The 72,089-nt window shown below is 37.7% G+C and overlaps 1 protein-coding gene across 2 annotated transcripts; it reads left to right on the top strand.

The window, feature by feature from the left end:
- The first annotated feature begins 22,320 nt into the window (after nucleotides 1-22,320).
- Nucleotides 22,321-67,534, top strand: TES (testin LIM domain protein). Of its 2 annotated transcripts, XM_036862902.1 has the most exons (8): nucleotides 22,323-22,521; nucleotides 22,989-23,068; nucleotides 46,405-46,490; nucleotides 57,602-57,854; nucleotides 58,815-59,150; nucleotides 60,113-60,328; nucleotides 60,745-60,903; nucleotides 66,276-67,534. In XM_036862902.1, the coding sequence occupies exons 3-8, from the start codon at nucleotides 46,405-46,407 to the stop codon at nucleotides 66,462-66,464; spliced, it is 1,239 nt and encodes a 412-aa protein (XP_036718797.1). In that variant the 5' UTR covers nucleotides 22,323-22,521; nucleotides 22,989-23,068; the 3' UTR covers nucleotides 66,465-67,534. The 2 variants fall into 2 exon arrangements, with proteins under 2 accessions (XP_036718796.1, XP_036718797.1); XM_036862901.1 differs by lacking the exon at nucleotides 22,989-23,068 and having other exon boundaries at nucleotides 22,321-22,521; nucleotides 66,276-66,563.
- Nucleotides 67,535-72,089: the final 4,555 nt, after the last annotated feature.

Raw genomic sequence — 72,089 nt, 5'->3', positions numbered from 1 at the left:
GGCACTGGGAACATACTGATAAACAGGTGGGTCAGGGCCACTGCCTTCAGGGAGCTTATACCTTTTTTTATTAGGCATAACAATTCTGTCCTATCCAAGCATTGAAAGATAATAGAGAGATTGAAGGAAGGGCAATAAAGCTAAATTATCCATATCTGAGATATTAGGAAAATTAATCATAATTAAAAAGAAGCAAAATAAATACTAAGACTTGAGAAATAAAAATACTGACTTTTAAAGGTAATGATATTCTAGCTAGATACAGTTTATATAAGCATCAGCCTGACAGCCTTGCTGTAACAAATTCCAGATACTGTTAAAATATAAACACTGGAAAGAAGAAATTTTTGAAGCTGGAATAAAATGTGAAGGAAAGAATATTGACATAAAATTCAGTAAAAAAATATTTAGATTGCTCAGCGGGGGATAAACATCTTGTGAGACATAAGGATTAATGTAGTTCTTTAAAAGTAGTCCTCTATCTAGTGAACAACTGGTAATTGCCATCATGAAATAATAGTATTAACATGGAAAACTGGATTAGACAAAGCCCTAAGAGTTGCACACCAGTAATAAACTTTAATTAGAGGGAACTAACTATAATATGAGATCTTCTTTAATACTACCTTCTTTAATTCCATAGCATCTTCACCCTCAATTTCCACTATTTTAATTTGGCACATGAGGCCTCTCAGAATCTGGCCTCCCCCTCTCTTTCTAGCCTCATTCCCCCCAATTCCCCACATCTGGTCCCCATTGCATACCCAGTAATCTGGTCATACTGAACTACTCTAGTTTCACAAGTAAGACATGATCGTTCATGGTTACTTGTTTTGCATATTCTCTTCCCTCTGCTTTGAAAAGTCTTACCTTTATTTTGAAAAAGAAATCAGAATATGTCAGTTTGCTAGAGCTATCAAAACAAAGTACCACAGACTACATGGATTAAACAACACAAATTTACTTCCTGGAGGCTGGAAATCCGAGATCAAAGTGTTGACAAGGTCAGTGGTTTGTAGATGGCTGTCTTCTCCCCCATGTCTTCATATTGTCTTCCATCTTGTCCAAATTTCCTCTTCTTACAAGGACAGAAGTCATATTGGATTAGAGCTTACCCTAATAACCTCATTTTAAGTTAATTACCTCTTTAAAGTCTCTATCTCCAAATACCATCACATTCTGGAGGTTAGGACTTCAACTTTGGAGTGTGTGGCGGGGGAGACACAGTTCAGCCCATAATACAAATTCTTACTGTGTACAGTGTATAGCTTGCTCTTAATTTCTTCTAGGAATCCTTCATCTTGAATCTTTCCATCTCAGGCTGGGTTAGGTTTCCTTCCTCAGAACTCCCAAAGCAGGATATACATTCCTCTGTCACATTAAAGGGTCTGTTTTCTTTACTCCACTCTAAGATATGTCTTAATTTTCTTCATCCCAGCAACTATCCCTGTGCTTGGTACATGGTAAGTGTGCAAGACTCTTTGTAGCTTTATGCTTTATTGAAGTATAAGCCCTCTGGCTTGGCTGCTTTATGACAGCATTTCCTGAGATAGGAAATAAAGGATTAGCAAGTTTGCCCAAGGAGCTTTCTTTTGGCATGCTGAGTTTAAGAGCTATCTAAATGGAAATATCTAACAGGGAGTTAGAAGTACGAGCACAAGCTCAATAGAGAAAACCATGCTAAAATTATGATTTGGTGAATGGATGTGATCATTAAAGGAGAATATATAAATGAGAAGAATGGCATGAAAAAACCTTTAAAGAATGACAAAGTTTTTAAAGAACGGGAGAAAGAAAAATGAAATGGAAAGGTCAGAGAAGTAAATGAGACTTAGAGAAGTTGGTTTCAGTTTCCATTTACTCTGATTTCCAAACTAAAAAAGTCTGGAATTTTGTGGTGATCTGTTTTTCCTTTATGTTGCCACCAGGAGTCTCCAACAACTCCTGCAATATCTGTCTGGCGAGCCCTCAACAAGTATCTTTTAGCTGTCATTACACCATTACAAGGGCTTTTCCAGCAGTGTCATTCACTCATCATGAAGACCAGGTACCTTACGGCAGTAGAAGTTTATTGGATGCCTGACCCTCTTGATTGAGGTAGGTTCAGATGAGTCCTTCAAGTGAGTCAGTGGTCTGTGGTTTACTGACCTCCATGTAGTCTCTTGCACTGGCAGCTTTATCACATGATAAATGAATGAAACATGCTCTTCCCATTTCAAGAATTGGGACTGGTTATCTGCCTAGGACACATTGGAGCCCAACATATAGATTGTATAAGGTTTGGTGAGCCCTCCAAACATACTGGAAAAAACTGAAAGTTCTAAAAAATTCATCATGTTATAGTGACTCTAGAAACTCTCTCCCTCTCTTCTAAAAAAAAGATGAGAGGAAAAAGAGTCTGTCCCCTAGACCAATGAGAAAAGATGAGACTAGACAAAGCTGACAAACATTTATTTCTTAATTATTCCTTCAGATGACATTATTTCTGTAATGACAACCTCATTATCTCCAACAGGTTATAATGCAATTAAGTTATGTGTATATGTACTTTTATATTAGATATTTAAAGTTTTACTAACATGAAAATGTTTAATAATATAGAAAAGTAGAAATACCAAATTATCACCCAGAGACTCCCTATATTGTTAACACTTTGCCGTATTTGTTTCTTCTATATATGTTTTCTTCTTGAACCATTATAAAATAAATTATAAATATTCTGATGCTTCAACCTAACTGCTTTAGCATGCATTTATAGAAAATAAGAGCATTCTCCTACCTATTGACAGTACTGTCATCACATCTAATAAATTTAGAAAACTTCCTAATGTCATCTATTTCCCAGTCTATATTTTAATACTGCTACTTATTTCCAAAACATATTTTATAACTGTTTTTATTTTCAAACCAAGAGATAATCAAGAACCATGCATTGTCTTTAGTTGTTGTCTCCCTTAATCTAAAACAATTACAACTCCCTCTTCCTTTTTCCTCTACAATACAGACTTGAGACAAGTTGTCTTGTAGAATATTACATTTCCTTGCTTTGTTCATTTGCTTCTGGTATCCTTTAAATTAACCCTCTATCTCCTGTATTTCCTATATACTGGAGGTTAAAACTGGACCTCCTGCATCATGTTCAGGTTTATACTCTTAACAAGAATTCTTCCTAGGTGATACTGTGGACAACATTGTGCATCACATAGAAAGTCATATCATGTCTGATGTCCCACTATTAGTGATAGTAAATGGGATTACTGAGTTAAAAAATGGGAGACGAGCTAATCTCTCGGTTTTAAAGTTAAATTATTTTCTTTTGGGACCTGCATATAATCTGTATTCCCCATCAACCATTTATTTAATGGTTTTAGAATTCATTAATTTTCCCTACTGTGATAGGCACAATAAGGTCCCCAAAGATATTCATGTCATAATCCCCAGAACCTATGAATATGTTACCTTACATGAAAAAAAAAAAAACGAAGTTTCAGATGTGATTAAGGTTAAGGACCTTGAGATGGGGAAATTATCCTGGAATATCGAGATGAATCCAGTCTAATCACCTTTCCCAGTAGAGCAAAGAACCTTTCCCACATGTAGTCTGAGAAAGTGATGTGATGAAAGCAGGGTCAGAGAGATGCTAAGTTGCTCTCCTAAGCAGGGTCAGGAGATGGAGTAAGGGATCCATGAGCCAAGGAATTCAGGAAGCCTCTAGGAACTGGAAAAGACAAAGAAACAAAATCTCCCCTAGACCTTCCAAAAGGGAATGCATCCAGCTGACACCTTAGTTTTTAGTCCAGTGAGACCCCTGTAGGACTTCTGACCTACAGAATTGTAACATGATACATTTGTATTTTTTAAGCCACTAAATTTGTGGTAATTTGTTACAGCAGCAATAGAAAACTAACACAGATCTTCCTCAACTTACAGTGGGGTTACGACCCAATAAATCCATTGTAGGTTGAAAATATCAAGTCAAAAATACACTTAATGAACCTGACCTTCTGAACATCATAGCCTAGCCTACCTTAAACGTGCTTAGAACATTTACATTAACCTGCAGTTGGGAAAGTCATCAAATACAAAGCTTATTTTTTAATAAAGTGTTGAATATCTCATGTAGTTTTTTGAATACTGTATTGAAAGTAAAAAGCAGAATTGTTGTATGGGTACAGAATGGTTGTAAGTTTATCAGTTGTTTACCCTTGTGATCACATGACTGGCTGGAAGTTGCGGCTCACCACTGCCCAGCATCTCAAGAGAAGATCTAATGCATATCACTAGCCAGGGAAAAGATCAAAATTCAAGATTCAAAGTATGGTTTGAAATGCATATCGCTTTTGCACCATCATAAAGTTGAAAATCATAAGTTAAACCATTGTAAGTAGGGGACCATCTGTATACATACTTAAATCAATTACTTATTGAGGGATGTGAGTGAAAGTGTGTATGTGTTTTCTACATCAGTCATATTTCAAATAATATGTTCCTAAAGGCTATACCTGGTCTATTGTGTTGAACTATAAACACAATCATGGCCCATCAGTATTTAAGTAGTTATGCAATTGAATGATTTTTACTAATTTTCATGTCATAGAATGAGATTTTCCTGGTTTTTCAAAAACTCTATACCTTCTCTATCAAAACTTAGGACTTGGGGCTTCCCTGGTGGCGCAGTGGTTGAGAATCTGCCTGCCAATGCAGGGGACACGGGTTCGAGCCCTGGTCTGGGAGGGTCCCACATGCCGCGGAGCAACTAGGCCCGTGAGCCACAACTACTGAGCCTGCGCGTCTGGAGCCCGTGCTCCGCAACAAGTGAGGCCACAATAGTGAGAGGCCCGCGCACCGCACCGCGATGAAGAGTGGCCCCGGCTTGCCTCAACTAGAGAAAGCCCTCGCACAGAAACGAAGACACAACACAGCCAAAAATAAGTTAATTAATTAATTAATTAATTAAAAAAAAAAAACAACTTAGGACTTTATTATACAATAACAATATTGAGGTAAGCCAGAAAGTATTCATTCCTGGAAAGCATTATCATCCTCAGTTAAAGAATATTGCTTATATGGGAATTTTCCTGCATAGTTCAGGAAGTTTTAGAAGCTTTATAAACATTAGTTTCCTCCTCTTTCCTATACACTACTTTGTCCCAGAAGACAAATGCTAATGGTAACTAAAGAGAGCTGGAGTGGCTGTACTATTATCAGACAAAATGGATTTTAAGATAAAAATTTTTACTAGAGACAAAAAGGGCATTTCATAATGATAAAAGGGTCAATTCATTAAGAAGATAAAACAACAATAATATGTATGCACCTAACAACAGAGCTTCAAAATACATGAAGAAAAACTGACAGAACTGAAGGGAGAAATAGACAATTCAACAATAATTGTTGGACACTTCAATATCCCATTTTCAATAACGGACGTAACAACTAGACAGATCAACATGGATATAGAAACTTGATCAAATTATAAACATAGTAACAGACACAGAACATCTATAAAACACTCCCTCAACATCAGAATATATATTCTTCTCAAATGTACATGGGACCTTCTCCAGGAGAGATCATATGTTAGGTCTCAGATTTAAAATAATTGAAATCATACAAAGTGTGCTCTCCAACTCCAATGAAACGAAGTTAGAAAATCACAATAAAAGAAGGAAATTTGAGAAATTCACAAACATACAGAAGTTAAGCAACACACTCCTAAATAATCAGTGGATCTACCTGGCTGGACAGCTGGATTGGGAGATGTTACTCCTGTGGATGATTGTTGGTGATAAGCCTTAAGGTTAGAGGCAGTGTTAGGTAAGGCCTAAGAAATGCTGCTGTGTTCAACTCTCAAATATTTCTTGGATCTGTCTTTGTCTGCAAACAAACATACATTTAATGGCTTCTGAGATAAGCTCCCAATCCCATTATAATCAAACCTTGTGAATCTATTAGACTATTACTCATTACTGCCAGTCCAACTGCCCAGCTAGGTTAATTCCTCAAGGTTTTATGCCTTCATATCCTCTGTGCCTTGGCTATGTTATTGAATGCCTGCTCTCACCTCTCTGCCTCAGTATGAGACTCAATATGACATCATGTGTATGCAAAGTTTTGTAAACTATAATAATACATTAATGTAAACTACATTTACTGGAATTCACACTCTTCAAGAACCAGTTTAAGTCTCCTCTTCTTCCAAGAAGTCTTACTAAACTCCTATAGTCCTCACTGATCTCTTATTTCTTTTTCTTTTCTATATTTCCCTCCCTCCCTCCCTTCCTTCCTTCCTTCCTTTTTCCGTTCTAAAACTGTATTCTCCTTGTTCTATACCTCTATCCCCCGCTCCCCAAACCTGGTAAACACTATTTTGAATTCTATGTTTATTACTTCCTGGTTTGTTTCACAGAATTTATCACTCATGTATATTTCCTGAAATAATAAACTGCTACATTTTGTCTTTTTTTAACTTCACATAAAAGCAATCATAATGTATTTATTCTTCTGTACTTTGTTCCTTCTTATCATCATGGGTCTGTCAGTTAACTTGAGTAGGTATTACATACGTGGTTCAAAAAGCAAAACAATACAATACAAAATACTGAAAGCCTGACTTCCTCCCCTGCTGCAGCCAACCTATGTCCCCCTCTACACTGTCCCCATAGATAATCACTCCTATCAGCTTCTTTTGAATCTTTCCAATAAAAGCAAACACAATTGTATTTTTACTCGCCCCCCCCCACCTTTTTAATTTATAAAGGACCTGACGTCACATATAAATCTTTCCATATAAATCTTGGAGCACTTTCTTATGCTTTTTTATAACTTCATAACATTCCATGGTGTCCATCTACCATAGTTTTAGAACTAGTCCTCTACTAATGGACACTTGGATATTCTCTAATCTTTTACTAGTACAATGTTGCAGATAATAACATATGCCATTTTTTTTCTGTGTGCATATATTTCTGTAGGATAAATTCCTGTGAGTAGGACTCCTGGGTCGAAGGGGAAATACATTTATAATTTTGACAGGCATTACCAAATTGCCCTTCAGAAAGGGTGTGCTATTTTATGCTCATCCAATGATATATAAGTGCCTGTTTCCCTGCTATCTCATTAAACTTAGATTTTTGCGAATTTAATAGGTGTAAAATGCATCTATTGTATTATAATTAAAGTTGCGTATGGTTTTCTTATGTTTAAAGCCATTTGTCTGTCTTTCCTGTGAGATAGCTTCTCATGTCTTTTGCACATTTTTCTCTTAAATTATTGATACTTTTTCAAATTAATTCCTAGCATATTAATTCTTAGACTTACATGAGTAGCAATTTTTCTCTGATTTGTCATTTGTCTTTTCACCTTGGGTATTGTAGTTTTGCCACCAAGAAATTTGTTTAAATGTAACTAGTTTTGACAGTTTTAACATAGCTCTGGATTTTTAATCAAAGGTACAAAGTACTTTCCTAATTTAATTTTATCAAGACATTCTCCTATGTCTTCTTCCAGTACTTACATAATTTCATTTAAATCTTTGAGTTTATATCAGTGCGTAGTACAAGGACTCCTCTAACTGCATCTTTTCCTAAATGGAGTTACCTGGTTGCTCCACCCCAATATTATGTATAAGATTCACCAGTGTTGATGCATATAGCCACAGTTCATTCATTCTAAATGTTGAATTCCATTGTGTGAATATAAACAACTTATTTATCTTCTCCAATGATAATGAGCATGTTGGTTATTTCCAGAAGTTTGCAGTTATAAGCAGAGCTTTGTAAATGTGCTTATAACACCTTATTTCTAAAGTCTATAGCACTTACTGTCTATCACGTATAACTTGCATTAATTGAATAAATTAATTGATATTTAACTATTTCTTACTACGCATTCACTCCTTTCACACTAGGACTTGAGAAAAAGAGGATAGTCTTACATCTTTGGGCTATATACCATATCGAATAGGAGAGGAATGTGCTCAGTAGTAAATAAATTGAACTGAGTTTAATTAAACTGAATGGAATTAGTAGCCTGCTGCAGGCAGTGAAATGTAACATTCTTTCCTTTTATTCACCAAAAGCAGAAGCACCAGGACAAAATTAACTGTATACCTATTTTGAATATGTATAGGTGTTTATTTTTTAAGGTTACAGAGAACTTCAGTCTTAAGGAGAAGCAAACCAGTCAATTAGTTCATTCACCTTTGATACTCCTGGAATGTCTCGTGCACATATGAATACTGATACAGCTTCTATGACCTATCAAAAACAGATGAGATATGATGGAAATTTTATTGCGCAATTTCCTTTTCACGTATTCAAAAAGAACATGTTGGCATATCTCTCACATCATTATTTTGACTAATCCTTTTGTTTAAATGATAGGCGTCTAGGAGTTACTACATCCTCTTAATGGTAGAAGAAATGTCTTTTAGAATGCATTCCAGGCTAGGTTTTTGTCCAGGGATTAAAAGCCTGAGTTTTAAGTGAACAAAATCTACATCTCTTTCAGAACTATAATTGATTTTCCTCCTTACCCAGCTATTACTGCAAGCATGACACTAAAATAGTCACCAATAGGCTGTTGTCATCCCTTTTTAGGACTGCTTCAACTTATGAAAAATAAATTAGTAGCTTGTGTTCACACTTAAGCTTACCAGAGACTCATATTTATACTATGGTTAAGAGGCAATCTTAAAAGTACAACATTTCCATTAGCCATAACATATTGAGCTCTCAGGAAATGGTATACCCAAGGAAAATCAGTTTAAAAAAAATGAGATCTGTGTAAACTTTTAAGGTAAGAAAATTTATTAAATGACAATATATTAGATAGAAGAATATTTTCCTATAAAGTAAAATTATGATTTTACTATTAAGTAATAATACTCCTTTAAGGCAAGGTATTGTGTTATAATTAATGTAGAATTAAAATATCTGTGAGCTTTGAGCTGTATAGGAATTGCACATAGTACTGTGTCTTATGTACAAGCCAACTTGTCTTTTTCTGTACTAAAACACTGTGCTAGAAAAACCATAATTACATTGTTTAAAATATAAACTGCTAAAATAGTTAAAAGAATGTAAGACAATAATATTTGTTTAATTTTGCATGGTACTTGTCTTAGTCCTTTTGGGCTGGTATAATGAAAATACCATAGACTGGGTGGCTTAAACAACAAATATTTATTTCTCATAGCTCTGAAGACTGGGAAGTCTGAGTTCAAGGCACTAGCAGATTAGGTGTCTGGTGAAAGCCTGCTTCTCCCTGTGTCTTCACATTGCTGAAGGGGCAAGGGAGTTCCTTGGGGTCTCTTTTATAAGGGCATTAATCCCGTTCATGAGAGTTTTGCCCTCATGACCTAATCACTTCCCAAAGGCCCACCTCTTAATACTACCACATCGGGGTTAGGTTTCAGCATGAATTTTGGGGGAGACGCAAACATTTAGTCTATGGCAGTGCTCATGGTTCTTTTCCACAGCTGTTTTGATTACTGAGCAAAACTAAAAAAGCCCTCATTGCTTATTCCTAAAAGGTATCATTCTACCCAGGAAGCATGCTGCCATAGACAATAATTCCACAAATACCATTCAGCACTCACTGCATTTGCCCACAAGAAAATATTTATTATAAAAATGATGTGAAATTCTCCATTACAAGACACACAGGGATTCCTAGCCAATTACCTCAATAAACTCCAATGCTATAATGTCTCATCCTTTTATTTTACAACCCTATCTTTTATATCACATTTTCCTTGTTTGCCTAGGAAAGTAGTGAGCATATACTTAGCATTATTATTAACATTTAACACTGACTTGTAGGAGAAACAGATAATATCTTTCCTTTCTGCTTTATACATCATTTCTAAATTCATCCAGCAATTCAAGAAGGATTATTCAGTGCTCTAGGTTTAGGTTAAAAATAAATATTACTAAATTTTGGTGCAATAGTATGGAGTTTTCTCAACCAAAATAACAAAAGAAAAATGTTTTTTTCCTAGAATAGAAAAATGAGTATTTTGTGCCAGTATCTTCCTTAAGATTATAAGGGACTTAAATAGATAATAACACCTTGTGACTCCTTAGTATAATAAGTAAAGAAAGCTTGATTGATCATAGATCATTCCCAGAATTTTTCAAAATTGAACTTGTAAAGAAGAGCCTTATTTTATTTGGTTATGAAAGATGTAAGCTTGAACTATCTGTAGCCTTGTCACCCATGACATGGAGAAGCTTGTCTGAGAGAATGAACCTGAAATACTGCAAGGGGCGGGGGGAGGAAGAAAGAGAGAGAGAGAGTAAGAATTATAATGAAGTCAATAAACCTAATTGGCTTAAACTAGTTCAAATTATGTTTCTGTCCTATGCAACTAGATAATGGCAAGACATTGAGAAATTACTATCTGAAAATGGGGTATTGCAAAGGAAAGACTTTAATATGTGATTCTGTTTGTGGAGGGAGGTGACAATGAGATACAATTCTTTGAAAATGATATTAAGAAAGTCAAATTTCTTTCCAGTTTTCTGTTAGGACACAAGCCATACACATCAAGGCTGTCACGTAAAAGAATTCCATAGCAAATGTCAGGGTATTGGAGGGTATGGGTGACATCTTGAAGTCTTCATAAGTTACAAGACAGAGATAAGCTAGGATCCAAGCTGGCTCATCAGAAAGAAGAAAGGATCCCTTGGGATCAATCAACAGTGTTTTTAAGAGAAGCACTTTCCACCTGTTGCCAGAAATCCAAAATAGCAGAAGGTCAAAAAATCATGTGTTCTGCTCATTACAAAGACTGAACACTTTGTCCCATACTAATTGTAGTGTGTTGGCTTAGAGTGGTGCTTTCAGAAGGAATCATAGAAATGGGGAAGATTTAATCTCCCATGATTCATCAAATTATCTCCTGTGTACTCCCTACTAAACTACTCTCCAAAACCCTCATTTCAAGCCACAGTAACCAGGGATTAGCCCTGTGGCAAGGTGAAGCTTTCTATTATCTCTGTTTGAGGACAGTGGCCTAGAGCAGGCAATTAAATTGAGGTTAGAGGGGGTAGATAGAAACCCAAACTTGTTGCTAAGAGACCAAATCTATGGCTATAGGCTAGAGATACAAAGATTTTACTTGACAAGAGTGGCCGACTGTATTTTCCAAAGATGGCCACAAAAATATCTTCCATGCTATATTCTTACTATGTGATATTGACATCCTTCCTATTGCACAGTAAAGTCTATGACCCCGTGATCCTGAGTGGACCTTTGTGACTACCTTGACCAACAGAATTTAGTGAAAGCGATGCCATGAGACTTATGAGGCTAGTTCAGAAAAATGTCAATCACTTCCACCTTGCTCTCTGATGTTTAATCTGGAACCGAGCTACCATATGTGAAGAAGTTCAAACTAGCTCATGCTGAAAGCACACATGGAGAGACCATTTATAGATGTTCTTGTTGATAGTCCTAATCACCAGCCATCATCAGCTAGACACATGAAACACCTTCTGATAATTCTAACCCTAACCATTGAGACAACCTCAGGTTTCAAGTCTTCCAGCAAAAGCGTCAAACATGATGTAACAGAAACAAGCCTTTTCCTATGTCTGTGGTCCCCAAGACCACTCTCAGATTCAATGATTCAGTAGAAAGACTCAAGAACTCAGAAAAACTGTTATACTCATGGTTATGTTTTATTACAATGAAAAGATACAGATTAATTTCAGCAAAGGAAAAAGGCACATAGGGCAGAATCCAGGAGAGACATGAGATTCTAGTTGTCTTCTCCCAGTGGAGTTATGAGGACAGCACTTAATTCTCCCAGTAATGATGTGTGACAATATTCATGAAGTATTGCCAACCAAGGAAGCTCTCCTGAGCCTTGGTGTCCACCGTTACTATTAGTAGTCATTCACATAGGCATGGATCTTAGTTACTCAGTCTATAGCCCCTCAAGAGGTCAAATTGATACAGCACAGTCCAAGGCCCTTACCATGAGTCACATTTTTAATATAAACCATCTAATATATCCTAAGTCTCCAGATATACAAAGACTTTTTTCTCAGGCAGGATATTCCAAAGGTTTAGAGGTTATCTCCTAGGTGACAATTAAAGCCAATCTTATATTTGGAATGTGCAGGGTTTGAACAACCCAGGTCTGCTGAGTTAACCCTCTACTGAGCACAAGGCTAGTTCAGAAAGATGCCATGCACTTCCACCTTGCTCTCTGGGATCTTGGAATTCAGCTACCATGCTGTGAGGAAGTTCAAACTAGCCTACGCAGAAAAAACACATAGAGAGGTCATATTTAGATGTTCTTGCTGATAGTACTGGTCAATATCGATCATTAATCAGACATGTGAAGACACTTCCAGAGAATTTTGTTCCCCAACCATTTTGTCATCCTTAGCCTTTAAGACTTCCAGCTAAAGTCCCAGACATCATGGAACAATACTATCCCACTATGCTCTCTCCAAATTCTTGGCCCACATAATTTTTAACCCTACTAAAATGGCTGTTTTATGCAGCTAACTTTGGGGTGGTTTGTTACAAAGCAATAAATACAACAACAGCTTTTGAGCACTGGAAGTAGGGTCCTGCCCCACCCCCCCACCCCCCAAAAAATCTAAAACAGGTGGCACTGGCTTTGGGAAGAAGTGAGAAGAAACTTAAGGGGCCTTAAGGATACTATCTGAAAGTCTAATGGGCTTCTAGGCGACAGTTATCTGAAGCTAAAGGAAGCTATCAGTGAGGGCTTAAAGGAAAGTATGAAAGTGTTACTAGAAGCTGGAAGAAAGAAAGCAGTTGTTATGTAGTGGCAGAAAGTTTGCCAAGATTGTTGTCTGCAGTAATGTAGAAAACAGAAAATACCTAGAACTTGATGACTGAAGAATATTGAAAGTGCCATCTGGCTTCTTTTTACCAGCTATGATAAAATGTGAGAAGAGAGATGAACTAAAGACTGAAATGCACTGTTAAATAAAAAGGGACTGGTACTGTCTGCGTTCAAAAGTAAAACTGTTTCCCGTACCCAACATTTCCATATGTCAAATAATTTTTAAATTAAGAATTGAGAAATGACTTCTGGGTAAAGATCAAATCCAGGCTGGTGTGTAACAGCCTTTGTTAAGACATCAGAAAGGTTTAACAGAGTGACTCATATATAAACTTTTAGACAGATGGAAGGCCCCCTAAGGATCTTAAGGGTGTGTCTCAGAAATCTTCTGCATTTAAAATAGAGAGTTTCTAAGAATACTAAATGGAATATCTCATGGAAATTTCACACTGGCAGAACAAGATAAAGAAAGGATAGTATCAGAGAGGTTTGTGGATACGACTTTGGCTTAATATAATAGATTATACATTGACACATAAGACAACACATGATTTTTCAAATAATTATACCAGCTTGGACTGAAAGGGACAGAGTCAGTACAAAATGCAAAGAGGGCTTTGGATTCCTAACTTTTGCATTCAGGAAGCAGATTGAGACAATGACTCAAAAGCAAACATGGAGTACTTTTGACAGAAAAGGAAGAATGCCTCAGAGAGCAGAGCCAAGATTCCAGAGAGTGGAGCCAAGATCCATGAAGAACAATTGCCAGGGAGTAGAAATGAGTCCTAATCAAGAAAGTCACAACATGGTCCTGGCTGGATTTCAGAACTGCTATGGAACAGTGATTGTTATATGCCTCCTGTTTTACCCATTTTTGAAAGGGATTGTCTACAGCAGGTATTCTAGGACTGGCCCACTATATATTAAGTGTGTGTGAGGTACAGATATCTTGTTTCTTTAGTTCAGAGTTTTTCAGATCAAGAGGAATGGTATTCAAAGAGCTGTAACCAATTAACCACACTTGAGTATCACCCACATCTATACTTGATTTAGATGACAGATAATAGACTTTGTACTGAGAAGACCTGAAGATCTTGGAGAATGAAATAATTATATTTGGCATGTGGAAGGGATGTGAGTTTTTTTGACAATAGGGTAGAAGGTAGAAGATGATATTTTCCAAAGAAGATTGCAACAATATCTCCCATCCTATATACTCTTCTTAAATTGTGATTTGGATACTCCTCCCATCAAGGTGGGGTCTATGTCTCCTCCGCTTAAACTTGAGCAGATCTTTATGATTATCTCAAACAGCAGAGCATGATAGAAGTGGCACTATGTGACTTCCATAGCCAGATCATAAAAATGCCATAAATTCCACCTAACTCTCTTGGAACACTTGCTTTTGAAACTCAGCCACCAAGTTGTAAAGAAGCCCAAGCAGCTCACAGAGGCCCTAGCTGGAGAGGAACTGAGGCGCCCCCCTACAAACATCACTGAGGTCCAGCACCAACATGCCAGTCATGTAAAACCATTTTGCAGTACTCCAGTTCAGCCATCTCAGCTGATAATGCATGCAGCAGAGACAAGGGATTCTGGCCTTTCCTGCTCAAACTGCAGATCTGTGAGCAAAATAAATTTGTTGTTCTTATTGTGTAAAGCTATTAAGTTTTAGGGTGGTTTGTTACACAGCAATAGATAATAGATTTCTGGAATCATTTAAAGCTGAGTGGTTCTCAACCAAGGATGATTTTGCTCCACAGAAGACATCTGGCAATGTCTGGAGATATTTTTGGTTGTCACAACTGGGGAGGGATGCTACTGGCGTCTAGTGGGTTAAAGCCAGGAATGCTATTAAACAGTCTACAATACACAGGACAGCCCTCTGCAACAAATATCAATAATTATCTGGCTCAAAATGTCATTGGTCTCATGCTTGAGAAATGCCGATTTAAAGTTCCCCTGAAATAAAAATGACAGGCATATAGTTACCTTAAGTCTCAAGCCTGGCAAAAGGTGTTATGTTATCCCAAATACCTCAGTCCTCCAAAAAGGTGGGTATGCTAGCACAGCTCTCCAGAAGGAAAACCTCAATCAATGCCTTTCTAGAAATTCACCTTAGGGAACACTGGATAAGGAAGAGTTTTCCGGAAGTAATAATCCAGTGCATCTACAGTAGAAGACAAAGGAACTAGCCCCACTGACAGTAAATTTAGTTCTTATATTCTCAATTCTGCAAGACATAGTGTTTGCTGTGGAACAATGGCCACTGATTGCTTCTGCTTTTTCCAAGTAGTAGTTTTATTGTGGGTATGTTACTTTTGTTCCCCCACTGTAATGGGTCATATTGTGTCCCCCCAAAATTAATATCCACCCAGAACCTCAGAATACAACCTTATTTGGAAATAGGGTGTTTATAGATGTAATTAGTTAAGATGAAGTCATACCAGGTTAGGGTTGGCCCTAAATCTAATGACTGGTGTCTTCATGAGAGAGAGGAGAGATTTAGACTCAGACACAGAGAAAACAGCCATGTGAAGATTCCTCAGGAAGGGCTCATGTGAACTGTATTTCCTAAGTTCTATGTTTATAAAAGTTTGTGCTCTTTATACTTGAAAGTCACTTCATATAAAATCCTTGGTTTACACTATCTTTCTTGAATAGCTTAAATATGTTACTCTACTTTCTTCTGATTTAGAGGATTGCTGTAGAAAAAGTGTGATGTTAATATATTTGTCTTCCCCTTGTAAGTCACATCCCTTCCTAAAGCTGGATACCCAAAGGATTTTTTTCCTATTGTTCAAAGTCCAGTAGCTTCACTAGAATATGTCTTGTGTTGGTTATTTTGAGTCAATATATTCTCAAGTATGCAGTATGATCTTTCAATATCTAGTTTCATATCATTTTTTTTTAATTCAGGAAAGTTTTCTTGAATCACATTTTTTTATTGTTTGTTCCTTTGGTTTGGTTTTCTTCTTCAGAGACTCCTATCATCCATGTTTGATCTCTTTATCTTATTTTCAATATTTGTTACATTCTCTAGAAAACGCTATATTTCTGTCTTCATTATTTTTTTATTTTGTTAGAAAAAAGAATTTTTACTATCCATTGTTTGTAGGCATTATCAGTTTTTTGCCCTAGTATTCTTTTCACTTTAGTTTTCATCTATGTAATATTATTTTCTTCATTTCTAATTCTTTCCTGAGTTCTATCACCTCACTTCTGAGGTTTTCTAACTCTGATTTGTGTGGTTCTTTCATGACATGCATTAACTTTGTAATGTCTTTAACTTGTTTTAAAGTAATAGCTTATAGTTTTGTTCTGTTTTGTGGACACATCTTTCTGACGTTCTTTCTTTATCTGTAGGGAAGTTATTCTGCTCTGTTTTCTCTCTTTTCTTATAACCTTGTATTGGATTTGACCTTAATATAACATTTACTGTTACCTATTTTTATGTGATATTAATTTTCCTAAACTTTTACAATGATGCAGGGTTCAGAAAACCGTGTCCAACCTGAGAGAGCTCCATCTTCCCTTGTTTTTATGGAGTGCTTAAAAATACAGCAGGACTTTTCGGATTTCCGGACTCTGTTCCCCTTTCTGGTGTTGAGCTCTTGAAATATGTCTAAATTTTAAATTTTAATTAATTTTAGTTAATCTAATTAAATTTTAAACAACTACATGTGATTACTGGCTACTCTAGTGGAGAGAGCTCCTCTAGCCTTTCACTTTCCACTGTCTCTTCTGCCCCATCCTACTTGATTTTGATTTCCCTCAACAGAGTTTCCTGTTGTGGGATCCTCTCCTAGAAAGGAGTCCTGGTGGGTTAGTTTTGAGATATCATAGGGTGAGATTGCTTCAGCCCCTTCAGTCACTTTTCACTGTTTCAGTTGCTGTTAGAAAATTGGCCTGCAGTGTTTTAAAATGAGTAACTGGAGGAGAACATCTTGAATTCTCCTGTCCATCGGACACCAACTTATTGCTTCCCTCCCTCTCCCGACAGAATTTCTTATACATGCATGTCTTGTGGCTCTTGGTGGTTTGTCCTTACCTCTTGTGTTTGGGGATTTATGGACATATCTTGTCACCCAGTTTTATTGTAAAGGTTGTCCATAGCTTTCAGCTTTGCTAACCAGTTGATCTGTTTGTTTGTTTTTTTAATGTAGATTTTCAGGCAGATTGAAAAATTATGCTGCCACTGCCCTATCTTCCTAAAATGCTTTGAATACAGTAAGTCCCCTACATAGGAACCTTCAAGTTGGGAAATTTCAAAGATGCGTCCTTGCTGTGCAATACAAGGAGCTTACTAAAGAAGACCTGATGGAATTGGAGGCCCATAGAAAGGACGAAGAGAGACAAGAGGAAGAAGAAGTAACTGAAGAACTAAGAGATTCACGATGCAGGAAATAGCAAGGGGATTTTCTTTATTTGAGGAGGCACTGTTAGTTTTTGAGGCACAGGAACCGAACGTAGAATTGTAAACGAAGGTTGCAGCAGCTGTTCAGAATGCAATCCAGGGCTACCGTGTCATCTATGATGAGAAAAAAAGAGCTACTACCCAGACAACACTGGATCATTTTTTCAAGAGGGTAGAATTGAATACAGGAAGGAACCAGAACCTGTGCCATCAATGTCAGGTGAGTGAAACTGCAGCTTGCCCTCCATCTCCTATTGCTGATGATCTTCAGCTCTACTATCTCCCACCCAGTCTCCCTCCTCCAGTCAGTAACTCTTCTTGCCTGTCACTTGATGCCAGGCCCTGTATGCCAGCTGTTGAATTGTACTACTGTACTTTTCAAGGTACTGTACTGTAAGATTAAAAATGTTTTCTTTATTTTTTGTATTTGTTTTTATGTATTATTTGTGTAAAAAGTATTATAAACCTATTACAGTACAGAACTATAGAGCTGATTGTGTTAGTTGGGTACCTAGGCTAGCTTTGTTGGACTTACAAACAAACTGGACTTACATACGTGCTCTGGGAATGGAACTCATTCGTATGTAGGGGACTCACTATAATATATTTTTAAATAAGGTTTTTCCATTAAGAAATATGACATGATCATCATGGAATATTTTTTAAAAGAAGGAAGGAATCCCCATGGACCCACCAATCACAGACAAACCACTGCTGACATTTTAGTGAATTTTCCTCATGTTTCTTTTCTGTGTATGATATTTTTGCATAGTTGTGAGCACAATCTATATAAATTCTATTTTCTATTTTGTTCCTATAACATTATAATTGTTTACTGTTACAAAACAATTTAATATAAACCTATCATGTGAATCATCCATTATTTGCTTAGCCAATCCCCAATGCCTAGTCAATTAAAAAAAAAAATTTTTACAGGTAATAGTTTGCTCTGAGAAATGTTGGTATATCCCTATAGAACAATGTGTAATCCTATACAAGCTGCTAATGAGCAATAATAGCTATGTCAGTAGCACAGGAGTTCCTCTAACAGGTGTTAATAAATGATTAATATTCACTAAAGAGGCCACCTTGGACCACATTAATAATTGAGGAGACAGGTACAGTCATCTTTACCTTGAAAATTTACCTTACCTGGTATAGAAAACTTTCCAATTGGTGTTTCCTTTTCCTAGTGTTTACAGTATGTTGACCATGTGTGTGTGTTTATATGCACATGTGTATATGTAGATGTGTGTGCCTGTGTATTTATAATCAGTCATCTGTATCTCCAGCCCAGATGTTTCTTTTGACTGCCAAACTCAGATCCAATTGGCCTTGCAAAATCATTACATACAAATGAAACCCCTCATCTTTCTCAAACTTCCTCCTCCTGTTTCCTATCTTGAGTGATTTACAGCCATCATACCAGTTACCAAAATAGATTCCTAAGAGTCACTCTATGCTCATCCTCCCTCCCTTCAATTCAACCACTCAATTCCAATATTTTCTACCTCCTTAAAATCATTGGTCACTCCTTCTAACTCTCCATAATTGTTGCTGCCTCAGTTTGGCCCACAGCCTATTTCACATGGGATATAGCTATCACTTCCCAAGTTTACCAATGACTTCCTTTTTGTTAAATCCAATGAGAATTTGACACTTCTCCACAATTTGACATTGTTGATGAATTCCTTCTTGAATTTCTTCTCTTAGTTGTTGGGACTCTAATTTTTTTTTCTTACCATCTGACTAACCCTCATCTCCTTTCTGTGCTTTTCTTGCTCAGCTTTGCTCAGCTGTAGTCTTTGATATTGTTTTATTTTGCAATCTCCCATGCTGATCTTACTCCATCCATGGCTTTCAATTATTTGTCTATGTAAGATGTTGACTCCTAAATTACCATAGCAGTCCAAGTCTCATCTCTAAGATTTATATTTGGATATCTTACTTCAATATCCCAACCTCAAACCCGATATATTAAAAACTGTACCCTTAGGGAGATCAGCTCGGTGTTTTGCGACCACCTAGAAGGGTGGGATAAGGAGGGTGGGAGGGAGACGCAACAGGGAGGGGATATGGGGATATATGTATGCATATAGCTAATTCACTTTGTTATACAGCAGAAACTAACACAACACTGTAAAGCAATTATACTCCAATAAAGATGTTAAAAAAAAAAACTGTACCCTTTGTCCCCACCTCACCCCCAAGAAAACACAACTAAAAAAACACTGCCCATCATCCTGCATTTTCCCTTTTCCTGAACCATCTATATAAATGATCAAGCCAGAAACGTGTGTCATCTTCTACTCATTTTTCTGTTATCAACTACATCTTGTCATCAATGCCAGTTCTAACTCCTTAATATCTCTTTAGCTTAACACTTGAATAGCTAAATAAGAAATTGAAATCTCATCCTCCTAACTTAATACTTATCTACCTCAAAGTTATCTTCTATATAATTGGCAGAGTAATGATTCCAGGTAGAAATCACTGCATTTCACCTTGCCAATGATACACAAAGTGATGCTGGGAGGGTTGAGAGGGAAGAGAGAGAGAAGGGCAAAATATGATGGTAAAAAAATGTTTCCATTTTTTTCTTAGTGTTGTCTCTGAAATTTCACCAAATAAGCCCAAAATTTATATTACAACATTTGTTTGATGCCTTATTTAAACTGTTTCACTGGACATTTTAAGCTCCCTGAAAGAGACCAAGTTGCCTTGTCATAACTAAACCTCATGCTCATTGGAGCTTACACTGGGTAAACTTTGCAGGGGCCCAAACATTATAGGATGGCTTGGGAAAATGGGATGGGAAAGTTTTACTTAAACTGAGTGAGAAGAAAAATTCATGACCATTTCGGTCATTCCATTTTTAGTTTATTAATAGGATAAGGAAAACATCACATTATAAATCAATGCTCTGTTACTGAATTGAACTTGGGTCTGCTCATCCAATGCACAGTAAAGCTAATCTACTGACATGAGACGGTGGTGAAGTAGAGTATAGTGTTTATTGCAAGGCACCAAGCAAGGAGAACAGGAAGCTAATGCTCAAAAGACTGGAACAGCGCTTCCCTGGTGGCACAGTGGTTGAGAATCTGCCTGCCAATGCAGGGGACACGGTTTCGAGCCCTGGTCTGGGAAGATCCCACATGCCGCGGAGCGACTAGGCCCGTGAGCCACAATTACTGAGCCTGCGCTCCGCAACAAGAGAGGCCGCGATAGTGAAAGGCCCGCACACCGCGATGAAGAGTGGCCCCCACTTGTCGCAACTAGAGAAAGCCCTCGCACAGAAACGAAGACCCAACACAGCCATAAATAAAATAAATAAATAATTAATTAATTTAAAAAAAAAAAAAAAAAAGACTGGAACACCCCAATGGCTTTTAGAGAAGGGTTTTTAAAGGCAACATTAGGGGTGTGGGTTGCAGGGTGCCTGACCAGCTTGTGCACAATTCTCTGATTGGTCAATGGTGAATTAACAGGGTGCTGTTTCAGGAATCCCTGAAGGTTCATTCATTCCAACTGGTCTGGGGTCTACACGCTGGTGGTCAGCAGTTTTCATCTTGGGGGGGAGGGTCTGCTTTTTGCAAAATCAACTCAAGGATATGGTTCAGGATATTATCTATAGCCCTTAAGGAGGAACTAAAGGTCCTTGACTTTATTTTATGGTTAAATTATTATTATTTAGTCTTGCTTGACTGTTTCCCTTTGTTTCTGCATTTTCTCAGTTCTCTGTTTAAATCTGCTCTTTGGAACTTGGGAAAGGCCTAGGTGGCTAAAGCTCTTCTACAGAAAAGGAGCAGAGGACACCAGGGGTCTGTCCCTGGGAAGGTACTGCAGGGTCTTGCTTGGTTTCATGTTGAACAACATTAATAAATAGCCAAGTAAGCAAAGGGTTAAAAGTGTTAGCTAAAATGAATTTGGGGTGTTTTCAGTTACCAAATTTCCAGAGGTAAAGGGGAGAGAAATCTGGACCTAAATATCTACATGATTTGGGACTTTTTCCTTTTTAAAATTAGATGCCAGATTAAGAGGTCACCTGCTATCTGACCATTATAGTTTTCTGTCATTATCGTGAACTGGGGGGGGGGGGGGAAGGATTATTCTCTTTTAATTAATCAAAATGCTGTGTTTGCTGTCCCAAACATGCTGGAGACATTGCTTAAAGACTCATGAGCACTAGCTCTGCCCCCAGGAGACTACAATTGGGCAGGTCCCTATACCTCTGGGGTCCTCAGTTCCCTGCAAAATGAGAACGCTAGACTCAATAATCCTTAGGATCCCTTTCAGATCCACCAAGCTAATGGTATATTCATTGCAATTGCTCCTGAATGAGGCCATGATTTGTATCCAGCTCTAGTGCTTCAGTGCTGTTTGTTATGTCTATTGAAACTGCTTCATCAAAACATGAGGCACATGAGCACCCTCACACCATTTCACACAACAAGGACAAACGGCAAGCCTCTGCTTCCAAAGGAATGACATAACCTGTCTCTGAAGTGGTTCACATCATTCTCATCTTTGAACTACCAAGTGCTCAGAAAACACATAACCATCTTCATTGACATTAAGGCTGTGAGAGGAGATCCCCAGCCAGTGCTTGGGACTTGGAGAAAAGCATTTAAGAAAAGGCCATCTCCACAACTTAATAGTGAAATTAGGGTGCAACACCCATCACAAGGATCCCTAACAACCTCCACGATCTCTTTGCTAGGAAAAGAAACCAAGAAGCTAGTAATGGTATAATACTCCGCTGGACACATATCCAAGGTCCCAAGCAAAACAGGTACAAGCTGACTGAATGGAAGGGCTCTTCTTCAGTTGGAAGTAGGCTGGGTTCCAATTCTTTACCAGCAGGTCGGCTGAAAGCCAGGGCAGCTTCAGAGACCAGGTCAGGGATACCGAATTGCACTCCGCAGGGCGCCGCCCTGGACGGGGCCCCGCCCCTCACCTTGCCTTCGCCGCGCTCCGGCCGCGAAGGTGCGTGCGGCGCTCGGTGATTGGCGGCTGCCCGGCGGGGCCCGGCTGCCATTGGCTGCCTGGGCCTCTTTGTTCCCGGTCCCCGCCTCAGGCCGTCTGTAGAGGACTGGGCGGCGGAAGTTTGACGGCGCCGGGCGAGTGGCTGTGGCAGCGGCGCCGGAGACCCAGCAGCTCTCCCCCAGTACCCGCAGCGGTGCCGGAGGCCAGGCGAGCCTGGGTGTTAGATCCCGGACAGCAGGAGGAATCCCTCTGACACACAGACATGGACTTGGAGGCCAAAGTAAAGAAGGTAGGGCGGCGCGGGCAGCAGGGCAGCGGCCGCTTCACCTGCGCGGGGCGCCGCCCTCTTGGCTGCCAGCGGCGGGTGGGGCGCACGGGCCACCGGGCGCGAGCCAGCTCTGGGTCTCCGGAACCCGGGGCCCAGGTACCCGACCCTCCCGGTAGAGGGGATCCCCGGCGGCCTCGCAAACTCCTGAAACCTGGGGGCGACGGAGAGTCGTGCGCGCGCGCGCGCGAAGGTGGCACGGGACATTTTTCCCTGTCTAACCACGCCCAACGGTTGGAAGTGTTCGAAACTTTCTTTAAGAGGTTTCAGCTGCGCCTGTGCCGCCCTAAAAGAAAAGGATGAGGTTAGGGCGCGTTAAGGCGAGGCTGTGACACTACTTCTTCCTGCCTCAGGAAGTTCAACTTTATTAAGCCTTTGTGGTTTGGGGTCACTGATGTGACTGTGACAGCTCAGACCTCCTCCCCTCCCAGCTCGGCTGTCCGAGGCTCTCTAGAGTGAGCGTTGATTGAATGCGCTTCCTTCGCTCCCGCGGCTGGTGATAACGTGAAAGGTGATGATGTTTTTTCTTTTTTCTTCTTTCTTTGGTCATGCATTACTTGACTTCCAAAGCACTGCCTCCCTCTTCCAAAGAAAGTGTTCTCCCTGTTTGGCAGCTATCCCCAAAGGACGATCGTCACCAGTGGTTTAGCTCCAGGAGGCGTTTCCTGCCTGGCTGCCCTCCGGGCGTCAGTCCCCACGGCCCTACCTGAGCCGCTCCCTGATTTGGGGAGCCTTACGTTTCTTGGGAGAAAGAGGTGGGGACCACACTGTGACTCAAAAGGAATGCTGATGTCACATTCCAGTGTAACGTTCTGTGTGAAAGATCTCATTCCAGGGAATTGTTCATATTTACTTTGCGGTAAATTTAAGCTAGCTGCTCCTTATCAAATAAGGAAGGAAGTTTTGCAGAGAGAAAAAGGGGAAAAAATAGAACCTAATTTTCTTCTCTTGCCCACTGTGGGTTGCCAACATTGCCATTATTTCATCTTCTAAAGACAAAGTTCCTGACCTGAGCATTAATTCTGTTTCATGCCCAGAACTGGATTTTTGAAAATGTATGCAAGTGCAAAATAGTAGGTCAGGAGGCTGTTGAAAAATGAAAACCTGCAGTGGGAAAAAAAAGTTTGCCCCTTATGGCTAGAACCGGCACTCAAAAGGGAATCCAAGGACGGGAAAACATAGTGTAAATTCTGAGAGTCCTGATTGCATTCTCTTCTCTTACAGTTTGGTTTCTTATTTTCTTTGCTTTTAGATGACACTAAAATTTCTTGTTAATTTTGCTTGCTACTAGGAAAGCATTTTGTTTGCCGCTTAATTAGTCTTCTGTTGATGAACACTTCTTATTTTGTTTTTCAAGTGGGAAAGAGTGGGTAATTTAGTACTTGTCAGAAATTTGGGAGGTCTTGTCTATGCTTAAACATATATTGCTTCAAAAATTACTTTTTAAATGTCAGCATCCTTTGGGAGGGGAGGAATGAATGCGTGAAGCACAGAGGATTTTTTTAGGGCAGTGAAACTATTCTGTATGCTACTATAATGGTGGTTACATGTCATTATATATTTGTCAAAACCCATAGAATGAACAACACCAAGAGTGGACCCTAAAATAAACTATGGACGTTGGGGGATGATGATGTGCCAGTGTAGGTTCATCAGTTGTAACAAATGTACCACTCTGATGTGGGATATTGACACTGGAGGAAGCTTCAAAAGGGAGTAGGGAGATATATGGGAATGCTGTCCCTTCTGCTAAATTTTGCTGAGAACCTAAACTGCTCTGAAAAATAACATCTACTTAAAAGAAAAAAAAATCAACATCCAAAAGTGATTTTGAAATTATTTGAGACAAAGAACAAGTAATTCTGAGGGAGAAAGTACAGAGTTAAGAATTACATGTGCTAGCAAGGGAAAAATCCAGACATTATTTATAAACAATTTCCTTAGTTTTAGAATGTGGATTATAATAAGTAATGCTCTTGATATATGGTGTAATTTTTCTCCTCCATCTCCCCTTTACTTTAAAAGGTTATCTTTTCAACCAAGAATCTTATCCTTCTCTCTAATCCTCCTTCTCCCCTTCCCCCACCCTCAAGAAAAAGGATTCCATAAATTTAAAGCTTTTACAGACAATACCATGACTGTAATAAATCCTTGTTTCACTACTTTGTCATCACTGGTGATTCTCAGGACAGAGTCCTCAACTAGTAAATTGGAAAGTACTAAAAGATCCCAAAGATGTCCAATTTGACTGCCAACCATACCCTCTATGTCTATGCAGGACCCTTGACAGACTTAATGTTCTGTGGATTCAACAAAATGTTTCTCAGCACAAAGAATTTAGAGGTCCCAGGAACACATTTCATAATCTCAAAAAGAAACTTGCATTCCCTTTAGAAATTGCTTTCTAAGACACCAGAAGAAGGAAACATTACAAGATCATCTCTGATCTATGATCAGAGCCTTCTTACCCTATTTTGGTACCTAAATAGTTTTCAGGTCTCCCTTCTTTTTGACTTGGGTATACAAGAAAACTAATAGTTTGAATGTACCTTTTAAAAAGCCTGGTTGGAAGTTGGAACAAAGACACAACCATTTAAGTAAAACTAAATTTGACTTCTGTTTTAAGATACATGGCATTTTTTCCTTCTAAAACCCTTGTACTGTTGTTTTCATAAGAAATTTTCTCCAGGCAGATGATAAATGTTACTTTTCTTTCCCATTAACATTTCGTGTAAAAAGAATTAAAAAGGGTTGTCTTTATTCACAACCACCTAGGTGGATGATGCTATTATAAGATTCTTTGTTTATAAAAAGAGAACTTGGGTGTCCATATCATTGGCATAAATTTGGATTCATTACCAGTTAAAACACACAATCACAAAGGCAAGGAATTTTTATAATTAGATTTTACTATATTTTGTTTTGTTTGAGGTAAGTGAGCTGTTGCTAGGATGTGAGAGCTAGTTTGGTTATACAGAGTTTTTGTTTCAATAATATTTTAGAGTAGAATTTGACTTTTACGTATTGGCCCTGTCTTCTGAGTTATTTGTCTAGATCTCTTCCTTATCTTATGTCTCTTCATTATAATTGACTTCGTGTAAGTAGAGCCTGTGTCTGCTTGGAAAAAGCAATGGACTTTGAGAAGCAGAAACAGAGTCTCATTTTGGTGGTGAATGGTAAATCATGGCCCACAGCCAGATGTTTTCTTCTTTCCTTTCTGTGTTACTCTCCCATGAGAATCACTTTTTTTCCCTTTAAAAACATACCAGAGAGAAAGAGAACTCTAGTAATTTCCCTTATGCTGCCTGGAATTGCTGTAGAGCTTTTAATTTTACACCTTATTCATTGTTTGCCTCCATTCTAACCTCCATCTTTTGATCCTTCCTGATGTCTTGCATATTTTTTTCTTAGGACTCTTTTCTTTGTTTCTTTAATTTAATTTTAAAAAGATGAGATGTACTTTAAAGATTACAAGTCACTAAAAACCCCCTTTCTCAGCATCCAAACATGTTTTGAAAGCTTCTGTCATTTGCCAAAAAACCAAAGTGAAACCAAGTGATTGCACTTGGAGAGAGTACTGAACCACAAAGACTGTTTCCATTAGAAATTAGAATGAGCCTTTTCTCTTAGGTGGCCCCTGATTGAATGGAAAAGGCAAGTAAATGGTGACCTGGAGGCACAAATCTACAGTTGAATTCTCTGCTTGAAGCCATTCTTGCTGTGAGAATCATTGGCAAGGCTTGGGATAATGGGAGGGCAGCGTACTTCCAGGGCTTTACCTTAGAGGCATTTACTCTGTCAGAACAAGTATAGAATAAAGTGGTCCTCAGCGGGGCTTTTATCTCTTCCAACCCATAGTGTCAGTCATTACATTAATTGGATATGAAAAGTCACTTTCTCTAACTTGCTCTGAATATTGGTTTGAATAGAACTATAGTAGGTTTTCTATTGATTTTGTTCCTTAATTTTATCCTGTGAAGTAGAATTAGGGATTTATGTCTCTGCTGGCTGTTAGCTGTGTACCATCACCTCTCTCCTTGACTTTGCTTGCTCACCTTCAATACTAAATACTACTCATCTTTCAAGACACACTCCTTACCCTACCCACACCACACATCACTCTCCAGGTGATCTTTCTTCTTGTTCCTATCTGGATGGAAAATCTCTTTCTTCTGTATTCCCTAAGTATGTTATCATAACTCTTAGGATATTCATCACTTTCTCCCTGTAGATTATAGTCTTCTTCTTACCTAGATTGCAAGCTTCTTGAGAGTGAAATTCATATCCTATTTATACTTGTATAGTTATTTTGTTTGCTGTTCAAAGCAATTTATGAAGTAGATCTTAGCCTCACTTTAAGGATAAAGAAACTAAGGCTTAGATACATTAATCTGAAACTGGCAGAACCTAACTATGATCTTGAACCGTAGTCTTCAGAATCCATGCAACTCCCATCATGCCACCTAGCCTGAGTCCTCTGATATCCTTTGCCTTGATCACTACATATATGTTGAATGAAGTACCCTAATATAAATAGAGAAATAACCTGAGGTCCATTTCAACATTTTTTATTGGTTTGTTTAAAGGAATTATATTGGAAGAAATGGTTTCTATTCCAATAAAATTACCACCCTACTGGTTTTCTACATTTTATTTATACTTTATCCATGGTTATATGTATGCCCTTTAGTGTAAGTTGCCTTTGACCTTCTTTGCACGGAAACAAAGTCTAAATAAGTAAAAATATCACGAAAAGGAACTTCTGCGAGACTTTTACAGTCAAAGAAATTCCATAAGCTCCAATAATATTCTGGACCATATCTTCTGGATTCTTCCAACTTCCCAGCTTTTGTTGGGAGCAATGATAATGCTGCCTCCTAGCTACTTAATATTGTTCTGAACAATAGCGACCCTGCTTTTGGCTCTCTGCTTTGGGATTTCAACCAGTGACATCTGGAATTGTATAGAGGCACTCATGGTTGGCCTGTAGAAGAATCTGTTCTACCTGCTGAAGCCCAGAGTTGATAGAAAGCCTTACACATAGCATGGTAGGCTAAACCTCTCTTTCTCCTAGCAGCAAAGTGCTCAAAGTGCCACTGGAATGGCAGACCAGGCAGCTTAGAATAGAGCAGTTAAAAACAAAAAAATAAGTTCAATGCTAGGAAGAGAACTGTTCATACAAGAGCTACCGAGAAGCAGTAGGAAATGCCAAAATGTTGAACTATTTTGTTAGCCTCTCACTGAGCTCTAGGATGATACCAGCATTGTGAGCACGAAATTAACACCATGGACCATCAGGGTTACTCTGAGGGGCCTATTTAGTAGAAAGAGAATGATAAATTGGTAAAAGAGTACTACTTCCTATGTTCTTTTTCTGAGAACCAGAAGTAGTTTGCCCCATGCTAATTTGAATATGTTTTTTTACAAACCAGATCACTACAATGTGTTCAGAAATTAGAAAAGGTCAGTAAGTGCCAGTATAGGTAAAGAGCTGTAGTATACAGAAAGATCTTCTGTACTATATCAGCTTTCTCACTCCTGTTTTTCAGTATATCATTAAATTCACTCTGGGCTGAGAGTTAGTAGATCTGGGTCCACTCTAGTTTTTGTGATCTTGGCTACTTTGGATCTCAGTTTTCATATCTATAAAAATCAATAGGGGAACCAAGTGATTTCTAAGATTTCTTCAAACGCTGTTACTCTTTTTGACTATGGAAAATATTATAGTTTACCAAGTATAATAGTGTTCCACAGTGCTTAAAAATCATACAAGCCAAGAATATATAAATATATGTGATTTTAATGAAATGGCATGTATATACTCCTGTGAAGTCCATGAGAAAAATGAAACAATTTTTTTTTTCATAGGTCTTAGCTGTTTTTTCAACTTGTTTTTACTTAGTTTGCCTTTTAAATATTTGTGGGGTATTTGAAGACATTAAGTTTAATTAATTTAAATCTGTAGTATAAAGCTTCAAAGGCATATAAACTGCTCTGTTAGCATGAGTCAAATAAGCCTAGGTATGATGTATCACTTTCCTTGGTACTTAATTACAGGAAAATGAAAAATAATGGAGCTTTTATTGTCTTTAAAAGTTATCTCTCCCAAAATAAGATGAGTCATTTAAAAACTATGTGAGTAGTTTATGTGCAAAGCACTGTTCTAAACTCTGGGGGGTATAGTGTGAACAAAAAGGCAAGGTATCTTGTATTATAGAACTTACACTGTTGAGAGGAATGATAGAGCAAAAAAAAGTAAATGAAAGTAAATGACAAAATAAATGATAGAAAGTAAGCGCAAATGGGATTATATCCCTTAGTGAACTCTTTACAGGTCAGGAGTACACTAGATTTCCAACACAGAATGTCCTATCTTTTTGTTTTTAATAAATTTATTTATTTATTTTTGGCTGTGTTGGGTCTTTGTTGCTGCGTGCGGGCTTTCTCTAGATGCAGCAAGCAGGGGCTACTCTTCCTTATGGTGTGTGGGCTTCTCATTGCAGTGGCTTCTCTTGTTGCGGAGCAAGGGCTCTAGGTGTGCGGGCTTCAGTAGTTGTGGTGCATGGGCTCTAGAGCACAGGCTCAGTAGTTGTGGCGCACAGGCTGTGGCATGTGGGATCTTCCTGGACCAGGGCTCGAACCCATGTCCCTTGCATTGGCAGGCGGATTCTTAACCACTGCGCCACCAGGGAAGTCCCAGAATATCCTAATTTAGTGGTGATTCTTGGCATTGGTTCCCGGTTTTGCAAACTTTGTAATTAGGGGTTATTATTTGTCTTAAGTAATGGCAAATGAAAAAGAAATGAGAAGGCAGCTTTTATGTATTAGAATATGAAAAAGCTCATAATTAGATAAAGCTAAAATATTTACAATCTTACACCTATAAAATACACAAACTGTCTTTTTCATTACTAATTTTTGTTTGGTAACTACTGTCATGGTACCTGAAAGAATGACTTTTAAAAATCTGTTTATTAGATCATTAATATATAGTACATATAGGAAATTATTTTGCTGTTTACAAAGTGGTGATGTTCAGGGAGCATTATATAAATTATGAATTATGAAATCAACTTTTTCAAGGAGAGGAAAATAGAGAAAAGACTAACCAAGTTCAAAATGGGTTTTAAAACCTCATAAATTTTCAAGATTTTAAGGAAAAATAGTTTGATAATTGATAAATTCACCCCTAGTCTTTGAGTAAAATCCATGTATTAAAACTTGCCTTAAGCACTGTTATTAGAGGATTAAATTTAGAGGTTATGCTTTTCAGCTATCTAGCTCCAATCTTTGATTCTCCTATAAAAGAGCTCAAGTCATATTTGGTTTCGCTTATTTTTCTAAGTACCTGATCTACCTAACTCCCTACTTAAATAATGGGAAATTAGATAATAATATGCTTGACTGTAATTTTCTAATGCAAGTTCATGCTGTGACCCTAAAATGACTTTTTAATTACTTTTCTTTCTTTCTTCTCAACCACTTTAATCACTGTTCATAGCCAGTGACAAGAACATTAAGAAAGAACAGAAGGTGATAGAGGAAAGAACGAAAAGAAACTTACTAGGTATAATTTGGGAACAGTGCTATGAAAGTGTTTCATGTTTCTATCACAATGAGTATTTAGCTATAAAAATTGGTTGATTCTAGGTATCATTACTTTTATTTTGGTCACACTCAACAAAGGAGAAGAGCATAGTTTAGGATTGCCAACTTCTCTTATCCTTGGCTAGTCCGCCAAGAAAGCAGGACTGCTTGGGTTTGAGCATGGCTTGAGGGGGGAAACTGTAGGAGAAGCCAGGCATTGAGCACTGCTGAGAGCTTATCTGCTAAATGACAGCTAGGCTACCAGTATATAAACATAATTAATCTCTGAATGAGGCTGGATCATCCTCAAATCACAAATGATTCAGCCTGTGTTTATTACAGTGACATTCTGACCACCATACAGATTTTAAAAAGGGGTTTCAGGGTGTCTGTTGGTTATAAAGGTTCTTATCTGAACAGTGAGCCTAGCAAAAAAGAGGCTGAAAGCCTAGCACCAATGCGTTGGTGCTGAGTCCATCAATAAGTCTGCCGCCACCATGAACTTGCCTGTGCTTTGTTTGAAGATAAAGTGATACCATGTTTCATTGCAAAATGATTATGCAAATGTTAGGTGGATTTTTATTTCTATAAGTGTAACATCATAGAAGTCTGGATAGAATGAGTCACAAAGTAAAGGTAAAGAATATATTTCCTTCATGGGGGTACTGGCCTACAATAAAAATAATCGGGGGTTAAACAAAACAAAGTCACCCTTTGTTTTTCATAGAGAATATTAAAGGGTTAGTTTAAATATAAGACTACAGAATCTCAACTCCTTTTCTATCAATATCACCTGTGGAGCTTGTATCCCCCAAAATGCAGTGATGTCAGAAGGAAGGTAGGCAAGCTAGCTAGTGGGCAAGACATGTATGTTAACTACAGTGCTAGATAGAATGAAATAAGTGCTGTAATACAGTGTTGCTCAAAATATCTATGTTGAGGAACCATTTTTTCAAAATTCTGAATCTGTCATGGGCTGATACTTTTAAAACAATAAAAATGAATTACTAAAAGGAAAAAAAAGACAAATACGAGGCCAATTTTTAAAAAAATAAGTATATCAGACATAAAATTACTGTCAAATTGCTTAACAATTCCTAATTGCTTTCTCTCAGTTTCTTTCTATGTCTGATCACAGACTGGTAACCAACAGTTTGCAGACTGCCACACTTTGTAGCAGTGCAATAATAGGAATACAGACAACTACAGTATCCCCCCCCTTATCTGCGGGGAATATGTTCCAAGACCCGCAGTGGATGCCTGAAACCCCAGATAGTACCAAACCCTATATATACTGTTTTTTCCTATACATACATACCTTTGATAAAGTTTAATTTATAAATTAGGCAACAGTAAGAGATGAACAACAATAACTAATAATAAAATAGAAAAATTATAGCAATATGCTGTAGTAATAAAAGTTTTGTGGATGTGGTCTCTCTCCTTAATTAACTTCAACTCTGCCACAAATTCAGCAGTGGCTTCTTTTTTTTTTAATGTTTTGATTTGATAATTGAATTGAAAGGTGTTTTTTCTTTTTTCTTTTTTAATTTATTTTCTTTTTTTAAAGGAATTCCTTTATTTTTATTTATTTATTTATTTATTTTTGGCTGTGTTGGGTCTTCGCTTCTGTGCGAGGGCTTTCTCTAGTTGCGGCAAGTGGGGGCCACTCTTCATCGCGGTGCGCGGGCCTCTCACCGTCGCGGCCTCTCCCGTTGCGGAGCACAGGCTCCAGACGCGCAGGCTCAGTAGTTGTGGCTCACGGGCCTAGTTGCTCCGCGGCATGTGGGATCTTTCCAGACCAGGGCTCGAACCCGTGTCCCCTGCATTGCCAGGCAGACTCTCAACCACTGCGCCACCAGGGAAGCCCCCCAGCAGTGGCTTCTTCATCGGCAGACGCAGCCTCTCCAGTAATTTTTATATTTTTCTGTCCAAACCTATTCCTGAATCTTTATAACCATCCCTTACTTGCAGTAAATGGTGTAACACATTTTAGGGGATCCCTTGCTGAAGTCTTCGTATGGGCTCTATGCTTTCTGGTGCCACATGTTACTACCAACTGGAACATGTTTTCTGTTTGTGTGTCCCACCCACAAATTTAATGTCTTTTCCATCTTAAATAAGCAATTAGCATGCACTGTGTGGCCATAACTTCTGCAGTTTGAGGTGCGACAGCAACACTAACATGAATTTCTTTTTCCTTCTTCACAATTTCATGGATAGAAGATTCCTTCTTACCATAGATCTTAGCATCATCAGCGTACAATTTTTGTTTGTTTGTTAAGTGGAGAACTTTCACCTTTTCACCTAAAGGAAGCACTTTAAGGCTCCTGTTTGGCAGATCCGAATTGCTAGCATCACTGCTCCTGCGCTTTGGAGCCATTACTAACTCGTTATTGACCGGGGAATTTTTCCAGAAACTAATGCCTGTGGCCAGCGATTTTTATTTTGGCTGGCCAAAAATTAATTGTTATTTCACTAACACTTTGCAAGTTATTACAGTCTTTAGTTAAACGTGACACCCCTGTAAATTCTTCTAATTTTCGTGAAATGTTGTCTTCAATCCACTCTTCTGTAGAAGCAAAGGAGCATTCTCTAGCACTGTGAGTTTCATTTTCACTTTCCGTATCAGAATCGATCACTACGGTTTTTTTTGTCTTTTTGTTGGTCTAATATTCACATCATCTGAATCAGAACTATATTCTGAAGAACTGTCATTTTCTGAGACACTAGTATATATGTCGCTCAGACAGTCGGAGAAAGTATCGGCATAAAATTCACCGAAAAATTCTTCTGCACTCAACATTTCGCAGTGCATCATTTTTGAAAATTTTACGTTTATAATATACACAAGATTGGCACAAAAACCTAACGGAGCAAAATGTGAATGATAATGACAATCATAAGTTGTATAATGAACCCTTGATCAATTTTAAGCTCTAACAACTTCTCACGGTTATGTTAATTGTACCACTCTCTAAAAATGTATTGATACGTCTTCGGTCAATAACGTTCGGGTAACAAAAGACGAATTAATACGTCTCCAGTCAATAATGTGTTTAAGTAAAAATAAGGATTACTTGAACACAAGCACTGCAATGTACTGCAGCAGTCAGTCTGATAACCAAGTTGGCTACTAAGTGACTACCTAGCTGGATAAACTGGACAAAGGGATGATTCGTATCCAAGGCAGGACTGAGCAAAGGCTGAAGATTTCATCACGCTACTCAGAGTGCAATTTAAAACTTAGGAATTGTTTATTTCTGAAATTTTCCATTTAATATTTTTGTATCATGGTTGACCGTGTATAACTGAAACCATAGAAAGCAAAAATGTGGATAAGGGGTGGCCACTGTATTATGAAGTTTCAGAAGCAGAAGTAATTTAATTGGGTATATTGGGAACAACATTATGGAGGAAACAACATTCAAACTAACTTCTGTAGGAAAAATAAGGTTTCAGTAGGCAAAGAAGGAATTCCAGGAAGAATAAATAAATGAACCAAAGAAACATGGCTGCAAAAAGTCTGTAAACCCTTGGTATTCACACCGTAACATTTTCAGTGTTGACTCTTCTAAAAGAAAGCCAAGGTACATGATCTGTAGTGATTTGTGACTTTCCTGGATTTCAGGTTTGAATTTAGGAAGTGTGCCACTGAGCTTGTACAGGAACCTAACCTACTGCTGAGGATCTATATCTCTATCCTAATCTTGATTCTTATTTAATACACTTTGTCATCTCTTGAGGTAGAGGAGGAAATTTCACTGGAGTCTAGCTGATATAGTCTGGGCTTGGTTCCAATCTGTGGGTTGGGACTACATTGGCTCCCCGTAAAAAGAAGCTCCACACTCACGAGGGCTTGTTTGCTTCTAACTACTTTATTGGAACCCTGCTACTATCATGTGAACTAGCCTAGCCCAGCCCACTGGAGGATGAAAGATGACATAGGAAAGATGAAACATCTCAGCTGAGGTTCCCCTATACTAGCTGTCCCTAGCTCACCTGAAAGGTGACTACAGATATAGTGAGCCCAGCTCAGACCAGAAGAACTATCCAGCTGAACCCAGCCCAAGGCGCTAAACTGCAGAAGCATGAGCAGAATATCATGACCGGAAACTACAGAATAAATGATTGTTATTTTAAGCCACGATGTTTAAGGGTGGTTTGTTAGGCAACAGATCATAACATAACCCCTCTATTGCTAGGATGTAAGTCTTCTCAGCCTCCCACAGTGAAAGCTATGGAAAAGGTCTTAGAGGAGGCTTTTCTCATTCTGAATTACCCTTGTAGCCCTCTGTACATAAGAAAGAATAAAGAATCAGGACACTGTAGCTTCCCTGACATCATTGGTCACTTGAGAATGGGCCCCCTTTTAACCTAGTCAAATCTAATTTTGATTTTGAAAGTTGTCTATTTCCCCTGAACCCTAGACAAATCTAAGATGATGTCTGTGTACCTTTTGTAGTGACAAAGTCCTTGGGCTATAGTTTAAATATAGAACAAAAAGCATGTGAATCCAAACCACTTCTCTAATAGATCAAAAATCAGAAGATGGATCAAAAATTAGTTAAGGCACTTACGTTTACACATCATATAAACATAATTCATTTTTTCCAGAGTAAGGGATGGTGTGAAAAGGCTGAACGATAAGTAAATAAGCATAAGGCATCTGGCAGTAGGGTTTCTGTATCTCTCCCTTCCTTTCCCAGTTTCCAAGACCCCTATCCGTGCTATAAGACTTTGTTTTTGCTCTAAATACACCTGAACGCCAATCCTGGGCAAAAGTGGAAAATGAAAAGATTGTCTTTTTGTGCCTTTTACCCCCAATTTTCTGTGAAAGCCTTCTCTCCGTTGGGCTTTTCTCTCCAGGTTCCTTTGGATGCTCATGATTCCCTGGGCATCCTTCTCTAACAGCTCTCTCAACCAACGCCACAGGCCTTTCCCTTCATTCTGGCTCTGAAAACATGCCTGTACTGTCCTCTTTTCCTGCGTGTGCTCTGATTAGATAGGCAATTAGTGGCAATAATCACTTAATTGTATAGTTATCCTCACCCCACTCCTATAACAGGTTACTCCTAAAGAAATAATACTATAGCCCTTAGGCCTGGTAAACAATGATGGCAATATTCAAGTTTTGGGATATGCAGTCTTAATAAAGGCTTCTCAGTACACAGCACTATCTGTGGAATCCACTCTTTAGAGCCAGCTGTGAAGGTAGTGACACAAGACCAAATTAGAACTGTTTGTCATGATCTAAATTCTTTTAAGAGACTCCTACAGATGGCTTTTGGAATCAAGTTTTAAAAATCCCTTTTATAGCTAATAATTGGGAGTCTCTGAGACCTGTGTATAAAAGCAAATGCATTACGGAGTCTTTCCACTGAGCCAGAGCTCAGCCTATCCTAATTAAGAAGCCATTTCATCAGCAATTGTAGCCTGTGACATTTTTATAGCCTGCATTGTCTTTCTCAAAGTAACAGAGTTAGGAGGAGGCCCTTTTTGAGTAGAATTTGCAGAAGAGGTATTCTATTGGTGAACATCTCAAGTGACTGCCTTTACGTAAGAGTTTAAAAATTATTTGATAGTAGTCAGTTTGAAAAATGTTTATAAGGAGCCAGCATAAACTGAACAGACACAATACATTTCTTTTTATAATTTGCTACCTAAAATAAGTGCAATCTCTTTAAAAAAATCTAAATTATTTTGTCCCTAATAATACGGTGAGGATACATTAGGTTTCAAAAAAGTATACAGTACTGAGAAGTTAGTTATGAACTGGTGACTATAAATACTACCTAATTTGAATCAAGTAATTTACATTCTGATATCACAAAGAAGTGCTATATACTTTTTCCTTTACTTTCCATCACCAGAAGAGTTATGTAATAGAATAAGGTTTATATCAGTCTTTTTCCAGTTTTATTCTCTATTCATTAAGGACTATGACATATAAAAATTGTGAAATTTTTCTCTTAAATATATTTCTAGAAATTTCTTGCTAGTCAAACCTGATATTTTGTATTCTGGTTTGTGACTGTGTTCTAAAACACAAGTATGTGTGCACACAAGTGTGTATGTATATACATTGAGATGGTTAGAGAATAAGACTTAGAGACTAAAAATCATATTCTACCCTGCCTTCTGGAAGACTGTTCCCTGATCTTGACTGAGTGAACAGTTAAATTGAGGTGAATAAGAGAATTTATAAAGGAATGAGCAAAGTTTTGTTTTACTGTGCCCGTTGGGGTGAAGACACATTTAAATATTTGAAATGGAAAAAAATAAAGTCAGGGGTGGTAGATAAGCACACCCTATATCCTCTCCCTTTGTAAAGTCTGTCATCACAAATCGCTTAGTATTTAAAATCAAAACAGAATAGAGGCTGTGGTAGACAGTCTCTAAGGTGGCCCCCATTGATCCCCACCTACTGGAATTCATACTCTTGTATATTCCCCTTCCCTTGAGTGTGGGCTGTACCTGGTCAATTGCTGCCAAGGAATATAACATGGCAGATGTGATGGTATATCCCTTTCAAGATTAAAGACTACAGCTTCTGTCTTGGGTAGTCTCACTCTCTGTGGGATCACTTGCCCCTGGGAAAACCAGCTGCCATGTCATAGGTACCAATGTGAGAGAGCTTAAAAGTGGATCTCCTTCCAGTCGAGCCTTGAGATGACTGCAGCCCTAGCTAACCCCTGATTGCAACCTTGCAAGAGGCCCTGAGCCAGCCCACCTAGGTAAGTCACTCCCACCTGCCTGACACACAGAAAGCTATGAGATGACAAATATTTGTTATTTTCGGCCCCTAAGTTTTAGGGTAATTTGCAATTAATGCAGAGGTTTTCCATTATAAATCTAGGAATTTAGTGATTTGAAAGAAAAAATGAAAAGAATTATTGCAGTTTTTGCCTCATTATATAACTGCTGGACACTGCATAAATGTATGGATTCGTTTATATAATGTAGTAAGTAATTTTCAGTACTAGTGATGTCTCCATGTTTTGAATAAAGATCTTTCAACTCTGAGATTCAATTTGTTCATTTGTATTCCGTTGTTTCTTTTAAAACATTTTTTCTCTTGCTATAACATTGGAAGAGACCTATTTTGCATCAGGACCCTGGATATTTTCCTTGACTCCTGACCCATTCTTTTGAGGGCCCTCTTGTGTGTGTGATTAATCACCTCAGGGCATTCAGTGTTAGTGCAGCTGACACTCAGGTTTCTTATAATCAGTCTCAGGTTTGTCTAGGAAGGAGAGCTTCTGGCTGGTGACGAATAAGCAGTCTTTCAGATCAAAATCTATTGTTCTACAGAAGTTACAGATGAGGCATATTACTCATTTAAATTATTACTTATCTTCAAAGTCTCATTTTGGAGGAAAGAAGTGGTGACTTTGTAGTCAAGAGCTCAGGATTTACAGTTAGAAATGCCAAGATTCAAATCTCAGCTCTGCACTTGGCATATTGCCGACAAGATAGCTGGGCAATCTTAGACAAATTTCTTAATCTCCCCAAGTCTCAGTGTCTTTATTTGTGAAATAGGAGTGATAACACTTTCCCACAGGTTGTCTTGAGAGTTACATAAGGTGATGTATGTATTGTGCCTGGTAGGTATTAACATCTTAACAAATGGTGGTTGAGGTATTTTTACTACCACTTCCACCTTCACAACTACCAGTGCTCATTAATAAAAAGCATAATTAGAATCGCTTCAAGGTATCCTACCAAAAGTAAAATTCATTATTGTTTCCTAGAAAAAAGCAGCAGGATCTACTTCTGATCTTCGTCAAAAACGTTACCATATTTACTGAAGTTGTATGGATGTCTTAGGTAATCTGCTGCAATTTGACATCCCAGATCGAAGTAGGCAGATTGCCTTGGTTACAGCCCTTGTATCACTTACCTAATACTGATACTGACCTAAGAAATGTAGGGGAAGACTGGGTGGGATTTATCTATTTAATTTGTTAAAGTTCCAGGAAGATTGACCCAATACCTCCAGAATAGAATTTATTATAAACTATTTAGACTGAAAGATCACTTGTTTCCTTTTCTTTCCTATCACAATGATTTGTTAGTGATGATTTACTACTATGTGTGAACAAAAAGGTGTCAGTCCATTTGTCTCACAGTGGATTTTATGATACAAATTCATGTAGGGCTCTGGCTTTGTACTTCGTGCGCTGAAAAGCTGAATGGATGTGGAAATGAATCCTAGAATCTGCTATGAAGAGTTTTATTCCCACTTCTGAATAAGTGGTCTTGAAAACTAAAGACCCTTCATTGAGTATTTTATTCTTGGCTATAATATTTTGATCTCAAGTTAAAATTATATTTCTTTCTATTTTTAAAAAATTAATTACTAAATATTTATCTAACCCAGGGTCTTTCCATGTTCATGACCTATGTTTAGGCACTGGAGGTTAAGAACAGGCATCCTGCAATGCAACTGACCTTGGGCCCGTTAACAATTTTCTGCTTTAGTTTCTTCATCTGGATGAAATGCAGATAATAATTAATAGTTTTCATAGAATTGTTATGAGTATAAAATGAGATGATCCATGTAAAAATCTTATAACCATGCCTGACAATATAATTGCTCAATAAATATTTGCCATTGCTCTTATTATCACCATCACCCGTGGCAGAGCCCTTTTTTTTTTTTTTTTTAAACTTTGGGTTTATTTATGTATGTATGTATGTATGTATGGCTGTGTTGGGTCTTCGTTTCTGTGCGAGGGCTTTCTCTAGTTGCGGCAAGTGGGGGCCGCTCATCGCGGTGCGCGGGCCTCTCACAATCGCGGCCTCTCTTGTTGCGGAGCACAGGCTCCAGACGCGCAGGCTCAGTAACTGTGGCTCACGGGCCTAGTTGCTCCGCGGCATGTGGGATCTTCCCAGACCAGGGCTCGAACCCGTGTCCCCTGCATTGGCAGGCAGATTCTCAACCACTGCGCCACCAGGGAAGCCCGCCAGAGCCCTTTTTTAAAAATTTTTTTATTTGTTATTTTTCTTGTGAAAAGCAATGGGAATTCCTTGGGGTAAAGGTGCTATGTCATAGATCATTTGATAATTAAAACAAGTATTAAATAAACAGATAACACTTTTTGGCATTTCTATAAATCTCAGGCTGTGTAGCAGGCGTCAGGAATTCAAATATGAACAAGAAACTCACAGTCTAGTGGGGTAAATGGATGTCATAGTATAGAAAAAAGGACTAAATAGTAGAATTTGAACCAAGACCAATAGGAATTCAGAAGAACTTCGCTGAGGATAGTTCAAGGAAGGTATCACGGAGTAACTGCTGTTTGAACTGGGTGTATAGAGAGTAGCATTTTACCAGATGGAGGAGAAGAGGAATGAGATCCAGGCAAGGAAAAAGCTTGTCTAGAAGCAGAGCATGGCTGGAGGGGAGAGGTGTGAGGAAGGGAGCTGTAGGAGCGAGGGTGGTGCCAGGTTGAAAAGGCTTTTCTCTGCCAGGCTAAGACATGTGAAATTCACTGCACTCATTAAAAATATCTAACAAGGGGAATGTTATTATCATCTTTGGGTTTTATTAAAATAATTTTGGGAGCAGCACTATGACATTATATGAAAGGAGTGATTAGTTTGGAGAGTATGTTCCCAGGTTGATGTGATAAGAAGTTTGAACACGAACTGTGGAGTGGAGATGAAGGAGGAAACTGTGTAGGTTTTAGAGAAGAGACCAGAAAAGACAGGGACGTAAAAAGCATGGCTTAGACAAGGATAAAGAAGGCCTCCCGGCCCGAGTTTGGGTGACTAGGTAACGACTTTTTCTTCATTCTTGTTCTGATGTATTTCAGACTTGAGTAAGTGAGAGATGGGAAGTTTTCGTTCTTATGAGCAAAGGAAAAGATAACAGCAATTTTAGTAGGAATAATTAATCGTGGCTCTTAATCACAATAAATTATTCTCACCTATAAAGTGCTCTCACCTAAAACACTTGGCAAACTATAGAAGTTAAAGGATGCCTCTCTTTTTACATTTAAGTCTGGTTTTCTATGCAACCTAACCTTTTTTTTTTTTTCTATGGGGGGTGGTTACGGAAAATCTTAGTAGATAATGTGAGACAGGCATTGAGCTAAAAATCTAAAACTGTTTAAAATCTTATGTCAGAGATTAATGAAAACATATCGATTTGGGTTTGGGTGGGGGGAACTTCACAGATTATACCAGGTTTCTAAAAGAGCCACGTGCTGAGAGGAATTATTTACTTAGAAATGCAGTTCCTTTGTCCAGAATATTCATTCGTGTGAACAAGCTCTAAAATGCCTAAGAGTGTAATATGAATGCATGTATACATATATATGTATAGGTAGATGAATAGAGATGCACATGTACAGAGAGAGAGAATATATGTGTATTTCATATAATCTACCTTGGTCAGCTTCATTCCAAGATGATTAAAGAAGTCTTAGTAACACTTGCTTGTTTAGTAACCACATATGATTTTTTGCTCCAGAGGGAAATTTGGTTATGAAAACAGCATGAATCAGATGATCTCACCATGAATACTGAATAATATCTTCCAGACCCAAATTGTATCCAGATCAACTCAGACTGTGTTTGAAATACCAGATGTTCTCTACTCTTCTTTCCTCTTTCTTTAAAGTATCTGACATGCAGTACCCTTTCCTGGGTCATAAGGGTCACTTGAAATGTTGCCAACCTATCTGGTTGCCTGAAATTATGAATATGGAGAAATTGAACCCATTCCCATTTCTTACTCTAAAACAAGCAGGAGATGATGGATGTTTGGAGGCACAGATCATAGTGCTATAAGCTCAGTATCTGGATCCTATAATTAAGGATATTTTAAAAGTCTTATTTGTCTATGACTAGTATTTCAGAATAAATATTATACGTCATTTTTATTTTTTCAAAGGACCTTGATAGGTATTCCTAAAGCGTGACTGTAGTTTTTCCAAATATAGTCAATCCAAAGGACCTGTTTTCTTGGACACCGAAGAAGAAAAATTAATCTGTCATAACCCTGGATTGATGCTGGCCAGAATGCGTTACTAAAATTATATGAAGTAGACAGACAGCTTTGGGACTTGTGTGCTTATGAAAAACATGTGTTTTCAGGCACCAAGCATTGACTCTGCAGGGAATGCTATATCACATTTGCTGTTGAAATAATTATGTACAACAGAACTGTGTCTTATCCCTCAGAACGTAAATTTTTTGTTTCCTATGTGTACTTTATAAACTACTGTTCCAAGCTGAATTCCAAATGATTCTGACCTGCAAGAACCAATAATATATTAGCTTTCTCAAATAATTGTTTTCTATTTAATGTTTAAATGTTGAGGAGATGACCATGCTGAATAACAACTAAGATGAAGTTAATCTGAAACATGATTTTCAGTCATAATTTTAGAATTAAAAGGTGTCTTGGAATTGATCTAGTTCAATTCCTTCATTACCTAGATGAAGCCTAAAGAAGAAAAATGACTTCTAAAATCACTGGACTTGGCAGTGATATAATACCTTGGGACCAGATCACAGTTTTCCTGACTCTCTTCCAGTGCCCTTTCTACATTTTCACTGTTTAGCCATGGAATTCTTGCTCATTTCCTTAATACCTGGTGTAGCTAATTCTCGTGACATATGACATATGAGCACACATATATTGGTGTTTACATTACTCCAAGGATCTGAACTTCACGTTCTAAGCAGCCAGGCTGCCTTAGCTGAGGAGCTAATACTTTCTGGACTCCTCTTCCTCTCTACCACCCCCTCCCACACACCATGGGTATCGTTAAATAACACCTTCCCTGTTCTCATCCCTCACCAACAATTCTCCAGCCCAGAAACCTGGGCAGAAACTAACCGGTGAGATCCGGATGTCTAAGAGTAACAGCCATGGCTCTTGAGGAAAGGAGAAGGACCCTGACCAAAGGATGCAGTCTGTGCTGCGGGTAGAGGGAAGGACAAGGTATAGTGAGAAGAATTCTGGATCCTGGACTTAAGGGAATCCTGAACACAGAGTAAGGAGGAAGAGAAATTGGCTGAGCCCCTAGGACAGATGGGGTTCCAGACCCTCAAACTGAGACTAGGAAGAGTTGGGGAATCCCAGCTCCTGTGACCTCTGCCCAAAAGGTCTCAGAATAGGTCTTGAGAAACTGTGCCTAGGGCAGCTCTGGCTCTGAAACTCATTTTACTACAGAGTAAAATCAGTACATTTTACTTCATTTGATATATGTTTGACTGGTTAAAGGGAGGGTAGCAGATGCCTGGATGCCTAAATTGGCGTGGGAACAAAAGCAGAAGAAAGTTGCCTCACACCAGTAGGGATGTGTCTGCTGGGGTGCAATTTTATCATCTAAATTGGATTGAACAGGATTAGAGAATACATTGCACTCTGGATTATAATTTAGCCTGGAACTAGGCACATCGACGAACAGGGAAAATGCTGGAGTGTGAACCACAGATCTTTGTTGTCTGAGTGGCTTTGTGCTTTTGTATCCTAACTGAGGTTGATAAAAAGGGTAAGATTATGGAAGACGTATCCACCCAGTAAGTGGCATAAGTTAGAGATCTTCAATGCTGGGTGTCAAGGAGGTTGAGTTTTTATAGCTTCATTTACAGGGGAAATTTAATAAAATTCCCTTAAAGAGAGTAAATTCATTGCCAGTCTGAAACTCTCTAATCACTTTAGCTGCTAACAGTGGTTTTGAAAACTAGGTGCTTTTTTGGTTTGAGTGTTGTTTTTTAATTAGAACTGCTTCCTTTGGGTTATAGCAGGAGAGAGTGTATCATATTGCCATGACCTCATTCCACTCTCTTTCATTTACTTGTTGTCTCTTTGTGATTTTTGAGAGTCCCCTCACTCCTTATGTCTGGGCCCTGGGGGAAGAGCAAAGTGTGTGTGTTTGGGAAGGTGGGAAGGGACATGTTCTTAAGGTGGTCACAAACCCAAATTGCAGGAAAGAGCCTGTATGGAGATTAAGTTGACCTTCCAGGCAGGCCGGCCGGCAGGGGTGGAAGAACATTGGAGCAGTGCTTTCTGAGCTTTCCAGGGCAGACTGCAGAGCCCTTTTCTCAAATTACTGCTTTTCTCAGAGGCGGGTCTCCTGAAAACTAAAATAGCTAGATTCTCTTGTCTTTTGCATAACGCACTTTATTTCCGTGGGTCTCCCTAACCCTGAGGTTTGGCCAGCAGAACTTAAGAGGGGCTCTTGCCCCCCTCCCCCCATTCTCCACCCCACCCCCATTGCCTGCATGGCTTTCCTCTAAAGCTTCCTCCTTAGAGTATCATCCTTTCTCTGGGAATGTCTTCTCTGTTAAATCTGGTGGCCTAAGACACCGTACCAAATTGTTCAGGAGATTTATTTCTTCCTCAGGAAAAGGAAAAAAAAGAGAGAGAACCCTACTTGGCCTGCTGCAAGGCTGGCCGTATCACCTCTCAAGTACTCTAAGATGTCCTCAGCTCTAACCATCCCTCTTCTGTCACAGGCTTCAAATATGGTGTCCCCTCTGCCTTGAACGTACTTCCTCCTCCTCTTTACTGAGTTAGATGTTGCTCATCCTTTCCAGCTCAGTTCAGCTATCACTTGTTCAAAAGAGCTTTCCCAACCTCCCTGCCTGATTCAAGGCTTCTCTTTATAGAGGTCTCAAAGTCATCTCCATTGAGAGGTGTTGCAGGAGGCTTGGGGCTTGTCGTTCTTTTCCTTGAAGCAGAAATGAAGCAGGGAATCTTTTTAGAAAATGGAAGGGCTCTCACTGGACACCCTGTAGAGTCTGCCCCAGCAGCACTAGCACAGTGCAGCACAAGTCAGACACTGGGTTTTAGGTTAGCTTGCTGTTGACTAGCTGTACCACCAGGAGCAAATCATCTCTCCTCTGAATTTTAGTTTCCTGATCTCTTACACCAGGGGGACGCCTAGGCCTGTCCCGCACTAAGAATATGTGGGGCACTTTAAAAGAGTAGATGTTCGTGAGACACCACCAGTTCTAATAATTCTAATAAACAAACTGATAACCATTTTAAGAAGATTGAAAAGCAGGTAGGAAAGAAACAACTTGCCCCTTTCCAAGGCTGACTTTGTAAATCAGCAATGAGCTACACTGAGGCCTTAGTGTAAAATCTCTGCTGACTAACTGAGGTTCTAGTTATATTAGCTGAGCTTCCGAGTTTCATTCAGAAATGCAGAATGAGATGGTATTGGTCCAGTATGTTCCTGGTAGTTTATTAAGGCCAGTGTTGCTCAGACCAGATGATTTAGATTGGAAGGCAGGCAAGAATTTGTTTAGGTGGCCATTTAACTTAGAGGCAGAAGCATACTTAGTTCTCCATTAATATATTAGCCAGTAAATCTTTGTTTCAGGATTTTATACACACTTACATATAAGTTTGTGTATGTCTGCATGTTCTCTTTCATGGGATAAAATGTATTTCTTACTGTGAATTATATACAAGAGAGTTTGAAGCAGCTGATTTAAGCTAAGCTATGTGATTAAGCCTTAATAATGTAATCTTAATTTTCATTTGGGATCAGAGTTTAGCAGGAGATGCATGAAACACAGTACGAGGCAAATCCATATACCAGGAGGATTCAGGATTGTTACGTCTCCTGTAATGGAAAACTAGAAAGGGCTTGAAAAAGAATTGACCTCTTTTTAGATTTGCTGTTCATTTTACTGTGGATATCGTAATGGAGAAAACTCTTTAATTATGTTCCTTGCAAAAGACCAGAAAACTAAAATAGCTAGATTCTCTGTCTTTTGCGTAACCCACTTTATTTCCGTACTGTGAACTATAATGATCAGTGACAAGGAAATAATTTGATTCTTTCCAAAAAAAGTGTCTAGTGTTAAAGTATACAATTTAGAGAATTTTAAATCTTTTGAAAATTGGTAATGGAGACATGGCAAAGGTGACAAAGTTTAGTTAATGCTGGACGGATTTTTATCCCCTTTAGAAAGTATTCTTGAGAGGGTATACCTTTAAAATATTGTAGGTTCTCCTAAGCAGCTGAGTGGACCAGCTGGTTTTGAATATGCCCTTAGTTATCGTAAGAGGATGTGGTCATTTTCTTCAGGGAAAAATGGAAGGGCTTCATTTAAACTTCAGGGCATGGTCCAGCTGATCTTTCAAGGAACAAGTTACAATGTGGTTTTGATTGCACAGTGAGAAACACAACTTGGTAAAGCTACAACAGGGAGCCACTGAAATAAATCTCTCATCTGGCTTGAACTCTTACGCCAGACACTAGGCAGTAACAAATTTGTCAGCAGTCACTGATGTGATATTTAAACTACAGAATAATTGAGGCACTCGTGATTTGCTGATGTGCTGAAGCAACAAAGCCAGTCAATCTTTTTTTACTCTAGTATCAATAGTTGGGTAAAAGAGGTTCCATTGCCTTCTTGTGTCCTTCCCTCATCTGCACCCCCCTCTTCTGCTTATTAAGTCATGTCTCAGGAGTTCCAGAGGGTTATTGTTTAATACGGGAAAGGGAAATAGTTTGCTGTAATAAGGACAGTAGTACAACCCCTCCACCCCTACCTCAGGCATAAGAGCACAGACCTTGGAATCAGGTAGACCTGGAGTCAGATCTCTTCTCTACCATTTATTAACATTTTGATCTTAAGCAAGCTCTACAGCCTCTCTGAATTTCAGTTGTCATCTCTAAGATGGAGAACAATATTGCCTACTTTATAAGCATTTTATGAGGTTCTGTAAGATTTCAATGAGATAAGTACTTTATCTCTATTCCTGGCATTCAATATGTTTGTTGTTGCTATTATTATTATTATTATAATATTTATCAAAAAATAAAATAATAATATTAAATTGTATTTCCCTAAATCATTTGCATATTCCGTGTTTGCCAAAAAATATGTCATTTGGGGCTAGGCTTGCTTTCCGAGCTCTGGCTCCTCTGACTGCTCCCTGTATCTATTGTATACAGGGCATGAAGTGGCCACAAGAGATAAATTCATGACTTTTTGTCACTTGCAATATTTGTAGTCTTCTATGTAGTTGTATTCTAATGTTTATCTATTCATGAAAAAAAGCAATAAGAATACAAAGTATGTTGTGTGTGTACTTGGAATCTCCATTTAGTATACCTGGGTGTCATCACTGACTAAACAATGTGACACTCATAAAAGATTTATTTGCAAGTTATATCAACAGGAGTGGTAAATGGAATTAAAGGTGTAATTTATTGAATTTTTTTAGATTTTTTTAAAAAATGTAATAACAGGTTCACGTTGTTTTCTCTTTAACAGATGGGCTTAGGACATGAGCAAGGATTTGGAGCCCCCTGTTTAAAATGCAAAGGAAAATGTGAGGGGTTCGAACTGCACTTCTGGAGGTAACGTTTTGAAAACCACAACCACAATAGTAATTCCTGCTTTTTGTCACTGCTTCCTCAGACAGCAGAGATCGCTTACAGGCTACCCAGCATGGTTGCTAAGTTGTGGATCTGTTATATTCTTTTCTAAGAAGTAAAGCTATTCTGACTTCCCATCATTATTCAAGCTAATTGGGCCATAGTAACTATATTTAGAATTGTTTGATTTATTTGCTGTTCTTCAGTTTTCCTATGAGATTGAAATACTGAATACGTCTCTTTTCTGAGTGGCAAATAAGTTTGTGGTAATCTTGAAGGACTATTTATTAATTTGTTATTCTTTTGTTAAAAATGTATAACTGCACATCTCATCTGTATATTTGCGATAAACAATAAATATGATGAATTGAGCAGTCATGTCCTAGTTCTCAGGAAATGGACTTGAATCTAGGTCTTTTCAAAATTTTCAGCTGTAAATTTACTACTGAAAAACTTTGAAACACGAGTTTAAAAAAATAATAATTCATCGCCATTGTTTTGGTTTGAATCAAGTGCCTATATATGTGGAGGATGAATGTTAGTGGATCAAAAATGTGTATTTTTTATAGCTCTTACTTGCATGTTTTTTAAAAAGTATTATCATACATCATATAAACCTAAAATTGGTATTTTAAACCTGTTCTTTTGAAGAACATAAATGTTCATCTGTGGCTGTCAAGACCGTAATGGTAGTTTATAAGTCTGTTCAAAGTTAGAATTAGCACAATATTGCTAGAAGAAAAAAATTAAAACGATCAACCATACATTATTAGGATGGAAGCTGCCTGTTGGAATGAATCTTACTTGAGAACCACTTTTGTACTGCGTATTTCCATAGGAAACGCTCTAGAATAAAAAATGTCCTCAGCTATTGAGGTTGTATACAGTATAAGTTAAAGGAGAATGTAAAATAAAATTTGGGATATTAGGCTCTTTTAAAAGCTCATTTATTTAGTAAGTTTTAGGAAACAAAGACAGTTGTTTTAAATAGTGAAGGCAAAGGAAACCTTAGCCCTCCCCAAATGATGATACAGTTCTTTATCTGGAAGGAGCTAATATGTTCCAGGGAATTTAAAATTACAAGACTTTAATAGCTCTTCCTTGTGCTACCTCTTCAAGGGACATAGCAGTTTGTCAATATGTCTGTCACGTTTTAGAAAGGTAAAGTCACTAGACACAAAATAGTTTTCATGGATTAGAATATTTCAGCTCCTAATGTGAGCGCGACTCTCATTTGTACTCAGTGAGTTTTGTGGAGAGCTGCACTGCCCTCTGCTGGGCACAGTGCTTGCTTCACAGTCTTGAAATATACTCTTTTTAGTTTGACTATACATTTGCCAAAAACTGCTGATGAGATTTTTAAAGCTCATTCCTAAGTGATGGCATCTTTTCTCTAAAGCAGGTTAGTTTATAGTAGTTCTTATTTGCTCTATGTTATTTTTGTATTATAGATAACTATCATCTGATATTTTCAGATAAAAATGTCAGATAAGAACAGGTATCTATGACATGAAAATCACTTATTTATTTTAATTTTTCCACACAATCTCATCTCCTTACCTGGGTATTGTCTGAGAATCTTCTAAGAGCCATAAAAGACTAGGGCTTTGTCATGGCCTCCAATCTAACTTGGGTTTATATAGTCTGTCCAAATGGTGTTATTTAGTAGTGCTATCTTATTCCTGGCATGAGTCCAGACACATTTCTCAGAATTTTTCATAATTCCTTGACCTTTTCACCACAACTGGAAGGCTTGAGGGTAAGTGCCTTTACCTCCAGATGAGCCATTTTCAGTACAGTCTTTGAAGACTTTTACAGACTTTCTAAGGCTGGTTGCCCTGAGTGTAACAAAGATTCCAGGTCTGGTCCAGGGCCACAGAACTTCAGGGCTGGGACTGAAGTGGACATGGGGTCTCAGGATCCTGTCCACTTAGCTTCCTCCTCCATCTTCACGGTGACCCTTGACTTCTGAGACCCTTAGGGCCTCATGGAGCACATTGTGAAAATCAGAGCCTAATTATTCTTCACTGTTATCAGTCTGGCCATCTATGCAGCCACAAGAATGGTCTTTTGAAAATGGATACTATTATGTACTTCCCAATAGCTTAAGAACCTTCAGTGTCTTCCCACTGGAGTTGATCCTTTAAGCAAAGTCTTTGGCCTTTGATGTTAAACCTCAATATCTGGCCTCTGCTACTGTTCCAGCTTCCCCTCCCATTTCAGGTACCTGTGCTTCAACTACTTGGACACGTGCTGTTTTCTGAAATTTCTGTGCCTTGTCTCATGTTCCCTTTGCCTGGAAAGACCCTACATCTCACCACCTGGAAACAAAAAGTCCTTCCTGTTCTCTTCAAGTCTTAGCCCAAGCACTATCTCTGAGAAGTCTTCTTTGCTCCTTGTATTAGTCAGCTCAGGCTTCTATAGCAAAATACCATAGACTGGTGGCTTAAACAGCAGAAGTTTATTGTCTTACAGTTCTGGAGGCTAGAAGTCCAAGATCAAAGCATCAGCATGGTTGATCAAAGCATCCTCACCAGAACCACTTCCTGGTTTGTAGATGGCCACCTTGTGACTGTGTCCTCACATGTCCTTTTCTCTGTGTGTGTACATAGAGAGAGAGAAAGATCTCTCTCTTCCTCTTGTTATATGGCCACCAGTCGTATCAGATTAGGACCCCACCCTTATGATCTCATTTAACTTTACTTCCTAAAAGCTCTGTCTCCCAATACAGTCACATCGGGGGTTACAGCTTCAACATAGGAATTTGGGGAGGGACACAGTTCAGTCCATAGCACCCTCTTTCCCTGCTTCCGCACACTCCCAAGTAAAGTAGATCATTTTCCCCCTTAGCGCCTTGTACACTTGTAGGAAGCCAGGAAATAAATACTCAGACCTCATTTTCTTCATCACTTGGACTTCCTGCTGGTGCTTTCCATTGCTGGGGACAAGGTAACACACTGCTGCAGTCCTTAGGGGTCAGCCTCCTAGGGCATAGCACATGGTACTGTGCAGAATGGATCTAGAGAGTGAGTGGAAGAGATCCAACAGGCATGACTGTCTATTCAAGGTGTGTCTCAAAAGTTGTAAAAAGCTGAAAATGAACTGTTAGATGTATGGAAGTTTAGAGTGGGACTCGTAACTTAGCTAGCCAAACCTCATTTTACAGATCAAAGATCTAAAACCCAAGGGAGTTAAAAATGACTTGTTTGAGCTTATTAGTTATTAATAAGAAATATACATGAACATCTTCTATGTCACACACCAATAAACACTTGTAATAGTTTTCTGTTGCTGCATAACAAATTGCTACAAATTTAGCAGGCTAAAATAACACCTGTTAATTAACTCAATATCCATTTATGCTTTAGATCAGAAGTCTAGGCAGCTAAGCTGGAGTCTCTGCTTAGGGTCCCAAAAGGCTGAAATCAGGGTGTTGGGTAGGTTGAGCTCTAATCTGGAAACTCTGGGGTCAGAATCTGCCTCCAGGCTCACTCCTCAGGTTGGTAGAATTCATTTCCTTGTGGTTGTAGGCCTGAGGTCCCTGTTTCCTTGCCGGCTGTCAGCCAGTGGCTGCTCTCAGCTTCTAGAAGCCACTCACATTCCTTAGCACTTGGCAACCTCCATCTTCTAAGCCAACAACAGTGCTTAGAATTCTTTCTGCACCTTCGATCTCTCTGAATTCCTCTCATGCTCCCAGCCAGAGAAAACTTAATATTTTTTAAGGGCTCTTGTGATTAGATTAGGCACACCTGGATAATCTCCCCTTTTCCATATAAAGTAACATAATAATAGGAATAACACCAGGGGTGAAGGTGATGGGACCGTCTTAAAATTCTGCTTACTGCTTTATTTACCTGATTGTACCTAATCCTCATAATACCTTTTGAGATAACTGGTAGTATTCCTGTTTTATATACAAGAAGTCAAAGACTAAGAAAGTTAAATAACTTACTAAGCAAGGCTTATAGATGGCAGAGCTGGAATTTGGACCCAAAGCTTGCCAAAACCTTCCTTATCACCACCTTTCTACAGGATAGAACAGAAAGTCAGAACCATCTTTACACTGTCCTGCCCAGTGAACTGTGGACTGCACCAGACTATCCACCCTACATGTGGCACTTTTGCGGCATAGACATCTTGGTGGACAATAATATTTTAACTGTGAGCTCTCCTTTTTTTTCAATGCACCAGTAATTACAAGACCAGAAAAAAATAAAAGGTTGAGGAGACCTGATACTTATCACATAAGAGCTACTATCTGGTGGGCACACTTTTAAGTAATATTTAGAGATAACAAATATTTATGAAATGCAAGACAGAAACCCAAGATATCAAGGAGTTTATAGCCAATTATTTCATATCATTGGAACCACAGATCATTTATCATATAAGTAATAGAATTATTCGTTTGTCTTATCCTTGATAAATCCTTCCAATAAAAGAGTTACGTTTTACAAGAAAAGTGTTACTTGAATATAGCATACATCTCTCCGGAGAATTTCTGATTGGGTTAGAGCTGGCTGAAAACTGAAAATTCCCCACCATAAATGGATTAATGCTTGTGCTGAATTCTATAACAGAGGCCCACGCTTAAGTCCATATATGTATATCCCTGTTGTAAAAGGGCAGCTTCCAACTCTTTTAAATTATTGGTTTATAGCAGTGCCATGACCATTCCTTTAAATCACTGTGACTGCTGGCAGCATGTCAAAGCACTCCAGTTGCTACTACTTGCCTTGGAAAAATAATAATTTTTACAAATAGTACTACAAAAATAATTTCTCTATTGAGGGGATGAGGGATAGTTTCTTGACTGCTTTCAGCTTGAAACTGTAAATCTATCTATCTACTTTTCTGAGGCAATGCTTTTGGTAAATTTTGGTACTCTCTCTCATGGACTTAACTCAAGAACTCTGAAGTTGTAATGGAAAATTTTGAGAATACAGTTCTGATTTGTCATGCATATTAATCTTTGCATGTGTATGTGTTAACAGCATTAAACTTTTTTGTACAAAAACTTTTTAGTACAAACAACCCTCCTCCTCCCAGGTCTTAGAGCTTCCCAGTCTACCAGTCTACTCTCACATCTTTTTTAGAAAGTCATAAAAAAGACTGTTTTAAACTAACTTAATTCAGAATCCCCCCTCCCTTTTTTCCCTTCACACAACTTTAATTAACATCCCACGGAGAGCTTGGGGAGAATTGCGTTAGGGCAGTTTAGAAGATTTAGAGATAAGACAACCGTGCTAAATATGGGAACTGATTTATATACTCCCCCAAACTGCTATTGAATTGGAATGGCTCAAATAAATTTAATAAAAATAAACTATTTAAGTCTACATATATCATCAGAAGTTATGTGTGAATCATCTGAGGAAAGATACTGTACAAACCTTACAAACATAGCCCCTAGCACATGGATACTAAGCTCACCTAAGCCCTGTTTTTGTTTTGTTTCAGGTTGGCATAAAACCAATTTTTAAAAGTTCCTTGTTTTCTTAAAAGGGATGGAATCTGGGTTATTTTAGACTGAAATTAAATATATTATAAATGTCCCACTCATCCTCATGCCTTCTCTTAGATACAAAGATAATGGTATCTCTTTCTTCCCTAATTCCTTAACAAAATTCTCCTTTTAATAAATTTATTGGCTATTTTCCAGATGACTTTGAAAGTTCTTAAAAGATATTTCTAAAAATAAAATAATTTTAATTTAAATATGGGAGATTCAAATATAAAACACTGTAGACTAAAATCCCAAGAAAAGGATTTAAAACGTTTTTTAAACCTAGATAAGTAGTAGATGGCACACGTTTCCACATGGATAGCCGTTGGCACCTGGCCCAGATTTTATGGGTTTATTTCTTGCCTAGTGGTTTGTAGCTGTCCCTTTTTATTGTAGAAATGGAGCTCTGGTATTAGGAGTCTGGAAGGGATGTGGTCATTCCAGCTACTTCAGTGATGACAACTCTGACTAAAAGAACCATCCTACCCTTCTTGAGTCACATTCCTGCCAAGTGCTCTGTTACTGCAGGTTACCATGCTGGGGTAAGGATGCAGATGAGGCTAATAATATACTGGGATTTTAAAAACTATCATGAGTCAATCATAGGTTTTCCCCACTTAGAAAACTGATAATCAGGCATAGTCTGACTTCTTTAGCTACTTCTTTTTCCCTCATCACTGCTGCTATTGGTGTAGTGTTTTAACCTGATTTTTCTTGCTTTAATAAAGGTATTTCAGGTGGGTGAAGGGGTGGACAGGGAATATAGATTTTCTCAGAATGTAAATATTCCAAGAATAGCCAAGATGAAAAATAAGAAAAAATATAGAGATGGCTATTATATCGCTGGTTAATATACCTCTTTTATATAACATTTTCATAGTAAATATAATTTATATAACCATGCTACAGCTTGTCGTGTGTAGTATAGTTCATGCTTTAGAAAGCCTGCAGGCTTTATTTCACTTACTCTTTTACTATTTGTCTTTCAGATTCTAGAATCTAACTCCCCTCATTTCATAGCATATATGTTGTACTGGTGTAGAACTGGATAATAAACATTTCCAAAGGAACTCCAGTATTCATCACATCCTTGTAAAATTATTACTTCCTTCTTTAGTGAACCACTTCGCTAATATTACTATGCATGCCATAGTTCAAAGCCATATAAGGATCTATTTATCTATATTAAGAACTAAATTCCCAACCCACCTCTTTACCCTCAGGAAGGTGTGATTTAAAACTTGATCCAAAAGCAATGTGATAGTTTTATGAATAATTATATTGTTTTTGTTAACCGAAGAACAAGAATGAAGAACATACTGTAGTAGAATAGTATGCTCCTTTCCACTAGATGGAAGTATGAGATAACCAGATGTAAGAGTCTTTTATAGCTGAACTGGAATATGCAAACTCTTCAGCGAATTCTTACCAAATAAAGAATTCTGACCAATGTGTGCACAAGGGAAGTATTTAGCCTCTCCACCTTCATATCTCTGACACTGTGTCTCTTTCTTTCTCTCTCTTTCTGAGACTGTATAAGTCAGATCTAATGTTTTCAGTTTGCAAACCTCACCTTGAGAAAACAGGACACAAAAATCAATAATTATTTAATAATTTGTTATTTGGCAAAGAGTTATTGTTTTGTTTTTTGCTAATTTTCTGATGTAGAGAAATCCAATGATGTATATTAATTTTAAATCCATAAGACTTATTAAACTCTTAATGATGCTGATACATTTTTATATGATCAGTCATAGCATGTGTGGTTAACAACAGTTTAGTTTCTTTCTTTCTGATGAATCCTTATGACTTGTATTTCTTTGAACTTTCTTAACTGCTCTGATTAGTACCCACAGGACAAAATGAATGAAGTCACGATGGCAAGGTTGCTTTCTTGCTTCAGATCCTAAAATGAATGCACTAAGTGTGATGGATGCTGAGTCTTGTGGGGTTTTTTTCCAGACACCCTTTCTAAAATCCTAATTCCCTTCTACAGCTAAAATTACTTTAAAATGTAATCAGAAGAAATGTTGAAATGTATTGAATCCTTTTCCTATATCTGACGGGAAGCAAACATTTACTTTATCAGTTTCCGCTGTTATCTTTATTTTCCTTCTTTTTTACTTTAGGTTTAGTCTGAATTTTTCCTAACTTCCTGAATTAAACACTTAGCTTATTAATTTTTATTCTTCTTTCTAATTTGAGCATACCTTAACTATAAATGTCCTCCTCAGCATCCCTTTAGTTGTGTTCTACAAGTTTCAGGAAGTAATAGTTTTGCTTTCTTTTTTCCTAAAATGTTTTTTGTTTTAATTTCTATTGTGATTTTTTTCTTTCAACATTGAATTTCTTAAGAGTCTTTTTTTTTTTTTCACACACACACACTGTATTTTATTTTTACAAGAGATAAATAGACTGACACCAAGCATTGTACATGGATGACCACAACAAAAGCAACAATGATTGCAATTACCAAACATGAAACACACTCATACTATGTCATAATATTGACATTCAGTCCAGTAATCCTCCACTGTAACAGCTCCTTTACTTTGCAGTGAAAATTGTAAGAGTCTTTTTTAAAAAAGTACTTTGTAGTTACATTTTTGCTGATGATTTCTAACATAATTGCATTCTGTTCAGATAATGTGGTTGATGATCTGTCCTTGGGCATTTCTTGAGCCTTGCTCTATGGCATAGTAGATGTTTAGATTTTCAAAGTGTTTCAAATACTTATAAAAAGAATGTATGGTCTCCAGTCACTGGATATGATATTTTTATGTGTCTGTTAGATCAAGCTTAATAATTGTGTTATTCAAATATTCATTTCTAATTTTTTTAGTCTCACCATAATGATGGGTTTGTTCATTTATTTCTTATAGTTCTGTTACTTTTGCTTATATATGTTGAAGTTAGGTTACTAGGTTGTATTAAGTTCAGAATTGTTATATCATAGAAGTGTTTTTAAATGTTTGTTACAATGAAGTGACTCTCTTTAATAGTCATTAAAGGAAAAAGCATTAATTATATGACATTCATATAGGTATCTAACTTACATTTTGTTGGTATTTGCCTGGTTAATCTTTCTGCATCTTTATACTTTCATCCTTTCTGTGTGTTTAAAATTTAAGCATTTCTTACAGACAGCATATTGTTTAATTTTGTTGTATTATCCTTCTGAAAGCCTTCATCTTTCAGCTGGAGAAATGGGCCCATTTATCGTGACTGTTGATATGCTTGGGTTATATCAACCATCTAATTTTTGCTTTCTGCATGTCCTAATTGCCTCCGTTTATTTTCTTCTCCTCTCTTATTTGACTAATTACATTTTTATACTTTAATTCCTTTTTCTTTTAGTTTAGAAATTACATTTCTTTTTTAGTTATCTAGATATTTTAACATACATGTTTAACATCTAATGTTAATCTGTATCTTCAGTATCTTCCTGAACAATATAAGGATATTAGAATGTTTTTTTAAAACTCAGATTCCTCCCTCTAACTTATATGCTATCACTGCCCTGTATTTTAGTACCAGTATATGTTTTTAACCCCACAAAGTCTCTCTACTCCTCTGTTTTCCTCTGTCACCTTTTCCAGCTTCTGCTCCTTTGCCAGACTCCTTCCTGAGTCCTCATCTTCTTCCTCTGCTCTTCCCCCAGGAAGTGAAAGTGATCTGTTCAATTAATTCCCTGACTTCCGAACTTATATTTTCTATCAGGCTACAGTTTTTAACACTAGATCTATATATCCTATAATCTACTTGATATCTTTACCCTGTCTCATAGGCATTTCAAACTTATTATTTCAGTTTTGGATAACTTTCACCAACCTTTTGCCCCATACCTCAGATCTGTTCTTTTGCTTTTACGATCTAAGAAATTACATTCCTTTCACCAACTTACTCATCCTGGAAACCTGGGTTCATTTTTAAACAGACTGGACCTTCCCTTCATCATCACTATATCCACAAAGTTTAGTCAGTTTAACATTCAAGGATATCTTAAATTTGTTCCTTTCTTTTTATCTCCAACATCAAGTACTCTAGTCCAAGCTATTACACATCTTACCCAGGCCAAAACAATAACCATCCAAGTTGTAAATTCCACTTGCGAAGTAGCAGTAGAATCCCTGTTATTTAGAACCTTGCCATTGCAAATTGGATGCACCATTGACATGTTAACCAGTCTCCCTACTTTCAATTATGTCTACCCCTAATTCATTCTCCATGTGGCAGGTATTACAATTTTTGAAAATGATCTAATCATGTTATTCCATTACTTAAAAGCCTTCAGTGCCTCCTGATTGCTCTTATAATGAAAGCCAAATTTCTTAATGTGCCCTAGAAGTCCCTGCATGATCTCAGGCTTGCCTACCTCTCCAACCTTGTCACCGCCCCATTTACTTACCTCACTGTAGTCATACCAGACTTCTCTGATCATGGGACCTAAGGGCACAATCTCTTTCCTAATTCAGGACCCCCCCAAATACTCTTTCTACCCAGAATGTCTGGAGGCTTTTCTTCTCCTTTCATTACCTCTTCTCAAATACACACACATACACAATTCACACCTGTTTTACACATCCTTCAGATCTCAACCTAAATGTCACTTTCTTATGGAGTAATGTTCTTATGGAGTCCTTTCCTCACCAGTTCTAAGTCAAAATTATACCCTCTCAAAGTATCCTGTACTTTTCTTTCTTATCACAAATGCAATTATAGGTGTGTGTGTGTGTTTGTATGTGTGTGTATTTGTTTAATGTCTGTCTCCCCACCAGGTGGTAAGTTCTAGAATGTCAGAGATTGGGCCTAATTTTTTCACTATTGTGTCCTAGTATCAAGTTCATTGCTTGGCACATGGACACTCATATACATTGCGTGAATGAAAGATTACATGCCAGACCAGTCTGGGGAAGGGAGTCGGTGTCCTTCAACTATAAGAAGGCCAGAGACTTTATCTGTCTTCTTATACATAAGGGAGCGTATGATAGGTGATCACTAAGTGTTTGAAGAAATAAAAGAAGGGGGAAGGAAAGAGAAAGGAGAAAGAAAATAGAACATGAGAAAAGAGAGGAAAGGAAATTGGAAAGGGGACAGAAAGGAAATGATAAAAGCTAAACCTAAATCTTGGATTACCGTCCTTGATCAGAAAAGGATATATCAACGTCCTTCTCTCTCACTTAGGGAATAAAACAAAAAAAAAAAGACAAAAACCCATGGGCAATGGCTGTTATCATGCAGTAAAATATGAAACTGCTTGCTGTGATAGTTTTTTGGTGATTTTGTTTTATTTATATATCTGGTTGAGAGAATGAGGAATACCAGATGGGGTTATCCTCAGACATGCCCCCTTGAGCATGCACTTTTTAATCAAAACCTAACTTTTTTCAAAGTCTTATAAAGTGAAGATGCATTTATATGTTTCCTTGTTTAAATTTATGGATGGCTACTTGTAATCTCCTCACCCTCCCCAAGACTTGACTTTGCATACCATTATATGGAATATTTGTAAAAGTATATTTTGAACTATATATGTATGACTGATTAGATCTAATTAATCATTGCCTACTTATCTCCAAAATTATAGAAAAATATGTCGTAACTGCAAGTGTGGCCAAGAAGAGCATGATGTCCTCTTGAGCAATGAAGAGGATCGAAAAGTGGGGAAACTTTTTGAAGACACCAAGTATACCACCCTGATTGCAAAGCTAAAATCAGATGGAATTCCCATGTATAAACGCAATGTTATGATACTGACCAATCCAGTTGCTGCCAAGAAGAATGTCTCCATCAACACAGTTACCTATGAATGGGCTCCTCCTGTCCAGAATCAGGCATTGGTAAATAATAAGGGGGAGGGAAGTCCCTGTATTAAAGTTCATGGGCTACTTATTTAGGGCAATTCCTTTAGTGACCCTAATCGACCTCAGGTCTATTGTTTTTCTGGGGTCCCCATTACTTTGACTTACAACTCCTATTGGTCTTTTGAAAGTAAGATTAGATACCTCATAGAATTTTTGACTACCTAGATAATCTGTGTTAACCTTTTCAAAGAAATGGTCTGACATTTTTAATAATTAAATGAAAAACAGATGTTTTATATAAATCTAGTAACTTCTATGTTACTCTTGAGACGATTTCTCTTAAGATAATTAAGAACATCTAAAGAATAGAATTTTCTTTCATTTTTTATAACTCAAAAGATGTTCAACACTATATTTCTTTTACTATGTAAGGCAAAAAAATGCAATTTGTGTCAAGCTATTTCCACTAATATAACAACTAGAGGAGACATTTGGAAATCTTTTAAGAAGGTTAGTTAAATCATAAGAGTGAATCTTGTGATGATATCATTTTCTTATAGTGATGAAAATACTGATGATCCTTAGACCATTCTAAACATGCTGCCTAAAAAATTGTATTCTCTTGCAATTATACAGTTGTGTTTTTTTGGTTTGTTTTTTAAAATTTTTATTGGAGTATAGTTGATTTACAATGTTGTGTCAGTTTCAGGTGTACAGCAAAGTGATTTTAGCACATGTAAACATTAAAAGAAACTGGAAAAAAAAAGCTTTAATTTCATGAAGAAAAATATGTTCATTTTTACTGACCTCAATCTATTTATTGTACCATTTTTAACATGTTAACATCTCAAGATATTAATATTATGAAGATCAATTGTTAGTAATGGATAAAAGTGATTTCTTTCTTCAGTAAGTTGATTCTGATGAGTGTTGTAAAATATCATTTATATGATGGCCAAGCATCTCCCAGTTAACACCGGTCTCCCTGTGGTCTAGGCCAGGCAGTACATGCAGATGCTGCCCAAAGAGAAGCAGCCAGTGGCAGGCTCAGAGGGGGCGCAGTACCGGAAGAAGCAGTTGGCAAAGCAACTCCCTGCTCATGACCAGGACCCTTCAAAGTGCCATGAGCTGTCTCCCAAAGAGGTGAAGGAGATGGAGCAGTTTGTGAAGAAATATAAGAGCGAGGCTCTGGGAGTAGGAGATGTCAAAATACCCCGTGACATGAACGCTCAAGACCTCAACAGAACATACATTCCTGGAGGAGATAGAAGCACCACAACAGCGGTAGGGGCCATGGAGGACAAATCGGCTGAACACAAAAGAACTCAGTATGTAAGTGATAACAGTCATGATGTTGGGCCAGTTGGTATATTTTACAGGTTCATTCCATTTCTTTGAATGGCTGGTGGGGAGGCGGGGTCGACAGGGAGGAATACACTTACTCTGTTTCCAAAAGGGAGTAGATGAGGGAAATAAATTGAATTATAATTCAGTTTAGGCTTATTTTAGAGAATTGTCTACCATGTTTGAAGCCTTGGTCTAAAGCCAGGTTTTCTGATTATTTGTTGCCGAAGATAATTGTGAGTTTTATGTATACATAGCAGTTAGCACTGGTGTCGTGCTGGAATACAACATACAATCTAGAGTCTGTTTCTAAACATAATTTTGATATTAATTGTCTCTTCCCATAAATAAGAATAATACATGCTTAGGTTAATTCAGTTTTGCTTGTGAGAACATGCCTAAAATTCAAACTTAAATTTATGTGGATATATGGTCAATCATACTTCTAAAAAGTCTCTCTAGAGAGGGATATTGAAGTCTTTTTTTTATGCCTTGAAAGTGGAAGCAAATTGTGACACAGATGAACAAAAAATAAGAATTAAACTTACTGTAATGTGTTTCTCATAGATCCCGTTAGCACATCAACCAACAAGGCTTAGTCCTGTATTTAAAAAAAAAAAAAAAGTACAATAATTTCTGAAGTAATCATTTTTGAGAGAACTACTAAAATTGAAGTGAAAATTACTATTAACCTTTTTCCATAAGCAGCTTTAATTCAGAAAACAGTGCTCTGTTACACATAGGGTGCAAGAATTAGGTTTGGAGAACCTGGAGAAAGCCAAGAGACTCCTTTTCACAAATACTAACACCATATTGCCTACATGGACAAATTACTGATTTCAGTAGAAATTATTTCCTTGAAAGTGGCTTCTCTGAATTCCTACTAAAACTGTTGATGAGAAATGCCAGTCTTAGGATGACTAGATTGTTTTGGCTGGTTTTGCTTTCAGTCCTGCTACTGCTGCAAACTGAGTATGAAGGAAGGAGACCCAGCCATCTATGCTGAAAGGGCCGGCTACGATAAACTGTGGCACCCAGCTTGTTTCGTCTGCAGTACGTGCCATGAACTCCTGGTCGACATGATTTATTTCTGGAAGAATGGCAAACTGTACTGTGGCAGACATTACTGTGACAGTGAGAAACCCCGGTGTGCTGGCTGTGATGAGGTATGTTCTCTGGGGCCACCTAAATGCAGGCTCCTTTTTGCACCCACCTATGGTTCCTTCACCATGGTAACCAGGCCACCCTTAACGAGAAGGTAAGATGAATTAACCAAGCATTAGTTGCTTTATTTATATCCAAAGAAATTGAATGAAAAAAACTTTTAATTTCAGTCATTCTGAGTGTCCATGTTAACTGTGTTACCTAATGAAATACTGTCCAGAAACGTAAAAGATTGATTTGAACTAAACTAAATAATCACCCAAGTTCAAGCTTTAGGTTGTTTTCAGACTTCATACCCCAAAAAGTTGACTGATATTCCTTGTGGATCTAAATCCCTTATTGGTCTAAAGAACCTAGCTTGGTTATTTGTAGTAAAAAGGAAAAAACATGATTGATCTTATTTTTATCCTCTTCCCAGCTGATATTCAGCAATGAGTATACCCAGGCAGAAAACCAGAACTGGCATCTGAAACACTTCTGCTGCTTTGACTGTGACAACATCCTAGCTGGGGAAATATACGTGATGGTCAATGACAAGCCCGTGTGCAAGCCCTGCTATGTGAAGAACCACGCTGTGGTAAGAGACATCTTGGGATGTGGTAGCCTTGACCTGCCTTATTTAAGCCTCCTACAAAGGAGAAACAGAAAGCACTACTCTTAAGTAGGAAACACGTGATTCCTACCATAGGGTGTTAAAATCCAGGTAATTCAAAACAATACATGCACTGACTAGGATGAACCACCTCAAGATTCTACCTGTGCAGTTTACACTCTAAACTGCTACATGATAATCAAATCCCCACCAAAAAAAAGTTCCTTAATGGGAGTGAGATTGATTGATTCTCATCATACAGATCAGATTTCACTTAAATTAAGGTATTGAGGGGCTTTTCATACGCTTTAGCTCTATTTTAATGTTTATGTTTCTGTTCTTGTTACCAGATCACCCACTGTGGCTTTGTTTTTGCTACCTGTACATTGTACAGTGCCTATTTCTTAAACTCTCATTGAATTGATATATATAACAAAATTTGACTGGCATATTTATATTTGCATGAGCCAAACATTCAAATATTTAATGTGAAAGTACATATATATATGTATACACACCCTGCTTACACAGAGCTTCTGTTGAATGATTGCCCAGAGATAGATAAATAAAGAGTAGATAAAGAAAGAGTTGACCATATGTGGTAAAGCTTATAACCCAGGGGGTATTAAAAGGATAGGTGTTTACTTTACATGCAGATAAATAAGTACTAGTTAAAGATCTCCCTGAGCTATCAAGTAGAGGAGACTCCTGGCTAAGGAATAAAATGACATTTATTATGTATAGTTCTCAGAGTATGATACAATGAAAATAAGGTAAGAAGTTTTGGTGTCAATGCCAGTTTTCAGCCTTTACCCACTGCCCCCAGATATAATCTATCAGCTGTCATTTTCTGTCAACTCTGCCTCATCGATATATCTCAGATTCTCACAGTTACAACTACTTTTTTTTTTGTCATTTGGATTATTGTAGTGACCTCTAATTTGGCCTCCCCACTTCCATTCTTCTTGTTCAAAGCCACCTTCCATAAAGATGGAAGATAATCTTTCTAAAATGAAAATCTGATCATTAAGCCTTTGCTTAATAGATCCAGCCCCTTCTTACCTGTCCAGCCACTTCTACTAGTTATCTAACCCAAATCATACATTTCCCAAGTTACCTGCATTTCATAGTTTATACACTGTTCTTTGTCTTCTGCTCACACTAATTCCTTTGTCTGATATGTCCTATTCCCTGTTGTTTTTCTAACTTATTTATTTATTTATTTATAATTTTTTTTTTTGGCCACAGCACACAGCTTGTCAGATCTTAGCTCCCCAACCAGGAATCAAACCCAGACCCCCGGCAGTGAAAGCGCTGGGTCCTAATCACTAGACCGCCAGGGAGTTCCCTCCCTGTTTTACCTGACTGTGCCTGCACAATGCTCCAGACTCAGTTTAGGCTTAACTTTTTTCAGAACACCTTTCCTGATTCCCTACCCCAAGCTCCACCCCTTTCTCTCTGGCTAGGCTGGATGCCTCTCTTCCCACAGGGCTCTGTGTGTGCTTGCCCACGTGTGTGTAATTGTTAATACCATTCATCTGTCTCTTCCACCAGACTGTAAACAGCTGGAGGATAGAGCTTGCCTCTTTATTTCCATACCCTCAATGTTTGCACTTAGGAAATGTTTGAGTGACTGACTTGTGTTTTAACATTTCTCATTTGCTTTGGGGGTCAACATGGACCTTCCTTATACCTGGGGATAAGATGCTGAATCATCATATGGCCTGATACGTCATTTAGCTAAAAAAAAAAAAGCTTCTCTAAATGTTGCAACAATTTCTCTACAGAAGAGAATTATCATAATGTGCATTTTACACATTACAGGGGTATGTTACCTTGGTCTCAAGGACTAGAATGTAAACTCCATGAGGGCAGGGATTTTGTCTGCTTTTTTTCTGTTCTATTTCCAACACTAGAACAACACTGTAGGTACTCAGATATTTATAGAATAAAGCTTTAAACAGATGAAGCTCCTTTATTGTTACAAGCTTCTCTCCATTGCATTGCAATAATCATTGGAGAGGAATAACCGCAGATATGATTAAAAAGAGAATGAGAGAATCTCTAAATTATTTAGCTTTATAATATGGCATGATTTCTTTTAGAAGGTTTACTTTCTCAGTAAGATACACTATTGCCATTTGCTTAATATTAAAATGAACATATCTATCCATCACCTGAATAAACCTTAGCTGATAGCAAAGAGAGGTACCCATGCAACATGCTAAATGATATAAAAATTTGAAGATTATCTAGTTCAGGGCATTGATCTGCTTAGATCTTTTAATCTTAAAAAGAAAAAAAAAAAGGAGTGAGAATACAAATTATTTTTAGACCTGAAGCCAAGAACTCAATTCAAAACAGGGCTTTTCTGAGGAAAAAATTAACCTGGAAGGAGGAAAATGATAAATACACTTAGTTTGTCTGTGCATGGTCTCTGGAATTCTAGTCTCAAATGGCCACCCCCAGAATTCACATCTCTGAGATTTCACAGGATCCTCCTGCTAGAGAGCACATTACAACAAGTGTCATCAATTTTATATTGTGTATACAAATAAATAAAAAGTAGGAGGGATTGAAGGAAATAAGAACTTATTGAATTACTAGCGGTTTAATTAAGAATCCAGGAAAAATCTAATGCCAAGCAGAAAGTGGTGAAGTACATCATCTCCCTGACTGGTCCTGGAGTCTCCAGACCTTTGGTTGGGACCTGGGCAGCTTTCAGATTTATGAAGAAGGAGGGATCGGTAGTTTTTACCTGGGATCATGTCAGACTTTGGGATGAATGGCAATCAAATTATTAATAAAACTAAATTTCATGAAGCCCACAAACGCTAAATTCCTATACCATTCAGTGTGCTAATTATTTTTTTTTACCAAAACAATTTCCTTAATTTTATGTGCAGTTGAACAGTAGTTATCACTTTTTTTTAAATTGCAAATGAAAATGTGAGTTTTGAAAGATTATAAAAAGATCTACAAACATTATGAGAGGGCTGAGATAAAGAAGGTAGATCATGGTCTAAAATCAAGGAAATAAAAAATTGAGTGTGAAATGCGTGTATTGTATACAAACAAGTTTTAAAATATTGAAAAATTAATATGAAATATAGAAAACAACAAAGGGCAACATTCTAAATGAATTACAAAGCTATAAAAAATGAATATATACAAAAGCAATTGCTTGCATGGTGCAGCTACAAATTAGGAGTATGTTTGTAATCAAAACATTCATTTTTGTTGTATTCAGGAATAGTGGATCGATCATGCAAAGAGAGTATCTCCCTTGCTTCTCAGGGAAGATTGGGTTGACATAACCTGTGAATTAAGGAGCTACAATCTCTGTAATTAGGAAGGCTTGTAGTTCTAAAAAATATGGAAAGTATATTGCAGGTCTGAAGTGCATATTTATAACAAGGCCTCACTTCACACCCTAAGCCAGTTCACCCACTGAGTGGCAGCCACACTTTCAGGTCTTTTCAAGTAAGAAGGCTCAGGCTAAATGACCTTCCTCAACCCACCCACCCTCATCTCTCAGGAATTCCTGACAATCACATTAAGAGACCAGGAAGGGTGTGGAAGATGAGTCACTTTGATGTAATGCTGGACAGTCTTGTTGGTTTCCTCCTTTGTTATAAAATATTTAAAACAAAAACTTTAGACACATTGATTTATAATACATATAAACAAGAAGGCATATGAACTATCTAGTGCTTTGGAGCTCTCAACTGGGTAGTTTTGTTTTCTGTTGTAATATTGCCAGTTATTCATTTATTTTCTTTCTATACATGTCCAGCTAAAGAAGAAAATTATGTGTGTTTGTGGGTGTAGATGTGTGTATGTCATATATTTATTTGTACATAACATACATGTACACTGAATGGTATATGGAATGTAAGTGTTAATGTTCCATGATATTAGATTATACATAAATTATGACATGACAGAAGCCAGTTAACTACAAGTTATATTTATAGTGCAAACTAATTATTCTCAAACACTGTCAGTATTTTTTGACTGAGTCCTTAATTACTTTGAACATGATTTTCATTTACTACTGTCTAGAAATTAGTGGTGTTAATAATCTCATGTGTCATAGGTAAGACTGGTAAAATTACCACTTCAAAGCTTTAGTGAGTGAGGAAAAATCTCTTTTTTTTTAAAGCCTATTTTTTAGAGAAGTTTTAGGTTTGCAACAAAATTGTTAAGGAGATACAGAGATTTCCCGTATCCTCCCTACTCCCCTCACATGCGTCACCTTGAGCATTATCCACGTCACTCACCAGAGTGGTACGTTTTTTAACAAGGGTGAATCTACATGGACATATCATAATCACCCAAAGTCCACAGTTTACCTTAGGGTTCACTGTTGATGTTGTGTATTCCATGGGTTTGGACAAATGTATAGAATGGACAAATGACATATATCCATCGTTGCAGTATCATACAGAATATTTTCACTGGCCTATAAGCCCTCTGTGCTCTGCCTGTTCATCTCTCCTACCTCCCTGTCCCCTACTCCCTACCCCTGGCAACCACTGATCTTTTTATTTTCTCCATAGTTTTGCCTTTGCTAGAGTGTCATATAGTTGGAATCATACAGTATGTAGCCTTCCCAGATTGGCTTCTTTAACTTAGTAATGTGCATTTAAGGTTCCTCCATAGCTTGACAGTTCATTTCTTTTTAGCTCTGAACTGTTATGAATGTACCAGAGTTTATTTATCCATTTACCCACTGGTGGACATCTTCCAAGTTTTGGCAATTACAAATAAAGCATCCATGTGCAGGTTTTCATGTGGACATAAGTTTTCAACTCATTTGGGTAAACACCAAGGAGCATGATTGTTGGATTGTATGATAAGAGTAAGTTTAATTTTAAGAAACTGCCAAGCTGTCTTCCAAATTAGCTGAACCATTTTGCATTTCCACCAGCAATGAATGAGAGTTCTTACCATTCCACATCCTTGTCAGCATTTGGTAGTATAGAAAAAATCATACAACTTTTTTTTTAATAATTGCTAATGTACAATCTAATAGAATACACTAGAACCAAACACACTGCTTTGGAACTTGCCATCAAGACTTTTTGCCATGGGGATATCTTGCAAGCACTGAGTCCTGTTTGGACTTCACCTGTTATTTCTCACAGTGTTCCACATATAGACCCCCATTAACAATTGTTGGCTATGAAGGTTAACGAGAAGAAGGTCATTCTCAGTTGTATATCTCTGAGGTTGTCATTCTTAGTTTAATCTGCCATCTGAAGCAATGCGCTGAGTTTGTTCTAACGTGAAAATGTTACCATCACAGTTAGATCTCTCATCTTATTCTCTTCTTTGTATAATTGACTTAACAGGTATGTCAAGGATGCCACAATGCCATTGATCCCGAAGTGCAGCGGGTGACCTATAACAACTTCAGCTGGCACGCGTCCACAGAGTGCTTCCTGTGCTCCTGCTGCAGCAAGTGTCTCATTGGGCAGAAGTTCATGCCGGTAGAAGGGATGGTTTTCTGTTCAGTGGAGTGTAAGAAGATGATGTCTTAAGAGGATAGTACCAAGCAGTATTGAGCCATAGCTAACCAAAGTGCTCTGCATTTCTACTGTAAAATGCAATTTGGAAAAACAAAAGGAAAAAAACAAACTATAAAGGAAACCAGGAGATTTTGTTCTGTATCTTTCTTTGATGTTTTTCCTTATCAAATTTTTCATATCAATTTTTAAAACCTGCTTTAAGCATTTGATTTTAAAAATGGTAAAGAGGAGTTTTACCTTTTCTTGGCTTTCCAGATGTAAAATCTTTTGAGTTGGAAGCTTGGGTTTAATCATTCTTCATATTCCTGCCCCCTTTGTGCCAAACACAGTATATATGAAACACTTAAAAGTTAGTATTTGAATGGAAAGATGAGCATTTCATGTTCTATATTCTTTTTCACTTCTTGTATAAAATGAAAAGGAAATTAAACTTGCCCTAATGCCAAGGTCCTACGTTTATTGCCTCATCTTATTCACTGAATTTTGTAGCGATACACAATGAATTCTTTTGACAGAGAAAATAGAAATGCAGCATAGTATGAAGAGCCGTTATCATTTTAATGCCTATGCATTTGCTGTTTCCTAACTTAGGCAGAGATGGCTTTATCGCATATCTCTATTTTTTTTATTTGCTCTGCCTCTCAGTATTCTCTTTGTAAGCTGATGACCTCCATCTGTGGCCTTGAATATTTTATTGTCACATGTGGCATCCACACTTTTTAATTCTATAGATGATTTTTGGCTTGGACGTAAAAGCCAAGCCACTCATTTATATTATGCTTTCAATCCAAAGAACATGCATACTTTTTGTATCCAAGAAACTATAACTTGTACTGTTTGCACTTGCCTGCTGTGGTTTGGATAGACATTTTGCATGGTTTTCTTTCTCTTCTAATGGATACTGTCCTATGATGCCTTTTCATGGGTATATATCAAATGCCTTCTTTGCCTCTATACTTCCATCCTTAGATATTTCTAATGTTAATTCTTCCTTATCTACTTCCATACATAGCTATGCACTATGAAAATTAAATGGAATGAATGATATGTGAATATCAATGGAATGAATATTATTATTCAAAATAAAGTCTCTTTCACTTTAATACTTGTATTTTTGTTCTTTGTATCCTTTTCATTTCAGAGCAAAAAAATCCTTCTGCAATTAAGCATTTGTTACAGCAGGGGGCGGTGTTTCCAAGCATAAAAAAATAACCCCTCACATAAAGGCTACTTCTGACAAAACAGGACAGAAGCTAGGCTTTTCATTATGGTGAAGGGATACATTTTATGAAACTTTATAATAAATGAAAGCATTTAAATTGTTGGTTTTCAAGTCATGCAGGAGTTTTTTCTTTCAGAAAAAAAAAAGAAATGTCATTTTAATTGAAGTTTGGGAAAGCTATATTTTCTTGAGGTAAGTCTAACAAGTATTACTCTTATACTCAAATTGCAACTCTGTTTGGTTTTCTAAGAATTTTTTCATGGCAGCCTATTGTGAAAAGGGAAGCAAATGTGGAATAGTTGTAACTTCATTCTTCCTAATATTAGCAGGTCATGAGATTTCTTTTTTTCTTAGTCTGAAGCATTTGTCATAGTAGGAGTAGCACTTTTCTCTGACACATACCCAGAATAATTTGATTTTGATTTTTTTCAGCTCATGTTTGTTTGGCTAATAAATAGTGCTTCTCCTAAATTCCATAGCCAACTCCCCCACCCCACCCTACCCCACACTCACTAACATACAGAGATCTGCATTTATTCCCTCTGCACTGTGCCTTCCCCAGCCATGAAAAAAGTGTCTTGAACCCACCACCTTATCTAAGAAGTAATCTAATCCTGCATACAATTTTAAATGCTAATATCACAGATATCCATCATTGTCTTTAAATATCACTTTATGCTTTCTCTCTTTTACCTTTATCTCAAATGGCAACAGATATATTTCCATCTTTTCCACAAAGTTGAACAACTTAATTTTCCCAAACATGGCTAAGTGGGAATAAATTGAAAAACTTTCTCTGCATGCTAACAGGCCTACTCCACATGTCTGCCTGCGCAGCCTGCACTCTCCGGTGGCTGAGATTGAATCAGGCTGTTTTGGAGATATAGAGGCTCAAGAAATTTGGCTAAATCCATCACTTACTACCTGAGACACTGATTGTATGTATATTAGGCATTTCCTAGAAGAATAAACTACTTTGCCTGAGAAATACAGAACCACTTGTTTTGACTCATTACCCTAAGTTTTAGTTTGGCCTTGTAATACAACAGAATGAACTGTAATGAAATGTAATGCAAGAGAATGTGCACCATTTTTAATTGTTAATCAGATTATTTTTTTTTAAAGAGGTCTTTCAAATAGTTTGTCCTATAAGCACTTAACAAGAGTGTAAGATGGTTACTAGATTCTATAATTTTTATTTTTCCTCTAGCCCATAGGATATGCTCACCCCCTCACTTTCCACCATCATTTTATATTCTGCATTGACCTCAATTCTAAATAATGGCTTACTTGGTACTGGCGCCAGAGTTAAATCCTTCCTTTGCAAAGGGGAAAAGATAGGAGAGTAATAAATATTTCTATCTGAATGTGTGCATTTTTTTCTTCAAAAATAGATAATGAAGAATAAACTTTTGGTCTCCTTATTTCCTGTGGGGTCAATAAATAGAAATTTCTATCATCCAAATCTCATTTACGTTCTATTTTTCAGATATATAGCTTATCCATTTTTTGTACTCAATATAGCAGGCATTTGACTAACATGTCTATGTTTGTTAGCAGTTGAGAGACCCTTACCCTGAAAGGGACTAAACAGGGAGGAAAAGAATACCAGGATATGAACCACAATAAAGGCACCACAGACAGTAAGAAAAGAAATGCCTTTTTCCCTTCTGCAGAAGCCACCATCTTGGATATTAAAAGGTATAATGATGACTTCTGATTCTCTTATTCCCCTGTTCAGCAGTGGGTACTTGAGAATAACAACGTTGGATGAGGAAAGAGAAGGGAGATATTTCTTTCCTGAGACCCAGGAAGTTCAAAAGAAGATTTTGACACATCGGTTGCTGGAGTATATTGAAGTAATACATTTATCATCCTTATTGGAAGAATCAGACATATTAGAATGACTAATCATGAACTCATTCACAGAATCTGCACATAGCCTATTCATCTCTAAGCAGAAGGATTTTGCTCTTAACCTTTGAATACAGTTGTAATTTTGAGAAATCAGTGAATTTGGTTATCCAATCCCTTTAAGAAATACAAGTTGCTCAAGAGATTGTAGTCATCATACTTTTTGGTATGATATCTTTTTTTATTTTTTTAAATTTTTTGGAAATGAGGGTTGTTTTTTCTTTAATGAATTCTATCTGAAACTTCTGTGACTCTGAAGTCTTCAAGCACATATTTCCAAATCTGACTTTGAAGTATTTCAGCCCAGTTTCACCAAAGGCAAGAAATTCATTATTGACTCATTCTTAAGGAATTTTCAACATGCAGTGTTTAAGCTCATCCAGCTTCACCATGGTTACCACAGAGACATCACAGCCCAAAATCAGCATTAAGCCTCTGTCCCAAGATGCCCTGGCATATCTGAACTTGTCTTCTGGCTATTCACTTAATTCCTTGGAAAACTTATGACTCCATCAATGTCTCCATAAAATAGCACTTTACCACAAATTCTTACTAGATATGCCCTGCCCCTCCCTGACGTCTCCCGATTTAAGTGCTCAATGACAACTCTGATGACGACTGTACTGAATAGTCACATATAAGAAAGGGGTACCTGGGTGTGTTTTGATCAAACAACCTGAAACACATTCTGGCTTGAGTAATAGATTTTTTCATATATTTACTACATGTTTAAATAGCTTTAGCTAATTATTTTTTCTCTTCACGGGGACAACATGTCATCGTAGCTTCTATTTAATCTGATAATGTATTTTGAAACCCTCAAAGCAAGGTATCATTAACCTTTTATATTGTTTTGAATGGCATTTTATGCTGACATTTTTGAAGGATGCTATTGATTTTTATTCAATGATACTTCTCCCCAGGATATCTCGACCTTCAGACAAATAGCAAAAACAACCTATACCCTGGTACCTTTCTTTACTAGAGCCAGCCATTACTGAATGCAGAGACATTCAAGTTTCTGTCCCCATAAGTAGTGACTAACTGTGAAGGCATCATGGTATAGTTCAAAGGAAGGCTTGGGTTAGGAGTCTAGAGACCTTCTGGCTAAGTCCCACTGATCCTCTCCTCCTCACAGTTACACTGAGTAGGACAGAGGACGAGATTGTTGGATTTGAGGAGTCTAGGAGATAATAGGCCCAAGTGTGGGTTGGACATCTATGAATATATTGAAGTCACCAAGAATAAAAACAGGGAAATCAGTGGAGAGAAGAGTGAGCCGGAGGCTAAAGTCATTTAAAAACAAAAAACAAAAAAACCCATGAAGGAGTGTCCTGGAATTTGATAGAAGATGGCATCTAAGGGTAGAAATGGATGGTAAAGTCTGTGGCCATGTACTAGATATACTTCAAAGAGCTGTGACTGTGAGGAAACAAAAAGGAATTAGTGGAAATAACAATGGAGAACGAGGAAGATAGATACCTACCCCACAGGCATTGTGGAATGCCCATATGGGAGAAAAAGTAGCTGGCCTCTGCTTGAAAGGTCTGGACGGAAAACCAGGAATCAGTTGGAGCAAGATGAAGCTGTTGAGAGTACAAGGGAGTTTGCAGTTCACAGAAGTTGAATTTCAGCGAGCATAGAGGTAAAGTTAGGGAGTGTAGGAAGGGATAGAGCCAAATTAGGGGATTAGCAAAGAAGAATGGATATCAGGTTTCCAAACGAGGCCAAAAAAAATCTAGATACCTGGGGCAAACAGGACTGAGGGGCATACCAAGGTTAGTTTGCTAGAGGAGGATAAGTAATTAGGAATGCTTTTGGTTGTAAGTAACACAGCTAAGAGTAGCTTAAAGACAAGACATAGGCTAGCCCAAATTTGGCTCAGAACAAGCTCTTTTTAATCTCTATGCTCTGCTATCCTCTATGTGTTGCATTCCATTCTCAGGTTTGTCCTCTCATTCAAGCACCACTCCCTCACATAACAGCATCCAAGATACAAAGCAGAGAGAGGGCAAAAGGTTTTACTTTCTTAACAAGGAGAAAAATCTTTCCCAGGAGGCCCCAGCAGACCTACCTAACTTTTCCATTTCATTGGCTAAAACTAGTTCACATGCTTATCCCCATCTGAGGAAAAGGAAAATAGTAGCTATGGTTGAGTTATCCGATCATAATTCATACCCTGAGAGCTGGGCATATGGCCACCCAGAAGAAAATTAATGTTCTGATAGAGAAAGAGAAGAAATGGCCGTTGAGTAGGCGAATGACAAAAACTACTAAGGTGAATGATGGTTTAGAGTTCAGAGTCTTTAGCTGGAAGGTATGGGATGCCCAGGCAGCTGTTTAGTTCTGATGCTTGGGGTTTCTGTTGGCCTGTGAGATGAGCCAGGGGCATCATTTGGGGGCATCTTTCTTAGGCAGGATGCCACTTACGTGGCGAGAGATGACATGGAGTCAGAGGAAGAGACACTGTGAAGTCCTTGGGGTGACATTACTAGATTTTG

This window comes from Balaenoptera musculus, chromosome 9, assembly GCF_009873245.2.
Source record: "Balaenoptera musculus isolate JJ_BM4_2016_0621 chromosome 9, mBalMus1.pri.v3, whole genome shotgun sequence".
NCBI classification, from domain to species: domain Eukaryota; kingdom Metazoa; phylum Chordata; class Mammalia; order Artiodactyla; family Balaenopteridae; genus Balaenoptera; species Balaenoptera musculus.
Note: the sequence above shows the minus strand (reverse complement) of the source record. Positions and strands in the feature narration are given on the sequence as shown.

What these genes read in the sequence shown, in the direction of transcription:
- TES (XM_036862901.1), top strand. Translation starts at nt 22,495, where the DNA reads ATGGACTTGGAGGCCAAAGTAAAGAAG. An exon ending in GGTGTGCTGGCTGTGATGAG is followed by an intron (nt 60,329 to 60,744) that starts GTATGTTCTCTG and finishes TCCTCTTCCCAG; the next exon opens with CTGATATTCAGCAATGAGTA. An exon ending in ATGTGAAGAACCACGCTGTG is followed by an intron (nt 60,904 to 66,275) that starts GTAAGAGACATC and finishes TTGACTTAACAG; the next exon opens with GTATGTCAAGGATGCCACAA.